General features: G+C 51.2%; 23 protein-coding genes across 23 annotated transcripts in view; 11 read left to right on the top strand and 12 right to left on the bottom strand.

The window, feature by feature from the left end:
* CMQ_2179 (fha domain containing protein) overlaps positions 1–1,964 on the top strand; it is a gene marked incomplete at both ends in the record, with an annotated part of 2,082 nt that extends 118 nt beyond the window's left edge. Inside the window, 3 exons of the mRNA XM_014316137.1 lie at positions 1–1,000; positions 1,078–1,156; positions 1,218–1,964. The exon at positions 1–1,000 is cut by the window's left edge and continues 118 nt beyond it. Of these exons, the coding sequence (XP_014171612.1) occupies positions 1–1,000; positions 1,078–1,156; positions 1,218–1,964 (1,826 nt within the window). The remainder of the gene's footprint in view (positions 1,001–1,077; positions 1,157–1,217) is intronic.
* Positions 1,965–2,423: 459 nt separating this feature from the next.
* On the bottom strand, positions 2,424–5,242 carry CMQ_2239 (vacuolar protein sorting; the record flags this gene model as incomplete). Its single annotated transcript, XM_014316197.1, has 6 exons — positions 2,424–2,675; positions 2,747–2,828; positions 2,896–3,929; positions 3,999–4,704; positions 4,761–5,007; positions 5,098–5,242. The coding sequence occupies 6 exons, from the start codon at positions 5,240–5,242 to the stop codon at positions 2,424–2,426; spliced, it is 2,466 nt and encodes an 821-aa protein (XP_014171672.1).
* Positions 5,243–5,518: 276 nt separating this feature from the next.
* CMQ_2314 (autophagy protein) lies at positions 5,519–6,292 on the top strand (the record flags this gene model as incomplete). The annotated part of the gene is made up of 3 exons (XM_014316272.1): positions 5,519–5,603; positions 5,704–6,044; positions 6,119–6,292. 3 exons carry the CDS (start codon positions 5,519–5,521, stop codon positions 6,290–6,292), a joined length of 600 nt encoding a protein of 199 aa, XP_014171747.1.
* Positions 6,293–6,521: 229 nt separating this feature from the next.
* On the bottom strand, positions 6,522–8,196 carry CMQ_2104 (histone methylation protein; the record flags this gene model as incomplete). The annotated part of the gene is made up of 2 exons (XM_014316062.1): positions 6,522–7,452; positions 7,547–8,196. The coding sequence occupies 2 exons, from the start codon at positions 8,194–8,196 to the stop codon at positions 6,522–6,524; spliced, it is 1,581 nt and encodes a 526-aa protein (XP_014171537.1).
* Positions 8,197–8,766: 570 nt separating this feature from the next.
* Positions 8,767–9,824, bottom strand: CMQ_2392 (prephenate dehydrogenase; the record flags this gene model as incomplete). The annotated part of the gene is made up of 2 exons (XM_014316350.1): positions 8,767–9,654; positions 9,729–9,824. 2 exons carry the CDS (start codon positions 9,822–9,824, stop codon positions 8,767–8,769), a joined length of 984 nt encoding a protein of 327 aa, XP_014171825.1.
* A 2,579-nt stretch (positions 9,825–12,403) lies between these two features.
* On the bottom strand, positions 12,404–13,042 carry CMQ_2430 (DNA repair protein; the record flags this gene model as incomplete). The annotated part of the gene is made up of 1 exon (XM_014316388.1): positions 12,404–13,042. The coding sequence occupies one exon, from the start codon at positions 13,040–13,042 to the stop codon at positions 12,404–12,406; it is 639 nt and encodes a 212-aa protein (XP_014171863.1).
* A 1,963-nt stretch (positions 13,043–15,005) lies between these two features.
* On the top strand, positions 15,006–16,653 carry CMQ_2417 (uncharacterized protein; the record flags this gene model as incomplete). Its single annotated transcript, XM_014316375.1, has 2 exons — positions 15,006–15,037; positions 15,150–16,653. 2 exons carry the CDS (start codon positions 15,006–15,008, stop codon positions 16,651–16,653), a joined length of 1,536 nt encoding a protein of 511 aa, XP_014171850.1.
* Positions 16,654–16,927: 274 nt separating this feature from the next.
* CMQ_2312 (alkaline phosphatase) lies at positions 16,928–18,838 on the bottom strand (the record flags this gene model as incomplete). Its single annotated transcript, XM_014316270.1, has 3 exons — positions 16,928–17,478; positions 17,558–18,773; positions 18,836–18,838. The coding sequence occupies 3 exons, from the start codon at positions 18,836–18,838 to the stop codon at positions 16,928–16,930; spliced, it is 1,770 nt and encodes a 589-aa protein (XP_014171745.1).
* Positions 18,839–19,203: 365 nt separating this feature from the next.
* On the top strand, positions 19,204–19,970 carry CMQ_2493 (uncharacterized protein; the record flags this gene model as incomplete). The annotated part of the gene is made up of 2 exons (XM_014316451.1): positions 19,204–19,431; positions 19,506–19,970. The coding sequence occupies 2 exons, from the start codon at positions 19,204–19,206 to the stop codon at positions 19,968–19,970; spliced, it is 693 nt and encodes a 230-aa protein (XP_014171926.1).
* Positions 19,971–21,056: 1,086 nt separating this feature from the next.
* On the top strand, positions 21,057–22,202 carry CMQ_2076 (integral membrane protein 25d9-6; the record flags this gene model as incomplete). Its single annotated transcript, XM_014316034.1, has 3 exons — positions 21,057–21,371; positions 21,447–21,722; positions 21,828–22,202. The coding sequence occupies 3 exons, from the start codon at positions 21,057–21,059 to the stop codon at positions 22,200–22,202; spliced, it is 966 nt and encodes a 321-aa protein (XP_014171509.1).
* A 601-nt stretch (positions 22,203–22,803) lies between these two features.
* On the bottom strand, positions 22,804–23,657 carry CMQ_2345 (ell complex subunit; the record flags this gene model as incomplete). The annotated part of the gene is made up of 2 exons (XM_014316303.1): positions 22,804–23,131; positions 23,215–23,657. 2 exons carry the CDS (start codon positions 23,655–23,657, stop codon positions 22,804–22,806), a joined length of 771 nt encoding a protein of 256 aa, XP_014171778.1.
* Positions 23,658–23,930: 273 nt separating this feature from the next.
* On the top strand, positions 23,931–25,065 carry CMQ_2259 (40S ribosomal protein s16; the record flags this gene model as incomplete). Its single annotated transcript, XM_014316217.1, has 10 exons — positions 23,931–23,969; positions 24,034–24,078; positions 24,143–24,170; positions 24,263–24,303; positions 24,377–24,415; positions 24,473–24,494; positions 24,568–24,581; positions 24,662–24,718; positions 24,851–24,899; positions 24,968–25,065. The coding sequence occupies 10 exons, from the start codon at positions 23,931–23,933 to the stop codon at positions 25,063–25,065; spliced, it is 432 nt and encodes a 143-aa protein (XP_014171692.1).
* Positions 25,066–25,605: 540 nt separating this feature from the next.
* Positions 25,606–27,201, bottom strand: CMQ_2107 (aar2 domain containing protein; the record flags this gene model as incomplete). Its single annotated transcript, XM_014316065.1, has 1 exon — positions 25,606–27,201. One exon carries the CDS (start codon positions 27,199–27,201, stop codon positions 25,606–25,608), a length of 1,596 nt encoding a protein of 531 aa, XP_014171540.1.
* Positions 27,202–29,005: 1,804 nt separating this feature from the next.
* On the bottom strand, positions 29,006–30,397 carry CMQ_2086 (c2h2 transcription factor; the record flags this gene model as incomplete). Its single annotated transcript, XM_014316044.1, has 5 exons — positions 29,006–29,373; positions 29,498–29,678; positions 29,789–30,018; positions 30,124–30,303; positions 30,364–30,397. The coding sequence occupies 5 exons, from the start codon at positions 30,395–30,397 to the stop codon at positions 29,006–29,008; spliced, it is 993 nt and encodes a 330-aa protein (XP_014171519.1).
* Positions 30,398–37,508: 7,111 nt separating this feature from the next.
* Positions 37,509–40,098, bottom strand: CMQ_2468 (RNA helicase; the record flags this gene model as incomplete). Its single annotated transcript, XM_014316426.1, has 7 exons — positions 37,509–37,549; positions 37,613–37,765; positions 37,821–37,949; positions 38,497–38,604; positions 38,659–39,633; positions 39,719–39,840; positions 40,013–40,098. The coding sequence occupies 7 exons, from the start codon at positions 40,096–40,098 to the stop codon at positions 37,509–37,511; spliced, it is 1,614 nt and encodes a 537-aa protein (XP_014171901.1).
* A 375-nt stretch (positions 40,099–40,473) lies between these two features.
* Positions 40,474–47,117, bottom strand: CMQ_2360 (hr1-like Rho-binding repeat protein; the record flags this gene model as incomplete). Its single annotated transcript, XM_014316318.1, has 11 exons — positions 40,474–40,502; positions 40,732–40,920; positions 41,033–41,141; positions 41,208–41,273; positions 41,454–41,659; positions 41,712–41,987; positions 42,307–42,488; positions 42,557–42,646; positions 42,953–44,024; positions 44,133–44,583; positions 44,784–47,117. The coding sequence occupies 11 exons, from the start codon at positions 47,115–47,117 to the stop codon at positions 40,474–40,476; spliced, it is 5,004 nt and encodes a 1,667-aa protein (XP_014171793.1).
* A 1,188-nt stretch (positions 47,118–48,305) lies between these two features.
* CMQ_2371 (urate oxidase) lies at positions 48,306–49,269 on the top strand (the record flags this gene model as incomplete). The annotated part of the gene is made up of 2 exons (XM_014316329.1): positions 48,306–48,442; positions 48,519–49,269. 2 exons carry the CDS (start codon positions 48,306–48,308, stop codon positions 49,267–49,269), a joined length of 888 nt encoding a protein of 295 aa, XP_014171804.1.
* Positions 49,270–49,622: 353 nt separating this feature from the next.
* CMQ_2078 (50S ribosomal protein l13) lies at positions 49,623–50,294 on the bottom strand (the record flags this gene model as incomplete). Its single annotated transcript, XM_014316036.1, has 2 exons — positions 49,623–50,153; positions 50,274–50,294. The coding sequence occupies 2 exons, from the start codon at positions 50,292–50,294 to the stop codon at positions 49,623–49,625; spliced, it is 552 nt and encodes a 183-aa protein (XP_014171511.1).
* Positions 50,295–50,812: 518 nt separating this feature from the next.
* On the top strand, positions 50,813–51,803 carry CMQ_2080 (superoxide dismutase copper chaperone; the record flags this gene model as incomplete). Its single annotated transcript, XM_014316038.1, has 3 exons — positions 50,813–50,951; positions 51,030–51,107; positions 51,214–51,803. 3 exons carry the CDS (start codon positions 50,813–50,815, stop codon positions 51,801–51,803), a joined length of 807 nt encoding a protein of 268 aa, XP_014171513.1.
* Positions 51,804–53,302: 1,499 nt separating this feature from the next.
* CMQ_2447 (NADPH oxidase regulator) lies at positions 53,303–55,229 on the top strand (the record flags this gene model as incomplete). The annotated part of the gene is made up of 6 exons (XM_014316405.1): positions 53,303–53,317; positions 53,386–53,535; positions 53,609–53,944; positions 54,033–54,194; positions 54,284–55,156; positions 55,209–55,229. 6 exons carry the CDS (start codon positions 53,303–53,305, stop codon positions 55,227–55,229), a joined length of 1,557 nt encoding a protein of 518 aa, XP_014171880.1.
* A 1,072-nt stretch (positions 55,230–56,301) lies between these two features.
* CMQ_2186 (uncharacterized protein) lies at positions 56,302–57,033 on the bottom strand (the record flags this gene model as incomplete). Its single annotated transcript, XM_014316144.1, has 1 exon — positions 56,302–57,033. One exon carries the CDS (start codon positions 57,031–57,033, stop codon positions 56,302–56,304), a length of 732 nt encoding a protein of 243 aa, XP_014171619.1.
* A 1,712-nt stretch (positions 57,034–58,745) lies between these two features.
* CMQ_2339 (60S ribosomal protein l34) lies at positions 58,746–59,403 on the top strand (the record flags this gene model as incomplete). Its single annotated transcript, XM_014316297.1, has 3 exons — positions 58,746–58,783; positions 58,878–59,001; positions 59,215–59,403. The coding sequence occupies 3 exons, from the start codon at positions 58,746–58,748 to the stop codon at positions 59,401–59,403; spliced, it is 351 nt and encodes a 116-aa protein (XP_014171772.1).
* A 2,405-nt stretch (positions 59,404–61,808) lies between these two features.
* Positions 61,809–62,628, top strand: CMQ_2196 (dual specificity phosphatase catalytic domain containing protein; the record flags this gene model as incomplete). Its single annotated transcript, XM_014316154.1, has 2 exons — positions 61,809–62,515; positions 62,622–62,628. The coding sequence occupies 2 exons, from the start codon at positions 61,809–61,811 to the stop codon at positions 62,626–62,628; spliced, it is 714 nt and encodes a 237-aa protein (XP_014171629.1).
* Between the last annotated feature and the right edge of the window lie 3,337 nt (positions 62,629–65,965).

The following is a 65,965-nucleotide window of genomic DNA, read 5'->3' as shown; positions in this document are numbered from 1 at the left end:
GCTACCTGCGAAACTACACCCAGAGCCACCTGCTGAACCGAGAGCACAGCGGTGCTTCCAATCCCAACAACGTGCCATCCTACACGAATTCGTCTGCATCTGCATCTGCATCTGCATCTGCGTCTGCAGAGACTGCTGCACCCGTCAGCCGCATCGTCTCTCACTCTCAGGCGTCCAACAGCCACGACGTGAACGGCTCCCGTCTCGTCCGCTCCGAATCATATCCCTGTCGGCCTACCCATTCGTCTGTAGACCACATCTTCGCCCTGCCGACAAGAGACAGCCCTCTCGAGACATTGTCTGCAGCCGAGGACACTGGCATCACCACTGCAGCAACCACAGCAGCCCCAACGGCCACAACGGCCACAACGGCCACATCGGCCCCAACGGTCGCCACGGCCACAACGGCCGCCCTCAATACAGTCTGCCTAATGGACGTGACATCTGCTCCGTCAACAAACGGTCCGGCAGCGACGGCCATAGTCACGGCCACCACCGAAGGCAATGCCGGCTCCAATGCTGCCGCCGGTGCCGCCACCTTGGATAGCTTGCCCTCCATCCGCTTCTCTACCTTTTACGACCCCCGCTCGACACGGCCATCGCTCAAGTTCGCCACTACCTCTCGCACCCTGCCCACCGGCAAGGAGGTCATCCGCGTCGGTCGCTATTCAGAGCGCGACAGCCTGCCAACCACCAGTCCGAATGCCCCCTCCGCCGCTCACGTTGGCTTCAAGTCAAAGGTCGTCAGCCGTCGCCACTGCGAGTTCTGGTTCGAAAACAACCGCTGGTTCATCAGAGACGTCAAGAGCTCCAGCGGCACCTTCTTGAACCACATCCGTCTCAGCCAACCCGGCACCGAGAGCAAGCCCTTTCCCGTAAACGATGGCGACGTCGTTCAGCTGGGCATCGACTTCAAGGGCGGCGAGGAGATGATCTTCCGCTGTGTCAAGATACGCATCGAGTTGAATCGAGGATGGCAGAACAAGCTAAACGCCTTCAAGTATGCACTCTCTCCCTCCACCCCCTGCTGCTGCCTGGCCTGACCTGATATAGCATGAACACCCACAAGCGCCTTAGAAACATGACCAAGTCGAGCGATGGCGATGGCGCCACGCAATCGTCTCAGGACTGCTCCATATGCCTCAACTCCATTGCGGTATGTGCTGCCTCCCCGCCCGACCTTGCTGTCGAAGCTGACCCGGCCCTTTGCCACACAGCCCTGCCAGAGCCTTTTTGTCGCGCCTTGCTCGCACACATGGCATTACAAGTGTGTCCGGTCTCTGCTCGACTCGCCCCAGTACCCCGGCTTCATTTGCCCCAACTGCCGTGCTGCTGTCGATCTTGAAGCAGACGTCGAAGATCCTCCGGAAGAATGGGAGCACGGCGAGGCCGATGATGCTCACGAGCCTCTGCCAGGCGACAGCGAAGACGCCGAGAACCACGTCGGCACCCTCGCCGCTGCCGGGACACTCAACCAATCTTGCGCGTCTCAGGTGCCGCCACAGCCGTCTCTGCCACCGCTGCACGCCGGCACAGCCGATCTCGTCGCCGATACTATTATACAAGCCGATCCCATGCAGGTCGACACCTCTCCATCGCCATCTCCAGCAGAGCCGCTGCAGCTGCGACTCCCGCTTCCGGAAGACCACCTCTCCCACGCCACGGTTTACCCCATGTCAATCCCAATGCCATCCGCCGTTGGCCGCTTTGCCTCGTCCAGCACCAGTGGCCCCTCTGCATCTGGTGCCGCCTGCATGATTCACACATCCTCTCCAACCGCTGATGCCGTGGCATCTCACGGCCATGATGGCCCCATCACTCCCCGCAATGATGCGGGACCATGGGTCTTCGATGGCAGCGGTATCCGGATAGCGGATGGGAGGCCGAGCACAGATGGCCGAGGGGGAGGGATGCGCAGTCTGGACACAGCAGCCGCCGAACTGGCCGCTCAGTCCGAAAACTAAACCAGCCCCGAGACAGCCCGATCACATATACGGGAATCAAGAAGCTGTTATTGTTTGACGAGAGCACGTGACTGCGCTGTCTCGTCTGCCTGGCATTAGGGAGCATTGCAGATAACATGTTGGATATATATGTCTTTATACGTGTACGGCGTTCCATATTGTTTGTTCGCCTGTCCGGACGTTCTGTTATTTTGCCATTGTCGTATTTTCAGTTTAGATCATCTTGAGCATGTCATCTCCGCATGGCTGCTGCGCTGCGCGTTTTATGCTGAGCACATGGCCAGAACCCCTATCCTCTAATTTATATAGCTGATTTGTAAGATACGCAAGGCTTGCATGGATTTGCTCTTCGAAGTTTGAAGGCAACAGACTGAAATACGCAACGCTGTCGCTGTCATGTCCTCAAAACTGTCCCCATTACATCTGTCTCCAACTGGAACCCCCCTTTGACCGTGACATCTATTTTTTGAATGCGGCATCGCCCAGTTGCTCGATCTTTTGTCCCTCGGCCGTTCCCTTACCAGCTGCATCCAATATTCGCGTCCAGGCGTCTACGTCTTTGATCTTGACAGCCTCCTCGGCCGCCTTGACTCGCAGCCCACACTTTTCATACATCGTGATGGCAGCACCGGACTCCAAGTTTACGCACTTTGGCACAAATAGTGCCGCCAGACGAGTATTGCCTGCTTGCAGAACAAGGTTGAAGAACGGCTGTGGAGGAAAAGGTCAGCACCGGGTGACTATCTGGATGCGGACATGTCTGCGAACGGAAAGACACGTACCTCCCAGCCAATGGGACTCTTCTTGGCCTTGGATATATCTTCGATCTCGTCCCAGTCTCGTTTTGCGACGAGGGCCCGAAGTCTAAAGCGCTGTCAGCAAAGAGAGGAAGAAGAAACAGACACACCAGCATGTGCTCATGAAGGCCTACCGTATCCACCACGCCACTCGCTCCGGCACATGGAATTCGCTCTGGAGCTTCTTGGCCCGTCCATGGTATCCTAGCCGGATAAGTTTGAACATTGTGTCGTTGACACTCAGGCCCGTGAAGCTGTCTGTCAAATCCCGGTCAAACGCCTCTTGCATCCTGAGAAGCGTTGTCGCCTCTTTGAGCGCCCCGAGCTCAAAAGCGCTCTCCTTCTGATTATCAGCCAGTACCTTGGCCGCCAAAACAAGCTTGTCTGATGCAGTCCGGCTGTCCGGTTGGCGCAACGCTTCGCGGATGAAGACAGACGCACCGCTTTGCCGACGGTCATCTTGGTAGTACATGTCCTTGAGCAAGGTGTTGTCACCCTCGCGCATCGCCGACGACTCGACCAAGGCGGTCGCGACAGGTCGGCTGTTCACTGTTCGGAAAAAGGCTGCCAATGGAAGCTTGCGCCGAATCTGCCCAATGACAAAATACACCAGATCTGTATCCCCGGATTCGATAGCTTTGTCGAGAGCAAGCTCGTCTTCTTCCATGCTCAAAAGAAGAGGTACTTGTCGGCCTGCCCGTGGTTCGTGATTCAGCAGTTCTGTTGCCAACCGGGCGCGTCCCTCGTCATATGCAGCTCGCGCTATCTCCTCGAACGAGATGCCTGGTTTCCCGGACAACTTCTCGACAATAATCTGGCACAACGTATCGTCGTCTTCCGAGCCGACGCGCACCTTTGCGCAGGCCCAATGGACGTAAATGTTGTCCGTCGGCAGGCGGAGGTAGCTGGAGATGCGCAGAGCCAGAAGATGCTCGTTGCGGTTAAGCAGACGCTTGATAAGCCCGTCAGGCCCTAAGCGTTGGTACTGGTCATAAGACAGAGGAAGTCCAATCTCGTAGAACCGCACGGCGTTCAAAACACGAAGAGTATCACACATCTCGACAAAATCGTCGCTGTTGTAGATATCCAGTACAGATTTACCGAATGAGGCAGCCTTCAGCAACTGTTTCTGCCAATGGGTATTGAACTCTTGGCTAGAGGCATTGACCTGTCCAGTACTCAATGTTAGAGAAAATGCCGCTCAGAGAAGGGATCTCTCCTCGGAGAAGAGGCATACGCATGTGTCCACTGCCTCGGTCAGGTTGGGCCGAATGAGCTGAATGTTATCATCTGCTTTGGGTGACTGTGCCTCCAGCTGTTCGACAGCATCCAGCAGTATTGAGGCCGGCGATTCAGTGCCGAACCTAAACACATCTTCGGTCACTTCGGGTACTTTCTGTAGGAAGTCGCATGTACCGTTGGTTATCACTCGCACGCCATCTATGTCTTGAACAACATGAATCCGTGCATCATAGAAGAAGCTAGCGACGGAGCCTCCAGGACCGACAACGTGTATTTCGTCCTCCCAGGCAATGACAACAGCATCGTTCCCGCACCACTGCAAATACTTGGGTGGGATCTTGGACTTGGACTGATGCTCGCTCAGTCGAGTCTGAAAGTCGCTCGTAACGACATGTGCAACGCCTGTGCCCGTATAGAGAGCCACATACTTGCCGTTTGGTGAGACGGCGATATGCACAAACGGTCCAACATCAAGAAAGCGATCCTCACAGTCCATGGCATCGACGACGTAAATCGTCTGCCCTATACTCAGAAGAACCTCGACAGACCTCGATAGAGTATGGCTTGGTGAAATTAGAGTCCAGGAATGGATTCTGCCCTCTGGGCAGGAGGCCAGGAGCTTTGGGCGAGGCTCCTCATAGGACGTGACGGATATCAACGCATTATTCGACAGCAGGGCGACCATGCCGAAGTCATAGAACCTGAGAGCGTCCCCGTTAGTTTACGTCCAGGTGGCAGGAACCCGAAAATTGCATACCTGCATGACTCAACACTATGGTGTTCAACGCCATTACCAAGAGAGAACTGTGTGAAGTCACCCTGGAGGTTCATGTAACACCTCACCGTGCCGTCCTTCGTAACGATCAAAAGCTTTTCGTCGTCTGACCAGCCGAGCCCCCTAACATCAGACACTTTATCCCAGCTGATGCTCCTAATAAGCTTCCCCGCTGAGCTGTAGATGTCTATGCTCGGCTTCGTCGATCTCCGTACTTGATAGGCAATGACTTTTTGTTTTCATCATGCCATAATGCTGTACACGTAACAAAGTCAGAAGACTTCGCGCAAATTGCAGAGCAAGCACTGCGAGACCGTACCTATGGCACCAGAATAAGGAGCTCCAGCGACGGCATAGTTGTCTAGGTTCAAATCGCGGTCAAACACGGCGGTATACAGCTGGACCTTGCGATAGAAACTATCGCCGACTTGCTCCCAGCCTGCGGTAGGATGGGACGTGTCCATACTGTTTCATTCCCAGGGCAAGGTTTCTTGCGGTGTAAGATCCCAAGCTGTCGCGTACGGTACTGCTGCCCGTCCAAAAAGCCGCCTATTGGTGGCACGTGCAGCGACGTAATAACGCAATGCCCCTCGCACTGTCCAGAAGTGTTGCGCTAACCTAACGTCTCAGCTTCCTGCAGTAATATTTCCCGCGCAATCATTCATAAAGAAGTCGGCCTCTGAAGAACAATATAGAACTCTGCGTACCTTGCTCTATACGTTACTTAGCAAGAGGAAATAATGCCCAACTGGCGCGACGAGTACGTAGCCTCCATCAAAGAAGCAGACGAGGCTGATCCGGTCAATACAGCATTGATCCTTGCTTGTACGCTTTCCCAATTTCTGCCCCGCATCCTTTCACCTGCTCTCTGCCACTCATATCGATCTCCATTCATCTATTTACATCGTGACTGACCAACCGCCAGGCTCTACATTACAAGACCAGGTTGCTGCTTTGCAGGCAGAAAATGCACTCCTTAGGTCGACGACGGCTAAAGTCCCTGAAACAGATCGACTGGATTTATCGAATGTCCCAGATGCAGAAACGCCCAGAGCTCAGCTGCGGGTTGACCTCACCGAAGCCCTTCGGTCGCAAGGAAAACTTCAACTACGCTTAAAGACTGCAGAAGAGGAATTGGAATCCCTGCGGCTTAGCAATCGAACCGACAGCCGCACAATTCGTACATTGACAAACGAGCGAAATGCACTCCTTATCAAAGTCCGGGACAGAGATGAAGAACTTCGCGGAAAGTCCAAATTAGTGGAGGTATGAGTCCGCATTTACGATTTGGCCGTGCAGATGTCGGCAGCTAAAACCGTTTTGGGGCCGTGATAATATAGGATGTTCAAGACGAGCTTATTGCGCTCAATCTACAACTCAACATTGCCGAGCAACAGAGAGACAAGATTCGGGAAGAGAACAAGCAGCTGGTCGATCGCTGGATGCAGCGGATGGGCCAAGAAGCCGAGGCCATGAACATTGCAAACGAGCCTTACTTCGCTAGAAGCTCATGAAGAGGGTGCATCCAAGCTACTGATAAAAGACTGCATTCGAATACATTCTGGAAGAGACAAGCCCGAAGTAAGTGAAAATTTCCCCTGCCTTATCCAAAAGCGTTGCAATGCCCAGACATGCAATCCAGTTCCTATCGCTAAGAGCATTACTCTAAAGCTCGTCTTTTTTATTTTCTGGTATCTTGCATGAGCTATGCAAGTAGCCTCTAACGCTAAACAGTAAAAGGTATCACCTCCTCGTTGAAATACAGAAATTCCCAGCGGCTCCTGTCCAACTGACGTAACCCTCCGGGTACGTTAATACTTCGACGTTCAGAATTGTGCCGCCAACGTCGTTGATATTGTGTGATGCACTCTTGTGGTCATGGACAAAGCTCTTCAGCGACACGATCTTGCAGCCAGGCTTGAAATCCAAAAACATCCTCACGAGGTCGTCGTTCAATTGCGATGTGAACGCCTGGTTGTTAACCAAAACAACGTCTGCCCGTTTCAATACCTCTTGGACAGATGTGTTACAGCGAAAGTCGCCTCTTTCGAGATGCACTTCCCCTGGAGCGATCCCCCATAGCCGACACCTTTCCGTAAACTCCTTCTTCTGTACCTCTGCCAAATTGCAGGCATTCTCCATCATTTCGCACCCCCAGCTTTCACATCCTATTTCCAAAGCGGCTTGAAGAACGACGTTGCCGACGCCTGAGCCAAGATCAACAAAGACCTGGCCCGATGTCATATGCAACCTGTCCACCAGTATGTCGGTAATAAATGGATGGAGGAGCTCGCCGTACACGTTGTCGGTTCCGTTCTCATACCTTCGAAGGAGGTCAACTTTTGGGGCCACCGTTCGGTCATAAACCTGGTCCAGGATGAAAGCTGCAAGGTGTCGAGGCAGGTTATGTTTTTGGGAGAGATTGGACGCTACCACTCCGCTTTTTTGCATGGCAAGTAGTCGATCGTTGTAGTCTTTCAGCGCGGACGTAAACATTTTGAGGTCCTTTACTTTGTCGCTCGATGCGCGCTCTAGCTGTCGCACGATGCCAGTTGTTGGGTCAAGAAATGGCACAGCTTGCTCGTCTGTTAAGTAAATTTCTGCGGTGTATCGTATAGTCGTCAACATATCTTTGATAGCGTCGATTTTGTCTTTGCCCCAGACAAGCTCGTATCTAGTCGGAGTTGAAGGGGATATGTCAGCAGTGTTAATTGGCAAAATTTGCGATGTTTGATGCAATATGAGTTTGTAGATCGTGTCCTCTTCACCTTTCTCTGTGCTTGGACCCGGGATACTGCAGCTCGACGGAAACGTCGTCACTCGTTGAGCCTAGCACTGGCACACATTTGAGTGCCAGACACGCCACAGTTGCGGCGTGTACAATATTTGGCTTTGCTGCATCTTTGTCCTTCAGTCCATCTCCGTCATTCAACGTCCCCAGTAGAGCAGGATGTGCCAGACGGCGATCCAGGTCAATCACTCGGCTCCCGTCCAGCCGCGACCTTTTCCTTTGGCCCCGCGCACTCAATGTCATTTCCCAGTCATTGTCATCAGTGTCAGAGTCTTTGTCAAAGTCTATGCGCTCATTTGCTGGCGAAGCACGATGCGAGGACCCTCTGACTAGCTTTCGCTTGCGATCGGCGTCTCGGCCTGAACGGTTCTTATTCTCGTTGGCGGCCGGAAACGGCGAAAGGCTATTGCGACTTCTCGGCGAGGACGAGGCCCGCGACGATAATGATGCGGTCTTTTTACCGTTACTATTCGCGGTATGCCGGACACTCAGGTTGTCGGAATTGGGCGTAGCAAGCCGCGAGTTTCGAGGTTCTGATCTCGGCTTCGCAGTACCAACAGGAACCACGATCTTGCGGATCGTCGGCGCAACAACTTTAAACTTGGGCTTTTGGTTGAATATGCCCATCGCGCCGTTCGCAGCCCTTTACTGCGTCGGTTTACTGACGTCTCCCAGCCGACACCCGTTCACGGCTCGGTGTTCGATCTTTCAGGTAAGAAGAGTAATACTCGTAGGATGATGGGCCACTAACCATATTCTCTGGAATGCCGGAAGAGAATAGCAAATGAAGGAACTAGAAAATAGGTGCGCACGAGGGAAATAATGTTGCTCGAAGAAAGGCGCCAGCACGAGGGCAAATGTGAACTAAAGACAAAGCGGTACGGAGTACTCCGTAGTTTGGCCATTGTACGGAGAACGGGACTAGTCGAACGCGCACGCGCCGAATTTCTTCGTACTGTTCTTCCCCCAACTTGCGCCTCAGCCCCACAACGCCGTTGACCCGCCGTCCAGATCAGCAGCCGTCATTATCCACGTGATGCGATTGATCCAGGAACCAAAGCATGGGTGCGTCTTGTTTCTTTCCCGATACCTATTAGAGCCAGTGGTATACTTCAGGTATACTTTATGGCGTCCTATAAAACATACGAGACGACAGTCGGTTACATAGTATAATTGGAGCGCTACAGTCGCCCTATGTCAACCGGTCTTGCTCTCGAGCAGTGCTCGCATCATCTCGTTTCCGACTTGTATAGCCGAGGCAAATCGCGGCTGGAAAAACTGCTGGGTGACATCAAATCTCTCCTTCCAAGTGTCGAAATGTCCCAGATTCACACACTCAGCCCAACCCCTTGCCGCAAATGTAAATTCCAGGTCGTCCGACCGGAAAGTATTGTCCTCAATGGCAACACGTAGTGCTGCATCCAGCTTCTCAGAGTCCCGGAACAAGTTTTCCGTCACGCCCAGACGTAAACGGAACAGTGGTGTCGAGCAAAGCATATGATCGTAGGGCACGATCCCGAGTTTGCTCCAGCAGTCTACCATTGCCAATAAGCTCAAGTGGTTATTGGGGAGTACACTCTCTGGGCGTTCGCCAAGGCCAAAGCGATCAAGTAGCCCGTCGTTCAGTAGTGGCTTCTCTGCCCATTTGGGGTTCTCAAAAGTGCCAAACACTCTATCTTTCGCTTCGTAGACTCGTCTTCGCAGGTCATCCGACCTTCCTTCAAGCATAAGCTTGTAGAGCTCGGTGGTGCTTGCAGCATACTGTGCAATCTGCTTCCGTGCTTCCGGGTTCATGATGGCCAATCCTGCGTACACGTGCCACTTTTGCGCATATATCCGAAGCATCAAATTGATTTTGACATTTTCGATCCCACCTACATACCGTGCACCTTCCCAAGGGAACTGCTGCATGGCATGCCAGGCCTTGCCCATAGATAAGAAGGCAACGTGCGTCACAGCCTGCGTGTCTGCGGTAATCCGATCGTGCAATGCTGCCGTCAAGTATACGTGTTTACTGCCCAGACAACTGAGAACAGTCTCGACTTTGGCAAAGGATTCGTCCGATGCTCGGTGCTTGATCATGACCTACACACACACGTCTACAGTTGGTATCAGGATTTTCTCCCCAGTAAGGACCGTCGCAACGTAGTAGTACTTACAAGAGGTTGGCCACGCGTGTCAACATTTGGCCCGTGAAGGGAATGGCACGAGACAATATCGACATCATCCGGCAAATATTCCTCAAAGGCTTTCATCTCGGGATCCTTGCAGGACGTTTGTCCACCGACAATGGCATTCTGTTTCGTGGCTGTTGCGCCAATCCAAGAAGCACGACAATCAGATCAGCGAATGAAGGAGACAATCGGTTACACAACAAGCATGGCAAAAGCACGAAGAGCCGCAAAAAGAGCAGGAGAAGGAGTAGGGCATACAAGGACCATATTCCTTTACAACACGACCAATAGCCGCAGCTTCAACACTGTAGATGATGTAGTCGCTCGTTCGAGACACCAGATGGCCGTCGCGTAGAATAGTTATATTGCTCTGAGTATTCATTCTCAGCATCACGTCACGTAAAAACACGCATCTTGGGGCTCGAAACAAGGCGAGGTAGAAAGTCCGTACTTTATCAGAAAACTCTTCTTGTAAACCCTCGTACTTTTCTTCCCTGTCACATGCCACAATCCTACATTTCCGTCCCTGTCAGCAAGCTACTACCGACCAGTCCCTTCTACCAAGTACCAGAGCAGGCAACGAAACTTTTCGCGTTCTAGATTTCGAGCCACGTTAGCATTCGCAAACTTAATGGTATGAGAAGTAAGCATAGCAGTGAAAGTGGAATTGCATCAGACAAAAATTTGTAAGGTAGCTGAGAGTTATCATCAAGGAAAGTCAACGGCCACGACTGGGTTACCAGAATAGCCGCCCAGTCCAGCCAGAGACAATACTCGAGCCAAATGCGCTCAAGTCATCATAGCAATGAAAAGGGGACAAATTGCAGGGTAGAAAAAGAGTATAGGGGTTTCAACTAACCTGTGGTATAAAGTAGTTACTGTCTTGAGAAAAGCAAATATCAGCATTACCTCCAACCTGCAGCACCGAGCCGAAGGGCATACATCCTTCCCATATCACCCATGCCAATGAGTCCAATGGTGAAGTTTTGCATGCCCGGTGGCACCGCATATTTCGTTGTAGCCATAGCTTACAAAGTTATGGCTACCAAATAATGACCGGCATGTCTAAAGAGAGGAAGAAGAATGTTCATTTTGAACGTCAGGATAATTTTTCCATGCTTTTGTATTTTAGCCGATGAAAGATAATGGGGTCGCGCATCGGTGTTACTTTGTTCCGTGAGGACTACTTTTGTTGTTAATAATATTTATATAACATAAAATTAACGAAACATTGTATATTGCCTAATAAGCGCTACAAAAAATACTGGATATGGCAGCTGTATTCGCTCTTGGCTCGAATGGCTCTGGCCAGCTAGGTATCGGCCACTTTGAGGATGTTTCTGTGCCAAAACCTATCCTCTGGGGAGGTGACGCGCCAAGTACCATCACGTCTGTGGCAGCTGGTGGTAATCATACACTGCTTCTTTGTGGTGATGGATCAACATACTGGGCAGGAGATTCAAGCTGCGGTGCCTGTGGGTCTATTTTGGCTGAAGACAAACCATCGCAACCATGTTTTACCAAATTGAAGATTGCCAGGTCCGGAAATGCTATCGGGAGCGGCGAAACAGTACAGAAGATCTCCGCAACTTGGAGTGCATCTGTTTTCATCGTGCGTGATGAGCATGGCAGAACTAAAGTCTATACCTGTGGACTTGGTGAGAGGGGCGAACTCGGCCAAGGACCTCTTGTCGTTCGCGATCCCCACGGTACAGAATTACAAGATTTTCCGCCGGCCGGCGCTATAATCACGGACGTCGCAGCTTGCATGGACCATGTTGTGGTAGTATTAAGCAATGGCGATGTATATGGATGGGGTAATGGCCGGAAGGGCCAGCTGGGTAGCCCAAGTGTTCTCGTATACTCGCCCCGAAGGTTCGAAGGAATTGCTTTCCCGGTGAAGAGGGCAGTATGTGGCACAAATTTCACTTGCCTTGTGGGCGACAAAAACACTGGCCAGATACAAGTTCTTGGTGCGGACAAATGGGACATCAAATCCAAAGCACCGTCAGCAATCCCGAATTGGAAAGATGTTGAGGCTGGATGGAGTAATATTATTATTTTGATGGGCGATGGGGAAGTTTTGAGCTGGGGCAGAGAAGACTACTCGCTAAACGCCTCGCCGAGTCCACAGAAAGCAATAAAGATTGCGGTAGGGAGCGAGCATGCTCTCGCTCTTCTCGAGACTGGTGATGTTCTAGCATGGGGTTGGGGAGAACATGGCAACTGTGGTCCCGTCAAGCAAGGTGAAGCCGCAAAGGGGCAGCGAAACACTGTCGTGTCATCCAAGTTCTTGCCGCCAGAAACCTATATTTCAGTCATTGGTGCTGGATGCGCCACAAGCTGGATAGTCATAGGAGAATCTAGCCAGGCTGGAAAATGACGGCACAACTAGCACCAGCTGCTGTCAGCCGGCTATCTCTGTAGGGTATGGACATTCCTGACTTTATTGGAATAGACCATATTTTCGAACCTGTAGCCGCAGTCAGGAACTTGTTCGGAGTAAAATCATATAAAAGTATTTGGCCGATGTCCATACCTGCGTAAGGCGTTGGGTTGGCTCAAGTCCTGCGGTTTCGGCGTCCGTGGGCTGTAGCTGCATGCCGGCGTTTCCATCTAAGTTGTTATTAATTGGAACAAAGCTCAACTCCTTGACTAAGTTAGCCCGGCTCTATTATCTCTGTTGCGTTACCACAATTGGGATAGGCCCGTACCGGTTGCATGCTCTCGTCCCATTCAATTTGGACAAAGCCGGAATTATCTTCTTCTGGATTTACCGGCTCCCATTGGCCGTCTCCCTCGTAAAGGGATTCCTGTCTGAAAGTAGAGGGCGGGACTGGGCGAGGCCGCATTTCAAAGTCGGGGTGGCCACCGCTAGTAGGCTCTGTCAGAGGCCTGTTTGACGAAGACATAGCAGCTGCAGGATTCGAGGGTGTCTGGTCTGGCTTGGTCGCTTGGATACCGGCACCATCAAAATTGCCAGCAGCATAGCCAGAATCAAGGGCAATCCGAGCTCTGTTACCAGCTTTTGTCCTGCTCCTCTGTTTATTGTGCTCTGGGTTTGCCTTGTTGCCCGATGTCACCAGAATAAACTCGCAGAACATGTTATTCTCATCGTATGAGAACTTCAGCGGACACCATGGCTCCGAATAATACGCCAGAAGGCTACTCGAAGTCGTACATGCGTGCTGTAGAACTGCCCGAAAATCCTTCACATTGATTATTATGTGGTGTTTATCTTCGACATCGATGTCGTCGAACTCGTCCATCTTGACGGCGATGGAAGTGTGCAGGTTCATGTTCAACAAACCTTACCGTTAGCAGTGATTTAGGCGAAGAAAGGTGCAGTTGACAGAAGAAATCCTTGCCTACCATCTGTTTTTGCGTATTGCTTTTCCGTGAAGCCTGTGAGATTAACGACCTTGGCACCTTCTGTGTTGATATCCAAGAGCTCAACTTTGGGTCCGAAGTGTTCCATCAGCCGACGGAGCGTGTGGGCAGATATAGACCAATGGTTTATAGCCTTGGATTTGTCGAACTTCGCATGTGTGGGTGCTTTTCCTTCGAAAGGGATAGCGTGAGTTGCAGTGATGCCTGCGGAGTTCGCATTGCCACGTTAGATCATCTCCGTTCTCTAAGCAAGAAAACACGAGACTTGCCATTTTTCCATGAAATTTTGGCGACAAACCGGCTTTTCTTCCCGGGCCCATCGTCGACGGAAACATCACATCTCTCAATGCTAGACTCTGCATTGGCCCCCTTGTTCGCGTCTCCGCCAGCTCTGCTACGGAATATTGACAATAGAGCCTTGTGCAATGCCATTAGCAGGTTGTGACGACAACAAGGGACGTAATCATGATGGCATACCCGAATATACAGAACACAATAAAATCTGTCAGGAAACTTGGTGTTTCCCTCGTATCTGTAGCGCGTGAAATGCGCAGAGGAGAATGCGAAGGAGACAAATGCAGACTTGGTTGAGTTCAACGCGCTTAGAACAAGCTATTTGCTTCCAGTTAGGTTACCATGTGCCTTCGTAGCACAAACTCCTAACTTTCAGACTTGCCTTTCCCTTCTTGGCATCGAATGAGACATCCTCGCTGAACCTCAAAATGCAAGCCAGCACATTTTGGAAGGCCACCACACTTTCATCGCTCAGGGTAAAGGACACGATAGCCATAGCGGATTGTCTTGCAACGAAGTCCAGCAACACATAGAGCTAACAACCGGAGGTGAGATGGCGACCAGCAGTTGGGTGCCCCAGAATAATGGCTTGTTGGAATGTCGTGATTGGCAACGCAAAATCGGGAAGAGCCACCCACTGTAAAAATCTTACAAGGGTTAGTAGCTCTCCAGTTGTGTAGACTTAGCCAGGCTCCCACCACCACGTTACTAACAGCGTCGGCTCGCGTCTGTAAAAGCCTGGTGATTAAGAAAGATATATCGTCTGCCTTTCGCCGACTTGATTGTCTTTGCATACCTTTCGGCGGCTTACTACAAAGGCCGATTGCCTTGTCTAATGAGGCTCGAACGTTTTTTACAGGAACCTGTAGCTACTCTCCCGTGTCGGAAATGCTACGTTAAGACTACAACCCTGAAATTAGGAACCTAAGAAAGGAATGCACTAGGAAGCTGAGCACGGTACACAGCAACCTGCTACTCGAGCTAAGTGTTTACTTATACGCACTTTTTTCCTTCAATGCTCCGTAGTGGCTAAGTAAGTAGAGACTACCTTTCACGAGAGGCAAAGTGAGCATGTCTATGTGAACCACCACACGCTATACGTCGCATGCCCCTCGGGAGGCGAGAGGGATAGTAATTTAAGCAATTAGGCATTACCTGCCTCCCATCCTGTTTTGATGATAAAATTATTTGAGTTGATTCAGCCTACGGAGCATCGTATTCGGATTGAAAGGTGACCCCGAAAGAGGACCGATATGTCCTGCACGTGACATACCCGAGCTTGCTTTTATCTCATTATTACGTCGTATATCTTAGCACGCCGGACAAGGATAGTTATACCTCGTTGACTGCCAGCAACACTATAATCAAAGTTCGCGGCACAGCACAACGGCGCCACTCTCCAGCCGCTCTAAATCAAGTGCCTACAACTTACATGGTTGCATCCCAACAGTACGACAGTACACCGTAGTCATGGGAACACCAATGTTGCCTGTCGACATCTGGTGGCTTATTTGCGAGGAGCTTACAACACGACAAGACTTCAACTCCCTCTATAGCTTCGCCCTTACAAGTCAGACAATGGCGAGCATATCCCTTCCAAACTTGTATAGGTGAGTAAAAAGTGCTAGCTCTGCGGTCTGCCTATCAGCTAAATCCAGGCAGCACACTCTGTGCTCTGTGTGGGGACATGCTGGTGCAACCTGTTAACATATTACATGATAGCATCTACGACTTGGCGTCTACCAGTACCGATGCCTCAGCTAGCGGGAAGAGGAAGCTAGCTACCTTATGGCGGGGTATCATACTCTCAGGCGTTGGAAAGACAGCATTTCCGTATTGCCTCTGGATACGAAACTTAAAACTTGGAGACTTTGAAGAAGTTCTGAGAGATATCGCCCCCTATCCTAATCTACGGGATGCCTTTTTCAGGGACGGCATGCGCTCCTTCGAGATATTGACGAAGACGACATCATCAAACACAAGACCAGGACAAGTCCATCCCCAGCTTGACCTACAGAGTATCAGCAACAGGGTTGGAGATACCATCACATCTTTTGTCGAGGAGGCAGCGGCCCGTAGCAAAAAAGCTGTCGGGCTAACACATCTGGAAGGACATTATATTCCAATGGACATTCTACCGACGTGGACGTCGAGGCTAACCACCTTAACAGCCTTGCGCATTCAGGATGGCTCTGTGCTCGGGGAACAGGTGGCGGCATCCATTCGTGAAAATTGTACGAACTTCAGGGAGCTTAACTGTTTCTATTGCGATGGAGCAACGGTGGATAAAGACCTCGCCTCATTTTTCAAGACGCTCAAACCAGATTCCTTGGAGCTTTTTGGCGTAAGCAGCAAAAACCGTCTGGGAAAAGAAGCGTTTTCTGCACTCTCGCTTCATGCGACATCTCTCAAGAAGCTCCATCTTTCAGGGCTCCAAGCTGCGGCTTTCCGGCATTTGGGCGCACTGCTTCCATGCGTCTCTCTAGAGAGCCTCGAACTGGAAGGCGAGAGATCGAGTACCCTAGACTGGAGATCAGAGACTTCATTTGCTGATGCCGTATCGTGGCTCAGTTCTTGTGCACTGCTCAAGAGTCTCAAACTTTGGCATGTCCCTAATGCCACCACGTTACTGAATCTTGTGTTCAAATCGACACAGTTTCATTTGTCGACGCTCGATCTCAACTTGATTGATGAAGATGATGAGTTTTACTCGTGTCTTGGGACTCAGCCGACGCTTGAGAATTTTATGTTGCGAAGCATTGACCCTCTTCCCGAATACCCTTCACCACAGCACGCACAGCTCGTCGAGTCCATTTGCAACATGCGCTGCTTGAAGGTATTAGATATACTACAGGCTAGACTTACGCCTGACGACGTCAACACCTTGGCGGTAGCCCTCGGACATCTTGAGGAATTCGGCTTTGACGGCGATTTGTTTGACGATGCTATCTTCGACACACTTCTTAAATTGCGCTGCTTGAAAAACATCAGCTTCAGTGCAAACACCGTGTTTTCGTTCGATGGCATTCTTGGTTACATTGACAGCCTCAAACTGATGGAGTTGCCAAGTGGCGAGTTCGGTCTAGTCATCATGAACCAGTCACTGGACGCCAAACTTTCCACGGAGCAAATAAGCTTCCTTACTAAGCACGCACAGACAAGCATAGGTGGGAGAATCGAGATCGAGCATCCGGAAGAAGAACACGAAAGCGACTTCTCAGACTAGGGGGCCGAGGCTGAGTAAGGGTCGGATCCACTGGCAAGAGACAGTTCAGTTGCAAATGAGTTCAAGCCCCAGGAATCAGGCTCTATATGACATCTTAAAAGTCCCGCTGGGTTCCTTTCCCGCACGAGCAGCCGTCTCTGAGAGTTAGCCTACAAATACGCCTTGCCATTTTACAACGGAAGCAGAATCTTAGATCAGAACCCTCAAAATGGGCAGGGTGATTAAAAGGCAACTATAGATATGCATCATCGAATCTCTCAGCATTCCCGCGCTTCTAGCATGCATTTGGTGGTAGCCCACAGAAAGACCATGGGAAGTCGAGGTCCTCTGCAGTGGAAGTCTTGCTCGCTGAGGACTGGTCGACGCCCAGTTTGCTGTTCAGCTCCTGGGTAATTTTCTCGACGTCGACGTCCAGATATTCTCGGAGGAACTTTCCGACGTCTGTGTTCTCGACGTTGCCCCTCAGTCCCTCAACGACCGGACCACCAGAGCTGTATATGTTGACATCCACAGCCGAGTGACCGTGAGTGCTCCAGCCAATGTGTGCTCTTAGGCTCACAAGCTCGGCAAAAATGATTATAGAGGTTTCGGGGTTCGAGGCCAACAGCTCCAACTCCTCGTCCAACGCATCGGTGATCCCGAGGTGTGGGATGAGCAGTTCCATGTTGATCCAGTTTTTCAGAGACTGGACGTCCTCTACAGATCCATCTGCAGCGATAGAGAGAACATGTTCACGCAGGAGGAGGGAGAGGTGCTCCGAAGAGACCTTGGCTTTATCCAGAGCTGTCGGGTACCAGTTGTAAATGGGGAGATGCCCAGGTTCCTCTGCAGATCGGAGTCAGGAATGGGCCATAGGCGCAGCCAGTTGGCTGCTGAAAGAAGGAGTGTTAGCTAGAGTACTCACGCAGTGCTGTCGAAAGCCCACCCGTCTCATGATCACTTGTAGACACGACAATGCCTTCGGTGTCGCTCTGTTCGAGAAAGTCCAGAACAAGACGGAAGGTCTTGTCAAATTCCATGACCTCTCGGACCTGCGCAGCCGGGTCGTTAATATGGCCAGCATGGTCGATGCGGCTGCCCTCGATCATGAGAAAAAAGCCCTTCTCACTGTCCTCGGTAGCCTTTTCCAGGGCACGAAGAGCAGTGGCGGCCATCTCGCTGAGGCTGGGATAGGTGTCTGCCATGTTGCGGCGGTCGATCTCGAAAGGAATGTCGGCCGATGCGAACAGGCCGAGGACCGGGAGGCTCACGCTGTTGCCGGTCTCGAGCGAGTCGAACCCTGCACGGTCGTCGACGTAGTGCCAGCCGTTCAGCTCGGCAATAGAGGTCACATCTATGTTGTCCTGGCGGCAGCTGCCCTGCGAGGTGTTGGGCAGGAAGTGGCAACGGCCGCCGCCGAGCATGAGATCGACGACGTGGCCCAACGGACCCTCACCAATCTCCTGCAGAGCGATCTCGTCCATCTGGGTGCGGACGTTGACATGGCTGGCAAAGCAGGCTGGCGTGGCGTCGGTGATGTCGGTGGTGACGACAAGGCCGGTGTGGTAGCCGGCGCGCTTGGCGGCCTCCAGGACGGTGCCACAGGGGGTGAGATCAGGCAGGATGCTGATGGCGCCGTTGTAGGACTTCTTGCCGCATGAAAAGGCGGTGGCTCCGGCGGCCGAATCAGTGACCAGACTATTGCTCGAGCGGGTACGACTGGTGCCCCAGAAGTGGCGGTCCAAGGCCAAGGTGTCATTGATGGGCACACCCTCGGTCAGCTGGCGAAAGGAACGCGTCAAGGACAGCGATGCCGGGCCCATGCCGTCGGACACCATGAAGATCAGGTTTCGCTTGCCTGCCAGGAGGGCAGGTTGAGCAGACCGTGGCGTCGTCTGTTGTTGATGGCGGGTCCAGACGACGAGGATGATGGCGGCGGCGGTGGCCAGTAGGGCCCAGGCGAACAGGAGGAGCTCGCGTAGTCGGCCAGACGTCGATGCCGCTCCGCGTGGCGGCCATTGTCCCTCGGTCCTTCGGGTCGATGTATGCAGGGCGGCATCTTCTGCTTCGGCGAGATCGTCGGACCGGTCTGACTCTCCCGAATGCCGCGCCCCGACAAGGAGCGGCGTGCGGGCGGAGGTCTGGAGAGGTCAGTAGGAAACTCTGGCTGGTTTAAGAGCATGGGCGGTTGATTGCGTCTTACCATGTGGCCTACAGAGGATGATAAAAAGCGAGTGTGGTAGGTTCTGTATTGCGGGTGAAAGCAGCTAAGGTATGTTGGGTACGAAGTACAAGCAAGATACCTTATGTCCTAGTCAAGAGGAAGGACCAACCGCCGTAGCTCGCAGCGGACACCAGCCACATGCACGCGCCACACCAATGCAGACATTATAGATCTTACCTCTCCGTAAAGTTGACAAAGTCCACAAACGGAAGTTCGCTCGAATGTCGGACGAACGTAGATAGGAAGCCGATACGTTGTTGGAATTTTGCTGGGACGTTGTTTTGATGTCGAGACTTAGGTTCTATCAACTAATTCGTGCACTTTCGTCTCGTAAGCTGGTAGCGAGAATGTCGTCGACACCATTGGCAGCATCGGCTGGCCGCAGCCAGGCAGCAGATCCGACACAGGTGCCGGTCAAAGAGAAAAATGCAGGCAGCAGCGTGACTGGGCTTCCGACAGGACCTGAAGGGCCTGTAGGGCAGGCAGAGGTCGGGACTAGCGAGAAGAAGCTGCCAGCGCTCTCGCGGGAAAACTTTCGAAAGTACAACCGGCTTGCTGAGCATATGGACTACTTTGTACGTAAAAGAGGCGGCGGATGGGATGCAATGGACGGCCGGCTGAAAACGGCTTGCTGACGGTGCTTGACCAGCACAACCATTTCCGGCAGATCTGGACGCTGATGTACAATGCGTGCCTCAACAACAAGCGGCCGGCCAGCATGTCGGTGCGGCAGTTTATCGAGGAAGGCCTGCAGCTGGTGCACATGCTGGAGATGCACCACTCGATCGAGGAGACACACGTTTTTCCAACGCTAGCCAAACGCATGCCGGAGTTTCAGGCGGTGGGGGTGGGGAAAGTCAAGGGTCTGGCCAAGGCGGCCCAGCTGTTACAGCAACACCGCGACATCCACGTCGGCATGGACGGGCTCGAAAAGTATCTCCGGCAGTGCGGCCAGCGCGGGACGGAGGAGCTGGATCTGGCGGTGCTCAAGGCGCAGATGGACACGTGGGGCGACGTGTTGTGGCAGCATCTCGACGACGAAGTGCGCACGCTGGGGGCCGACAACATGCGCAAGTACTGGTCCCTGGCTGAGATGCAGCAGCTGCGGATGTAGCGGGGCGACGAGTGAGTAGTACATAGTACGTATGTACGGAGTACGGAGTATGTATGCATGTATCGTATCTTGCATACTCCGTATAATGTACGGAGAACTCCGTACTGTATGTACTATGCAGTACTTATGTGTATGTACATATAGTACATATCTCGCATCTAGAAATCACGTGCAGTCGACGCACACTACGGTGCCGAGGCTCCGAGCTCGTATCCAAAGCAGCTAGTGGTCGCACCCAGACAAGACGCCGCCCGGCGTGCAAAACACATGCAGCACAGCGCGCGTTGCTGGTGCGCAGCTGAGGATGGCAACACGGAGCGAAACAAGACAACACGGCGACACCTGGCCAATCACAATGCCTGGCCGGACCATTCTCAGGCGTACTTGCGTATGGCCCCGCCCCACCTGCAAACGCAATTTGGGCGACCCTGGTAAATGGAGTGGCGGGCCCGCGCAAGATAGCGGTACAGGTACACAGCGCTCGAGCACGCTAAGGCTCGCTGGGACGTGCACACCCAGCCAAGCCAGCCCACTAGCCAAGCCAGCCGCTCGCTCTCCAGCGACTGGCCTCCTTCTTTCTTGTCTCCCGGCCGCCCAGCTCTGGTGCTCACAACACAACAAAAAGTGCGCAAGCCCGCTCTCTAATATCCTCCAACTCCACCTGGTGTCCAGCCCCCCGTACACAGTGAGTTGTGCCATCCCAATCCCATTCCAGTCCTGTCTTCCCAGCGCTGCCTCTCGCCGTGAAGCTGCCTCTGCTTCTCGTCCAGACTCAACCGACAAGGAGGCTCCAACTGCTCACCGCCAAACACCTCGGCCACGCCCCAGCCCACTCTCTCCTGTCCTCTCTCTCGCTGTCCCCATACCCATACCCATCTCCATCTCATCTCCATCTCCATCTCCATCTCCATCTCCATCTCCATCTCCATCTCCATCTGGGCACCTGCAGAAGCCGTCACTAACATCCCAGTCTTTCTCATTCTAGCGCGCTGACTGTCCGGTCTCGCCTGCATTCCTCTCCATCCCTCGTTCCCCTTCTTCCCACATGTCCAGCTGATTGATGCCGCTTTGAAACATACTGCCGCCATGTCGTTCAAGATCGAGCGTGACACATTCCAGCAGGTCCAGGGCCAAGGCTCTGCGGGGCCTCTTGTCGTCCGGCCTCCAACGCTGCACGCGCCGCACTTGCCGCCGTTGCAGTCGTCGTCGGCGTTGCAGCCGACGGCACTGCAGGCACTGCAGCCGCAGCCGCTGCCCCAGCTGCCAGAGCATCCCATCACCAGCAGCCTCACCGGCGGCCCTCCCCTGCCCGGCACCAGCGGAAAGCACCCTCTCACCGAGGCTGTCGGCACCGCTCTGACCGGTGGCGTGCAGAATGCCGGCACCAAGGGCTATCTCGCGGTATGGTTTGGTCGTCTCCCGTGAAGAGACCATCGCCAGGAACTAGAACTGACCGTGTCGCCGCCCCCTATCCAGGCCTACATCAAGCAGCTCGAGGAGAACCCGCTGCGAACGAAAATGCTCACTGCTGGCACCCTTGCCGGAGCCCAGGAGCTGCTGGCCTCTTGGCTTGCCAGAGACCGCAACAAGCACGGCAACTACTTCACCTCCCGCGTGCCCAAGATGGCCGCTTATGGCGCCCTGGTCAGCGCTCCGCTCGGCCACTTCCTCATCTGGTTCCTCCAGAAGGTCTTCCACCGCCGAACCAGTCTGCGCGCCAAGATCTTGCAGATCCTTGTGAGCAACTTCATTGTAAGTGCCCGCCTGACCCTCTCCATGCCCCATTTGGGGTCTTCCCCGCCCCCACCGTTGCTTCTCGTCCCCCTCCGGACGCCTGTCTGATGCGGCCAAACACAGGTCGCTCCCATCCAGAACACCGTCTATCTGACTGCCATGGCTTGGATCGCCGGTGCTCGCACATACCACCAGGTCCGCGCCACCGTCCGCGTCGGCTTCTGGAAGGTCATGCGCGTGTCCTGGATCACCAGCCCGATCTGCCTGGCCTTTGCCCAGAAGTTCCTTCCCGAATACGCCTGGGTGCCCTTTTTCAACCTGGTCTCCTTCATCATCGGCACCTACATTAACACCATCACCAAAAAGCGGCGTCTTGCTGCCCTTCGCAAGAAGCACTTTGGCGACGGCCGTGGCGAAGGCCGCGGCGGCACTTTGGCTGGTCGCTCCGAGGACTACCCGCCGCCGCCACCTATGGGTGGTCCGAACCCCTCCTACTAGGCCGGCTGCCATGCTGCCGCGGCTCTGTCTCCGTCTCGGCCGTTGGTCGACGCTGTCGCTAGTATATGTAGGCTGCTGCTTTTTTGGGTCGTTGACGCCTCTTTTCTACAAGAATTGGGCGAGTTATATCACAGGGGTTGAGGCCCGGTTTGCCTTGTCAAAAAAAATATCCTTTGACTCTGAATGTCTAGTGGCTTGGCCACAAACCTGACTATTTGGATCATCACAAATGGGCGAGGGGTGGAAGGGGGGAGGAAAAGAATGTTTGTTTTGTTTTGTTTGATGTTGTGTTCCATATATGCTTGCTAAGATAGGGTGGTAGGGTATGTATTCTTTTTCAATATGCGTTACGGAAACGTTTCCGTATATATATGTGTATATATATACGAATGATCCATGTGTCCCCTTGTTATTTGATGTTACATTCGTGGTCTGGCCACTTCACTTATATCTTATCTAGCCAGTTGCCATCTTGTTGGCAGATCACTGTCGGTCATAACATATGGAGTACTAAGACCAACTGCCTGACTAGTTCCGAATGCCCGTCTCACTGTGTGGGGCTGGGAGAAGCTTGCGTCGTAGGTCTGCACATGTTGCAAAGTCAGCCGTCCAGAACGGCGTCATGACCTTCTAGCATAAACCCCGGGCTCCAATATTCCCACTCGGCCGACAGCTTGTCAACCCACAGCATGCCGTCGCCCACCAGATCATCAATCGCCGTTTGTGCGCGAGCCCTTGCCCATCGAAGGTTCACCATAAGCATGGAAGGGCTGACGTATCCCAGGATTTGCACTGCTTCTAGAACAGCGCTCTGGTCCGTGTTCAGCTCGCGAGGAACGGACCGAATATATGGTTTGCTGCCGACCTTGATTACCGAATAAGAAGACCCCAATGGTTGGAGGGTGTTCACTGCCTGGAGGATGTCATCCCTGCGAAGCACCCGTCTGGTCAGAATGATGTAAAGGGCCTCTCAACTCTTCGGTGGAAGACTAGAAGAAGGGCCCTGGCTCACTGCGTCACCTCGGGCGCACCGTCCATGCGGCCTCTCGCGATACGGTCCCTGACCTTGCGAACTTCAATCAGGCCACCGTTCTCGGCTCTTGTTGCTGCGCATACTTCCACCACACGTACTGCCAGCTCAAAATAAAAGTCGTTGACCGAGCGTCCTAGCAGCTGTGCCCATATGGATCCGCTGGATGAGCTGTTGCTGCTGGTGAGAGGGTCGACGCCGATGGCAGAGCACATGCGCGCAAACTGCGCTCTGAATGTTGGGTTCGACCGGATGTCCTTGGCATGTGTTTGTGCAAACTGTTGTAGCAGAGATCGAAACACGTCCAGCTGCGTTTGCAGCGCTTGCGCATTCGTCAGCCGCAAGTTTGATCCATGCGAAGCATATTGCGCCGACGTGATACGCGACCTGTCGAACGCCGCCAGCCCGACACCCTTCCTTGACATTTTGCCAGATTTAGAATTAAAGCGATACTATTTCGCGGAGATCGCCTGAATAGATATGACGGTGACAGGCCCACAATCACTTGAATCACGTGGTCTTGCCGCTAAAGTCACGTGACCTATCTATTGGCCCGCTTCTCGATAGTGTGGAAAATATCCCACAACCCTAAGTCAGAAAAGATGTCTTGCTAGCTCTTTTTTCTTCCCAAACCTGGAAAACTCTTGCCAAAGAACGAACGTCTTACCACCAGCAACACCCTTCGACAAACAGCAATCATGGCAACAAAGCAGCGGACCATTTGCTTCGGCAAGAAGGTATGCGCCTCGTCATTCTGCAAGCGAAACTTTCTGGACATTCTCCGGCTAATGCGATAAATAGAAAACCGCCACGGCTGTGGCTCGTTGCGAGCCTGGTCAGGGTCTGGTGAGTCGAGCAAAACGACACGCTACACGTAGGAATTTCATTTTACTGATGTCTTTCTCTGCAGATTAAGGTCAACGGCCGTCCTCTTCAGCGTACGATTTCACCCTCAGCCCTGCGGTCATGATCTGACGATTTCTGGCCATATCCCGGCTGCTCACGACACGAGAACTAATGTATTCAACAGTGGTCCAGCCGGAGACGCTTCGCATGAAGCTTTACGAGCCCGTACGTCGCAGGCCCCGGGCGTGCTTAGAGGCTCTTTCAGATAACATCGATGTGTACTAATACGGTCGCTTAGATCCTGGTGGTCGGTCTTGACAAGTTCGCCAACCTCGACGTAAGTTTTAGCGCTGGCACCTGGTTTTTGAATCCGCCTTGTCTAACCCTTTCACAGATCCGCGTCCGAGTCTCTGGAGGTAAGCTCCCAACATCCATAGTCTCTGATCAATTGTCGGTGTTTTAACCTCAAACTCGTTTTCGTCGTCACAGGTGGTCACACTTCGGTATGTTCTCTTCTGTCGGATTGTCGAAGCAGGGTTTCGAAACCGCTTTGCGCGACTTAGCAAACTAACATTTTACCCAGCAAATTTACGCCATTCGGCAAGCTATCAGCAAGAGTCTCATTGCGTACTTCCAGCGTGTTAGTCCCAGTCCCAGAGTCCCAGTCCCAGAGGAGAATGTGCAAGCAATTTGCTTCTGCAATTGATTGCATACTTTGCCGCCCCGTTATCATTTCCAACCAGAGTAGTACGACTAACCTGTGATGCTTTAGTACGTTGATGAGCACTCCAAGTCGCTGCTGAAGCAGGCCCTCGTCCAGTGTAAGTTGGAATCTAGAACCTAGGCTTTGTCGTGGTAAATCGTTGTTCAACTTCTAACAAAAGAATAGACGACCGGACGCTCCTTGTCGCCGACAACCGTCGCTGCGAGCCGAAGAAGTTCGGTGGTCCGGGTGCCAGAGCGCGCTTCCAGAAGTCGTACCGTTAGAGGAAAGCAAATGGAAAACAGGGAGGGAAGATGGCTTACCCTGGGTGTGTGGATGCGCAGTTTCCTCGGCTGGACCAGCTTCGCAGCAGATGGTCAGCGCGGCTCCATGGGAGGCACGAGGTTGCATGGATGTATGTACTGGTTTTATTGGTCATCTGGAGTTTAGAAGAAGCCCCATCTTGCACTCGTGGGTAAAGAAACTTGACATCCTTTTTACATTTCGTCCCCTCGTTGCTGCTGCCATTCCTGTCTGTCCCAACGACAAATTACAGCTTTCAATCACAGCTTCGAAGATCCTTTCGTATGAAAGGCAAAGTAAGAGGGGCGATCAGGCATGGAAGTAGCGAAGATTCACACATCAAATATAAGAAATAAATACCAGCAATGTATTTCTTGGCGTTGACTCGCCTAGTCCAAGTTGCATATTTGCAATGGCTCAACTGTTCTTGTGTGAGCAACATTGTACTCAGTAGGACCCACATCCGTAAACAAACTGATGAGGCTATTCGTGTTTGCCTTCCAATATGGAGGCATCCAGATTTAGTCCCACGAGACTAGACCGATCTCTCGTCCGTTATTGTCAAATTCGACGAGAACGGGTTGGTTCTCTTCGTCGTCCGACTCATACAGCATACTCTGGACTGTCTGAGCTGATTGTGGGTGTGCTAGCTTTCGATCGCCAGTCCCGCTCCTATACCTGTCGCCGCTGTTCTCGTCGTCACTGCTATCATCGGGATCGGCATTGCCCTCGCACATGGTTGGCGACGCATGGTCAGAGCGCAGATCCCAGCCATGCTGCCACAGCCAGGCCTCGAGTTGGGCGAAGGCTTCGTCAGCGGCAACTTGCTCGCCAGCGACTGCTTTTCCAAGGTGCCGGATCACGCCGTTGAATTGGCCTCTGTATGTAGCTAGCGAAGCTTGGAGGCGGGCAGCGCCGTGTGGCATGACATCGAATATGCTGGCCCTGCCGTCTTCGTTGCCAACATACGGGGTGGCGCCCGAGCCGGGTGAGAAGCCTCCGACGACATGACGGTCCAGGTAGATGAATTGCGAGTGGAGAGTCTGAATTAGGGAACGACACAGCCACGGCCAGCAGGTGACAAGGCTGCGGGCACGCAGGAATACTTTGAGAACCACGTGCCACCACTGCTCTAGGCAGGACAGATTGCTGATCAGCGTGCCAGTCAGAAACGCGAACTGGAGCTCGCCGACAATATCACGCTCGGTGTAGCCAGCCGACGAGTTGGAGTTTCCCAGCAGCTCGGTGATGCTCAGCGTGGCATCAAACAGCACAGGTTCGGGATGCTGCACCAAAGATCCATCACCCGCGGCTCTGTTCATCTGGGAGGGGTCTCGGCTTTTGGTGGCCATAAGTCGATGAGGGTCGATCTGGTGGCAGGACAAGAGAAAGACGAGCTCGGTGAGCCCTGCATCTGCGGGCTTGCTCAGCCCCAGTACGTCTTGCTCTCCTATAGCAGTGTCTGTGGTATTGAAGAGCCACTCGACCGGATGGTCGGTGGCTGGCCTGCCGGCCACTCGGCTGAGGAGCTGCTCGGTAATGCAGGAGGTGAGGCGCGGCCAGATGCCGGACAAAGACTGGCCCTGGCCAGACACGTCGGCATTGTAGGACAGCAGTTTTGGGCAGAGAGTCGCCACTTCCGTGGCAAGGAAGCGGGCGTCATTTTGGAGGGCGCACTCGTCCATGACTTCGTTGTAACGGTCCCACTGCTTGACATGGACAACACTAACATCCGGCTTTGAGAAAAACCAGCAGCCTTGGCGAGAGATGGCACCGGGTGATGACACCCAGACGAAGTGTGCCCCTGGAGGCAGATCTCGGAGGCCGATCGGACTGGACGGCGTCTGGGAGTCCGGAACCGTCATCGCCAGGGTGTCACACCCCAACTGGAACTGACCAGGGAGGCCGAGCACGAGAAACAGGTCCCCTCGGGGCGGGCTGGGTAGCGGTAGGTCGTCCTCCTGATCCCGGTCGTTTCCGGCTCGTATCCTCATCCTGCCTTCAGCATCTCTTTCGACCAGCGTCAAACTAGAGTGGGCTTGACTTTTCTTGCCTGGCGGTCCCGTGCTCACGACAGCATGCTCGCCCGTGACATGCAGAGGACGAGCGACCGTCATGGTGACCGAAGAGAGGACAGGTACTGTGTAGCCGATCGACCCGTCAAACCTCCGTTGTGAATGTAGTCGGAGATGACATGTGCATACGGAGTATGATTGCATCAAATTGCACTGAGCGATTGTGCTTTGCAGAACAGGATGCACAAAGCCCGCCAGGATTGGCAGCAGCAATACGCTAGAGTCCTTTCGCCACTTGAGGCGGAAGGTACGAGCGCTCGTACGTGCGAACTTCAAACGCTGCACTGTCACCACTTCCCCACAGCAGCAGCGCGACAAGGCGGCCAGAACTGTGACGACGATCTGCTCGAAAGCGCACAAGCTATTACGGCAAGTGTGCCATGCATGCCCCAATTACAGGGGCGGAGGCCGTATTAGGCCTGCACGGTACAAGTGAGATTTGGCGCGGGTGGCCAAGCGCAGTCGTAGTGGTGGTTGCGTGGTATCTTAATATTAGCCGACCAGCATGGCGGCAACATGTGCATGTGCTAATCGTTACAGCACTAACAGCACCGGACGGCCTGCGCTGCACGCTATATCGTACGGGGTAGCACCACTCCAGCCTCATCCCGCTCACCGGTCAAACTAGTCCTGGCCGGCCACGTTGTGCATGTCTCTCTCCCGTGGGACTTGTCTGGGCCCTAACGAGACGGCCTTCTCGTAGAGGCTTACCTCCCTTTCCGCTTTGAGTCTACGCCTGCCAGCTGTCCGATCGGGCTGCAGGTGGCGAGGCTGGCTTGGCCGTCAGATGTCCTGCCGAGATGCACCAGATGCTCCATATAGCAGTCCTCGCCTATTGGATGTGTCGTCCCCGGCCACTTCGCCATCTGTGTAACCACATCACCCGTCGGGAAACGTGGCACAGAAGGAATGCCCTGTCGTCTTAGCTCCCGCCTCAAACAAGGCGAGACACACCTCGTGCTTCTCATCGTCACTGCAACGTTTGCGCGTAATGCCCATGTACTTCGGTGTTCTACCTTTACTTCTCGCTGTCTCCGCCCCTGATCTCACTTTCAGATTTCATCTCCAGGCCCACCGTGCTCTTCCCTTACACGCAGTGAGAATCGGTATCTTACACAGATATAAACTATCCAGATCGACCAGAGAGTTCGGGCAGTCCCTTAACCTACGGCAGTGCTTTGATAAAAAGACAGGCCATGCCCTCTGCCGGAAGGCCCGTCCCAACACCTCCATGGTCATGCAAATAACAAGTGAAATGCAACTTCATCCGCAACCTAAACACCACAGCCTCCCACATGAAATGCATTATGCGGCCACCCAAGAAACCGGCGAACAAGAGAAAAGAAAAGGCCCCGCGAATTGGTTGAGAGAGAGGGACATATACCAGAATTCTTTTCAGGTCCTTCGGAGTCCTTCAGCCTTCCGAGTACCAGGAAAGATCAAAACACAAGAGCAGAGCCACCCACCCTGACCGATTTCCCCACGATCACTCGCTCATGCATGTTCAAAAAACATGCCTTCTAACCATAACAGCCCCCATTCTCTATCTAGGCCACGGCGTCTTTGTCGATTAGTACCAATTCGGGATGGAATCGGACCAATCGCATCGCGGCGTGTTCCTGTCTAAAGAAAGAAGGCAAATACAAATGAAAATCCCGCCCGAGCCGAAAAAAGGTTCTCAGAAAGCCGGAGCAATAAGGAGCCAAGACTCCAAGATCTCCAGATACGCAAGCGCTTGACGACAATGTCGTCTCCGGCAACCCATTCTTTGAACATCCTCTGACTCTGGCACTTCTTCGAGGAGATGCCAGCCGATGTGAACGGACTGCCGCTCCACGAAAAGCTCTTAGCGTTGACTGTACATCTGCTGATTTGGCGGCGGGCCGTACGGAGATGCAGGCGGGTAGGTCTGGTGCATGTAGCCGCTGTTATACTCGGTCGGAATGGTCGACGCGGTTACACCTGACGAGGGCGGGGCCGGGTACTGATTTGGCTGGTACCCCAGAGGGGGAAGCTGCCGGCTGCCTGCATACGAAGATGCAGACTGGGAGGCGTCGGCGCCAGGCTGCGAGCTGTTAGGGTCCACAGCGCCATTGGGCGCACCTGACGCGGCGGCAGCAGCAACAGCCTGGCGTTGTCTGTCCTCTTCAGCTTTGCGCTGGGCTTCCTCCTCCTTTTTGCGCGCCTTCCATTCTTTGCGAATTTCTTTGAACTCTAGTGCATGCTTGTTAGTCCATTGGCGCCTCTGCTAGCCGGTTCTAGTCTGACAATCGAATCCTCTCGACAGCCAAAAAAGAATCCGTGCCTGCACTCGCCTCGTTTGCTGCGGGAACCATACCTTCTGGGGTGCGTTTTTGTCCATGAGATTGCATAGTAACATGTGCGTTCAGGTGGTTCAGTGTACCATATGCTTTTTCGCAGCCATTCCATCCACACTTGTACATGCGCTCAATTTCTTCGTAGCGTCTTCGAGGTCGTTTGTGCTGCTGCGCCCCGGGAATCGGGACGAACGAGTAAACCTGCAGAGGCTACGTCAGCGCCTCCCATAATTTCCCTGGCATTGCTGCTTGCTGCTTGCCCACTGCTCGTAGGCGAGGATAGTCGGAGCACAACAGGGACTATCACCTACCTGGGTAGGCCGCTGTTGGGGAGGTGCGGAATTGGGGGTTTGCGGGAAGACGTGGTGTCCTGGTGTGATCGGAGTCGGCTGACCGCCGTATCCCGTCCAGTCCGGACGAGGCTGGGCGTAAAGGCCACCGCTATGGGGGTAAGCATGCTGCATGTCCTGGGACGGTGGTGCATAGGGAGAGTATTGGCTATGTGTCGCATAGGTGGGACTGGGCGCCGCGATGGACGGATCTATAGGTACATCGTTGTCAGACCTGGCCTGGTGGGGTTTGTGATGATAGCTGATGCCATCATCTTGCAAAGGCACGGACGGACTTGTTGGTGTTTGCGCCATACCTCCTCCGCTACCGCTGTGGTTGGGAGACTGGTGGTAAGGACGCTGGATATGCTCTGGGAACGAGCCTGACCGCGCCGATGGTGGATACACGCTGTACTCAGACGTGGGCGTCGCGGTAGTCGAGTAATTGCTCGGCCGTACCTCTTGCTGGGTCACGTATTGCGCAGCAGACGCGTGATCTACAGATGACGCCTCAGAACGCGTATCGCCGGAGTGACTTGGATAGGGCGAAGGCAAACCTGTCTGCGAGTACTCGGGCGCACTGCGGTCCATAGAGTTGCAATCGGGAGGTTCGATGACTGCTTCTGAGCCAAAAAAAAATTTAAAATTTAAAATTTAAAATTTGGTAGGCGGTTGAGCGTTAACACATGCAGATGCGACGCAGAAAGACGAATGAAGAGCTGTAATGAACTTTGCCACAAAGACGCCACAGATCCGTGCAGCTGCAGAAAGACAGATCAAGAATGGTGTTGCAGCAGCAAGAGACGATATAAGTAAGTCAAAGTGTCTCCGGGGTTAGCTTTGAGTCCAGCGCAGATCGGTTGGCGATTGGAAAGGGAGGGGGTGTGTAGCTCCTCTTTATTTTATTTTATTTTCCCCCGAGGACTGGCTTGAGTAAGGGTCTTGGCGGCGTGTTTGATATGACAGAATGTAAGGTGAGAGGGGAAAAGCGATTTGGGCCAGGTATCGGTTGCAAATGGGTCTAGTGAGAGAGGCGGCTATGATGGCGTATTTGACCGCGATACTATGTAGAGCAAAGTAGCGCGAAGGCCGGGCCCCAGTTGTCCGCTACCCAGGTTTTCTTTTTGGTTTCGTTTTACTTTCCCTTCTTTTTTAGAGATTGGGGGAGGGGGGGGGGGTGGTGGTGCTGATTGCGCAAGGTGTGCGGAGAATGGCTGGATCTTGAAAAAGGATCCAAGCTAATCCCGGCACCACGGTGCGAGCTTGTGACTAGAGAGGCGTGGGTGTGGGTGGGCGATGAGCGCTTGGTGCAGGAATGACGAGCTAGTTCGCACCTTTTTTTTCTTCAGATACTTTCTTGAGTCGTCCTGTCTTGTACTGCGAACAGCTGAGATGGATGAAGAAAGAATGTGTTTGAGATGACAGGAGACGAGGCAGGTGAGGTGAAAGTGGTCTTTTCCCCCCTTTTCTTTGTTATTGCAGCTTTTCGGGCAAAACGCTCTACTCCGTATGGGCGTTCTTCTGCTGTTTGCAATAATCGCCTTCGCCCCCTCTTTTTTTTCTTTTGATTTTTGTTGCAGTGCTTTTCTTTCGTGTGCTTGGGTTAATCAGCCCGGCATTCCCCTCGGCCAGGTGGATGATGGAGGCAATTGGGGGAGGAACGGAAGACTAGCGGCGACTCTGTTGGTGGGGAGACTAGAGAGAGGCTAGCCAGCACAAGCAAGAAGCACCAGCGTCGTAACTTTTCGGGTTTGACAGGGCGTCCTTTCTCGTTTAGGATTGGCAAATTCACGAGTCAGAAAGCGCCAATGATATATGCAGAAGCGATCCAAAAGTCGATAGATTTCGTGGAGACGACGCCAGCAGCGTGCAACCTTAATCTTTTCGCCAGGGGAGTCTTCTTGCGATGCGGATGGAATGCCAGCGTGAATTGCGAGAGGTGATGGAGGAGACAGGGAAATTCGGGGTTGTGTGGGACCTACCAGGTCTTATACGGATACCGGGAACGGCGAATGCCAGTTGCGAGTCAACCAGCGCTCCGTTTCCAGGAAAGGGGGGAAGGAGAAAATCGTGTGGAGCAGTGAATGCGATGTGGGTGCGTATGGTGGTGGGTGACGGCCACTTGACGAAGAAAAGTCGAAAGCCATGGACGGGACTTCCTCTTTCTTGTTGCCGGACCCTTTCCTCCTTCCTCAGCTTTCCGTGCTTGCGCAGTCCAACTTTCTTGCCAGTGCGAGCAATTTGCCTTTTTCTCGCCCTTTGGCACTATTTCCCCATATGCTGGACAGTACGGAGTACGTCGTACGCACGCTTTCAGTCTTGGCGTCGCCGAAGGCAGCTGCAAAGGAGAGGAGGAACTAATGACCGGGGAGTGGCTGTTATTGTGGGCATACATAAGTGTGAGTGGGTGTGGAAATGGGAGATGGGACCGAATACAGGGAGATGAGTGGCTGGATATTGGACTTGGTGGACCTGAGGGTCCGAGCAAGCAAACTCTGGCAGGCAGAGCAGCGTTACTTTGTGGGCATGTGAGAGTACGAGCGTGCATGAGGTAGGCCACTGTACAGAAGAAGTACTCCGTGCGAGAGCATGAAGAAAGATGCCCCACACAATTGCACGCTATGCCCAGGTTAGGAGTGGCGGCTTATTGCCTGTCATTGCTTACCAGGAGCGGTTTTTTTTTTTCTGACACTGGCTGGTTCGAGGCAGGGGCCAGACTTGGATGTCTACGGAGTACAGAAGATACATACTAGGTATGAGTGCGAGTACTCACTCGTACACACGCGCTACGCCATTCACGGGCCAGAAGCACGGGTACAAAAATCGACGGCTCCCTTTTGTTGTGGTGTTGTTTGGCTTCCCCCCGTCTCGAACGGAGGGGCAGCTATCTCGTGCTGGAGCGTGGCCAGAGTCTGGGGAAAGTAAGGCTTAGTTATTGCATGTAGGAATATCTCACGTTGTGCGTGGTATACGAGCACATAAAATCGTAGCATATACCAGCTGCATATGGCGTAGAGAGAAAGAGGGGCAAAGAGGGGAATGGCGAGGGAAGAGTGACTCTCATCGCAGGGAGTGATAGGATGTCTGCTGCCGAGGTATTTCACATCCGCCGTTGCCGGAAAGCGACTGTCCGTGGCAGCATGGTGGTATAAATATTATATGTACGAGTAGTCGTGCGCGCAGCAGAACTTTCGCATGCCGTACTCCGTACTCCCGCGTCCTTCTCCGTGGTCGCCTCTTACGAGAGCAGCGTGTTGGTCTCGGAGCCGCAGCCCTTTCTTTTCAGCGCAGCAGTTTGCTCCGATAGTTCTCGTAGCCAGCAATATTTCGACCACAATTATGGGCAGAATAGGGGGTGTGAAAACCTCAAAATGGGCATTGCATCCCGGTCTTTTGGCCTATTTGGTAATTGAAAACATCCTTGATCCTTGCTTGCCCGGAGTGCTTGTTGATTCACTCGTCTCTGGCGAGGCCTAGGGTGCGGGAGAGGAGAGAGGGTGTGAGCATATCTTGGACGAAATTATTTTGTGTGTGGATAATACTCGTAAGTACTCGTAGTGGCAAGGGAGCAGCTGCGTCAGGTCAATTGGGACAAGCTCAACAAAGAGAAAAAATTTTGAAGGCAGGGGGGGATCTGGGAAAGTGCTGAAGCGTGGGGCGCTTTTGGAAGTGTTGTGGGAGTGTATGGGTACTCGGAGGCCGTATCGGCTTACGTTATCTCCGGGGGACCAGCGGCCTTTGTCCGGCAATTACTTCTTGATTACCGCGTGCTTACGAGTACTCGCAATGTACTCGTCCAGAGATATGTTAGGAAACTTGCATGTAAGCAGACTGAGTAATACAGTGGAAATCTAGCATGTATCTTATGTTGCAGGCGAGATCCTCGAGTGTGCAATGTCTGCTGCAACACATGTTTCGCACTTGTAGACAAAGAGATTCTGGCGAATTATTAGCCGACACCGGTGTGGCGGGTCTGCGAAAGAGTCCAGAAATGAAGAGGCAGTGAAGAAAGAGGGTAAAATGACGGGGCAGAATGGGGGTGCACAAAGTGGCCCCACTCCTGCCCCAAAGAAAATAAAGCGGAAGAGCAGAAATGGTGGTGTGAGTGGACCACAACAGAGGATGAAGGTGGAAAAAAAGAGCGGATCCATGTAGAAGGTAAACGGAGTACGGAGTACGGAGTACGGAGCATTGTATAGCGCATGGCACGCTGTGTACGTCGTATCTTACATAGTAAGTAGATACCCTGTTCAACCGACAAGGGACACGACTGCGAGTGCTCGCACGCTTAAGACTTACAGTGCTGGTGTGTCTGGAACCGGATCTGTGGAAGCGGGCTCGAGAAGCTGGAGAAGCTTGTGAAGCTGCTCGCAGAGTCGAATGCAATCAGTCACGTAAGATACATTAGTAGCATGTCTAAGATACGACGTAAGGTGGTTGTTTTCTCACGTCCACGCGCGTCTTGATGGTATCTTACGAGCACGGAAATTGGCCGCTGTCCTTTCTACACATGCAACGGAGAAACCTTTCCTCCCTACAAGTACTCAGCGTATGGAACTTGTTTTTCACGAGTACCTCCTTATCCATACCCCCCTCCCCAATGCATGGGCATAGGGAGCAGCAGCAGGTTGGTGTGCCGGCATTGCCGCTCATACAAAGTAGCTACCTCTATCCGTGCGGAGTCCTTGGCCGTGGCTGGTCAGTTCGTCCGGTCTCTGCACGAGACGTCAACGTCAGGAGTCTGGAGCAGCTCATACGAGTGAGATACTCCGTACATGCTCGTACATACATAGCAGTACTCCGCAATGCCTGGCGCGCTCTCGTAGTGCGACGTGTCTCCGTGCCTCCATCGACACGCAAGAACACGAAAGCTTAAATCGTCTGCAGCTGTGCCTGGGCTGGTTAGTGAGCCAGCATTTGGGGGCTGGTGCTGTTGGTGAGTTGGCGATGTGACGGGGACTAAAATGGCGACAGATCTGGTCCTATGCGCCCCCTTCCTGCTGCCGCCTCGTGCAATGCCCCTGAACATGGACGCGTGCTGGTGCTGGTGCTGGCGCTGGTGCTGGTGCGGGAGCCAGTGCTGGCGCCGTCCAGCAGCGCGGTTGGCAACATGGTGGTCCTGATCTTGATGTAACAGCATTGGCACCACCACCACTGCTGCCGCCGCCGTCGCTGTCCTACAGCAAGGCACTCGGGAAGCCCGGCTCAACCTAGCTGTTGAGATGCACCAGCGGCATTGAACCGGCGTGAGGCCAGACGTCACCTTGACGGCCTGACGGCGTGCTTACTGTGGCTTACCAAGCCAGGATCGTTGCCAGCACAGACAGCAACCGGTTCGCAGTAGTCAAGATACGTTCGATCGTATGGGTGGGGACAGTGGTGTACATACGGAGCAGGCGCTGACGATTCTCAGCCGGTCGCCAATGCAGCGGCCATTGTCGTACAATGAGTACTTCAACACATGGAAGATACAGGTACGAGCATGTACACTGTTTAGGGGCTTCTAGTCTCAGGCAGTGCAAGATCTTAGACTCGTTAGGTCCGACCCAGCTCCTCGGGATTGTACTAAGGAGACAAAGCGCCTGATTCGCCTTTGTGTACAACCCCGTCCGCTACTCACTTGTAGGAGACCTGCCCAGAGGCCTGGCGATTGCTGAGCACGAATCAGCCAAAGAAGCACAGTGTTTCTCATAAAAAGAAGAATAAGACAAACAAAACCTTGATCACTAGTAAGGTACTGCTTGCACACGGCATGCCGCATTACAGGCAACTCGATCCGAATGCATATTGGACGGTGCACCTCTGGCAGATACCGCAATTTCTCTGCCATCGGCCCCTGCGACCTGCATACTCCGTACGAGTACTTGTGTTGCCACGTTTTGCTGTTGGCCTGTATTCAACTAGTTTTTGTGCGCAGTTCGTGCGTGCGTCTGGATGGAGTACTTCCAAAATAGAGGGGGCGCAGGGCCTCCCACGGGTGGGGGGTATACCATACTCGTAGATAGCAGTATCTTGCGGAGTACAGACAGATGTACAGTACATACCTCTACATAGTATCTTACGGAAGGCAGGTGGGGTACTGGTGCGATACACCATATCCGCGCCAGCCGATAAAATCCTACGGAAATTTCTTCCCCGGTCTTCGCGGCCTCTGTTAACCCGCTACTCTGTACTCCGTACAACGGGACAAGTTTTAGGACACGCCCTGCTTTATCTGATATTCGGGTTTCATGCACGCGTGTGCTGCTTCCAGCATCATTTCTTCTTTCGTCCCCAAGAGCGTCAAGAGTCAGAATTTTTTTTTTTAAAAGAAAGCCCCCGATGTCAATAAGAATCATCACGGTAAGGTAAGATACGTATATATGTACATACAGTACGACGTAAGATACATGTGCAAAATTATGTACGGAGAATAAAGCCAAAGATAATATTATGGATGCCTTCAGACCCACAAGCGAACGATATTCTCCATACATACCAAACGGCCAAAAAGAAATAGGAAGGTACCAGACATTGATTACGTCGAGACAAATCAGGTATTGCTCCTGTAACATCAGCCTTCGAAAAGCCGGCGACACTCGCAATATTGCCTCTCCTTTGGGCGTACTCGTAAGATGATGTAAACCTGATAATGTGCCTTATCCAGAAGGTTCCAAAGTACATTTTATGGGTCCTCTAGCGACGAGTGTGGCCTGCCCCCGTTTTTAGGATCGCAGTACTTATCCTGGCTGTGCACGTTGCTCTCTAGGATGCCATCTGAAATAGCTTAGGGTTTTGCAGACGGCCGATTCTCTACGGCTTCAACCACGTTATCAGTGATACGAATGTTCCGTAGCTTCGACGGCAGCCAAAAATCCCGAGGCCTTCTTAGCAGGAGAATACGTTGTCGCATAAAACTGTCTAGTGCTACAGATAGAAATGTAGAGGATTATCTACGAGACTATGTACTTTTGAGAAATCTTACGAGTACGGAGTACCGGGTGCCTCTGCGAAGTACTTTTTCCTCCTTCTTTACTAGGAGAACTCAATACCAAAGGTGTGCCTAATTCGCAATCTACCATGCATCTATAGCAGTACATCTAGACCATGTGCACGGCACTTGATACTGATACACGTATAGAACTAGCAACCAACAAGTAAGATCTATTCTAATACGGCGATATGACTGGATCGAGCAGAAACATTTGAAACAGGAAGCCTCTTTCTATACGGAATCGCAAAGCCAAAATCCAGAACACGCGAAATCTCATTAGTAGAGATAAAACTCGAGAGGCCGTAGCAGGTGGAAAACATAAAGTGGAAAGATATATATTCGGCGACAACACCGCTCTTGACTGTGCTGGCCAAATTGCCGTAAGGTAAATCATCTTTCTGTGCCCTTGAATTGGGTAAACACATCTGGGTTGTGGCCACAACAGGGCACGCCCAGCAGGTTGACAATGGGTACAAGGAAACGAACTGATTAATAAACTCATCCGTCGATCATTTATCTGGAACTGGAGGAGTGGCAGCTTGCCGAAATAAGAAATAGTCAAACCATGACACTGTCAAGTTTCCCTTTTTATTCCCTTTACAAAAACGCCAATCGAGAGCAGCAAGAAATGATGAAAATGAAAAAAAACAAAACAATACTCGCGGTCGCACAGGGCATACATCAGATCGTTGAGGTCCGAGTTATCGGCTGTCGTCCTCACGACCTTTCTTACCAGCGTCGGTTGTTGATCGGCAAGGAATTAGCACCACCTAAGCGAGAAAAAGTCAGCATCAACAGTCAAGCACTTGTACTTGCACCCAGTCAAGTCATACCTCGGTTGCCTCCACCACCACCGCGGCCCCGGTAGCCACCGTACCGGCCGCCGCCGCCGCCACCGCCGTATCTTGCCATCTCGGCTAGCCGAGGGTCAATCTGCTGCTTAGCCTCTTGGAGAACCGACACGAGATCACGAGCCTGCTTCGCATCTAGATAAGACTTGTGTTAGTAGCGCACGTAGCAATATGAGCGTGGAAAACATACTGTCAGTTGTGAAGAGAGTGATGGCGGTTCCGTTGGCACCGGCACGACCCGTTCGGCCGATACGATGAATATAGTCCTCCGAGTTGTTGGGATAGTCATAATTGATGACGTGGGTGATATTGCGCACGTCTTTAGGAATTGGTAACAGGTTAGCAGCTAATAAGGAATAGTGTGCATATAACAGCAACGATCCAGCAGAAGCAAGGCTACCATGACAGTAGCCTGCTTTCTCGGGCCACTTTAGTACTTTTCTCCAGGGCATATGGGCTGTCCGTTGCGGAAAAGATTGTCGGCCTGCTGGAAGATATATCCAATACTCCGGGATCCTTGGGGCCGTTTCTGGATATCTTGGAGACAACTTGATCAAAAAGAGGTAGAGAATCAAGAAATGCCAATTCTAGGCTTGCACCACGGGAAAAGGGAAGGTACAAGTATAGAATCACGAGCGCGGCAGCAATACACAAGTAAGCTCCGCAGCCGACCCAAGATACCGCTCTCCAAGGAAAACCGGAATAGCGCGAGGTCAGGCAAGTTCAAGTTCGCGCAATCAGGAGTTGCCCCTAAACAAAAGAGTAAAGTACAGCGAAGCTAAGACGCTGCTCATAGATGCTAAATCGCGGAGGATTTATAGGGGAGGAAGAGGTAGGAGGGGGAAGGGGGGTTCTTTGACACATACCAATACCACGGGAAGCCACATCAGTGGCAACCATGATAGGAGACTTGCCGGTTTTGAATTGATCCAAAACCCAGTCTCGTTCGTTTTGCTGCTTGTCGCCGTGAATAGCTTTTGCATCTGTTAGTCTACCGTTTTTTGAAATCAGCATGGTTGTAGACTTACACAGAGCCGGCCAGCCATCTTGTCGGAGTAGCCGAGTGATATCGTCGGCAACCCGCTTTGTTCCAGTGAAAATAAGAACCTTGTTCTCCTTTTCCTTGTCGTCCATCACCTTCTCGAGGTGCTTCAGCATGCGATCACGCTTGTCGCCCTCGGAGACAACTTCGACGATCTGGGTGATGCGATGGTTCGCAGACAGGTCCAGAGATCCAATGTTGACCTGAATGAAGTCTGTCAGGAAATCTGCCGCAAGGTTGCGCACTTCCTTGGGCCACGTAGCCGACCACATCAGTGTCTGTCGGTCAGGACGGATCTGGGACAGAATTTTGCGAATCTGCGGTTCGAACCCCATGTCCAACATGCGGTCGGCTTCATCGAGAACCAGATACGTGACGCGGCGAAGGTTTGTCCGGCCAGACTCAAGCATATCGATCAGCCGTCCCGGAGTTGCAATGCACACCTCCACTCCACGAGACAAATCTCTAATCTGAGGGCCCTTGGGGACACCACCGTAAACGCAGGTGTTGCGGATACGAGAGGACTTTCCGAACTTGGTGATCTCTTGCTGGATCTGAACAGCAAGCTCACGAGTAGGTGCCAGAACCAGAACAATGGGGCCGTCTCCAGGTGCCAGAAGGGGCTGCGCGTTGATGTGCACGATGGAGGGAAGGCAGTATGTAAGCGTTTTTCCAGAACCAGTTTCGGCAATTCCGACGACGTCACGACCAGAAAGAGCCATAGGCCAGCCCTGAGACTGGATAGCTGTGGGGGCGGGGAAACCTTGAGCCTTCACTTCATCGATGACGTAGCGTGGGAAACCCGCCTCGTCGAAGGTTTCCACAGGCTTAGGGACATCCCGGCCGGTTACAGCCATAGCGTGCTCTCGTCGAAATTTCTCGACTTCGGCGGCAGATCGCTCAGCCACGGTAGGATGCTCCTTATAGAAGTCTTTCTCAAACTTGGAAACAGTGCTCATATCTAAGAACGGGGCCGTTGTTAGTCTCACATGTAGCTATCGTCGTGAACTCGGGAGACTGCCTCGTGAGAATCAAGAATTACTTACCCCATTCCTGCTTTTGTAGGCCAGCACCGAGGTTGGACATGCGGTCACCACCGCCGCCGCCACCGCCACCGCCACCATAGCCATTCGAGTTTCCGCCGCCGCCATATCCGTTTGAAGATCTCCTGCGATAGAACGTTAGTAAATGGTTGCAAAGTGCATGTTGGCAAGAAGACAGCCATCCACCACTCAAGCGGACAGCGTTGTCCAGTACACGGCTTGAGAGGTTTGTACGCAAACACAATTAAAAGAAAAGGGGGCATCAGCAATGGCAAAAACGTATCGGCTAATACATACCCATATCCGTTGGAGTAGCTGTTGCCACGGTCATACCCGCCGGAGTAGCCACCGCCGCGAGAACCATAACTTCCACCTTGAGACATGTTTGTGTTCGGGTGCGTTCGTGCTTCTTCGACGCGTCGAGGTTGAAGGAGTTTAGTCGCGTGGGATGAGGTTCGGAAGGTGTGGAAGGTGAATAGATCAACAATTTGATGCCCTGGGATGATAGGGGGTGTGAATATTTAAAGAGTGAGAGATCCTATCTGATGTCAAGTGTGAAGGGAAAAAAGGGAGGAGAAAGTTTTCGGGTTGTCAAAAAACTTTTTATCTGGTTTGGGGGATTGCGCTGGACCAAAAAAAAAGCCATATAACGCGACCCATTTTTATTTTCGCCACGTCACGTGTTTGTTATCTAGCATCTTGTTAGATTTCAAGCATTTTTTACAACTATACTCCGTAAACGATTGTTTTATCTCGAGCTATACATTTCCCAAAATGCTATTTCCATCTGTAATATGTTAGCCTTGTATTAATTGGATACTCAGCAAACGCAAACGGTACTAAAGAAGAAGAATCTAGAATTCCTTACTTTTGTCGCGCGCCTAAAAACATTTACCAGCTCTTCTATCCTAGATGGCGACTGCAAAATTGCGTATTCTTCTATTTGGTCTGCAACCTGTCATCAGTCTGTACTCAGGGAAGAACATGTCCTGCGCTTCGATACATATTTTGCATACCTCTTGTGGTCTTTATGCTTGCGTCGTGGTTTTCAGAAGTGTAGGTTTCCACCCATGACCAGTACGGGTTTCCCTCCTGCTTAGTCGACTCCTTGTCCTCGAGAAGAGCACGGGCAGCAGCCCCATAACCGATGATGCAGGGTGCCAGGGCAATCTGGAGTGCAAACCAATCCTCAGATTGTCCAACATCTAACACGTACCGGGTGTAGGTAGTGCAAGCTTTTAAAAACCCGGCTTTAGTGGCTACTCAAGATATACCTCGGAGATCGATATTTTCTTCATTAGTATTGTGTGGACTTACCGGTATGCTCCTCAACTTGTTTCATATCCTCTCTTGTGATACCGAACTTGGAACAGAACTGGACGTGTGAGCTCATCTCCTTTTCCAGTTGCTGGATCACAGCCACAGACTGGATAACGTTGAAGTTGTCAGTACGTCTATTCACTCAAACACTCATCGCGGTAGGTAAACTTACACGAGCAATATCCTTGGCATTTTTGGACTTGTATGCGGCCAGAGCGTTCGCTCGTGAGAAGTGAACCTTTGGGGTATTGTCAATATGTTGATTCTGTACGTGCTGTACCTGCACACGAAGTGCTGGTCCGGGAAGACACACTAAGAATAGATAATCCTGCAAAAGATACCCTTTAAATGATTCCATAGGCAGACTGCCGTTACCTAATGCCTTGGTGAAATCATGTCTGGTAAATCGCTCCCATACACCGGCGATATCGTGCCGTTCAAGAACATAGTCGAAGAAGTAGCCACGGGAGAATGGTAGTGTTTGCATGCAGTGAAAGTGGTTCAAAGGTCCGTGTCCGTGTCCGTAACCGGGCGCTGTCTGGATGGCAATTTCAACATAACGGCAAGCCGCCTTCACCGCTGGGAAGACCTCCATGCCAATGGACAGATTTGATGCGATAGCAGCTGTTACGCTGGTCAGGATAGGAGGATAACAGGATGTGGGTTGCAGACGTACAAGCCAAAGAGCAGCCCGTCCCATGCGTGTTACGGGAGTCTTGATACTTGCTCACGATTCTGAAAACCTGATCATCAGGACCGACAAGGATGTTGACAACAACGTCCCTGTCCTTTTGGGTCATAGCTATCGTGTAATCCTCTCGAAAGGGGATGTGGCCACCTTTTGCCAGAACCCATTCGGAGCCGAGCTTCTCACGGGCCTGTCGGGCGAGATGTTCCAAATCGTCCACGCTGTCTAGACGAGCCTCTTCGCAACCCATCAGCATCTTCAGTTCTGGTATGTTGGGTGTTATCACTGAAGCTAGTCTGGCGAGTGCGTGAAATTCGGCTATACCGTCGGAAAGCAAGAGTGATGCACCTGTCGTGGCAATCATCACCTAGAATGCATAACTTCAGTAGAGCGCCCGCCGTATGGTAAAACATCCGAGTCTTACCGGATCTACCACGATCGTTGCTGGAGCTTTTTCCCTGAGAGTCATGGTCACCAACTTTATTGTCGCTGCAGATGCCAACATCCCTTCAGTGGGAGTTTCCTCAAAGTCAGCAGTGCAGCCGGTGTTTATTTTACATAGTACCGGAGGGACTAGCCAAACCCGTTTTCACAACATCAACTCCAATGTCATCGAAGCAGGCATCAATCTGTTTTTTCAGAAAGGCTTGTGGAACTGGGTGGATATCATATACACCAAGCGTGTTTTGTGCGGTCAAGGCCGTGGTAGCTGTCATAGCATAGCAGCCATGGGCCGCGATGACCTTCTGGTCAGCCTCAAGGCCACTTCAACCCCGAGTAGAGGAGATAAATTAGTTAATTCCTCGTTGTCGCAAGGTGGGGTGTTGACTAACGCTCCGCCAGAGCTGTCAGAGCCAGCAATGATCAAAACTCTCCCTCTGGGCATGCCGGCGTGGCGATGTATGAATATGCAATCGGGAAAACTAGGCTTGAAGTTGTGTTGTACAGATTAGTTCAGTCGGAGTGGGCAATTCCATTGCATGCATCGGAGATTTGGGAAGCGCATAGCGATGTAAGCTACGAAGTGGGGTTGCAACGTCACGCAATCACAATTTGCAAGGTCAGCTACGGAGTGCAAAGCAATTGTTCAGCAGCAATTCGCCCAATCGTCTCCTAACCTTCAACAACCACCGGACTCAACCGGGTCGCTGATACTTCTATGTCTCTCCGTTCGCTGTCCATCAGTTGATCCTGCGATCTCACTGTCTGTCCCGTCATAATTCCGACACCCAGAATCGGCGTCGCTTCCGCCGCCGGTGTCATCGTCGTCCTCACTCTCGTCCTCACCGAACACTACCGACCGCACTGCCCCCCTGCTGAACAGCTCCAGCACCATACGACGGACCGGTAATCGGTAGTGGTGGCATTCGAGGATTGACAACACCCTCCTAAATAGCAGAGGCTGTTCAAAGGCCGAGGATTCCCTTTGCCTGATTTGCAAAAGCTCACCAGCTGCTCGCTTAGAAATAACCATGTTCCCCAAGTCAACTACCAGCTCCAATATTCGTCGTATCACTGGGTCCAGGTCGACAGAGTATTTTTTGGACGAAGCCTGGTCGCGGTCGCCATCTAGCTCCTCGATCCCCTGCAAGGACCCTAGTCTTGGTCTGACTGGCATGACGGGCAACTCCAACCTTTCCGTCTTCTGCGAGTCTGGCAACTGAATGGTCGTCACGGCTGCGTGTTGCCACGGTGCCAAGGAGAAAAGCTGCGAGAGGTCCAATGGGATGCAAAAGCCCAGTGACGTACCCAGCACGCTGGTGTTTGAATCCCAGCCGAACTCTGAGAGTATTTCCATGCCATGAAGAGACCGTGAAATCAGGCCGAGAACAAAAAAAGCGGTGCCGCGCAAGCTCATAATCTCATGGCGACAGGCAATTTTTATGATCTGCTCCACAACATCACAGCTTTCGAGAAAAGGTGCACCAAGCTCCATGGCTCCGACGTTGCCAACCGCCCAGAGACAACCTTTCACCTTTGTAGTCACTTCACCATCCTCGCTCTGCATACCACAATCACGGATTGTCGCAGCGAACTCGTCAAAGTGCCCCTTCTCACGGAGCAGCCTGCAGCCTTCCTCCGTGCGCGTCAATTCCCGATAAAAATGCGGTGGGATATGAGCATCTGTGTCCGCGTCGACCTCATCGGCAAAAGAAATGATACGACTCGGTTGCTCGTCCGAATCGACGAAAGCGCGCGCCAGACTGGCTTCTATGAGGCCGACGTACGCATCATTGCGACCGAGGATCCAATCGTCCATTTCGTTGCTGATATAGTCCAAACCGTCGAGATAATGGTAGCCTATTGAAGTTGACAGGAAACGAAGAAGTAGTGGTGCGCCTATTTCGCCCAGGTGGTCAAGCGCAGGCCTGCATTCTACAATAAACTCGAGGGAACTTTTATTGTTACAGGCCTTTTCCAGAATTTTAATGGCCGTGGCGCAGACCTCTACTTCTGGATCGTAGAGCTGTGTGACGAGAAGCCGGATGGCCCATTTTGAGTCTCCCACGCCATGACTGGTAGAGGTAGTTGAACTTGTGCGTACGGCGTATTTTCTGAGCACGTTGGTAGCATGTATGCGAATATCCTTGGTACCTGCCGTCAACGATTTGGACAGTAGGACTCTTTGGTGTCCGTTGACAGTATAATCAAAGTGGGATAGAAGTAGTTTGATTAGGTCGGGCCGCTGTTTCAAGTCAACGATGTGGTACATCATGTTGAACATGCGCCAGCGTTCCATCATTTGCAGTCCCCTGGGGTCGCTGCTCAGAACGCCGATCATTGGGAGGTAGCCACCACAAAGCGTGTCAACGAGGCGATCCTTGGCAAACATCGGATACTGTGCGGTGATGCCACTCGTCTGCAGCCCAGAAGACAAGGGTGTTGCCAGTCAGCTAGCGCCAAAACACAGGGGGGGGGGGAGAAGAAGATGAAAGATGGGAAACACACTGGATCACACTGTGCCAGACATTCTGCAATTTGTCTGAGCAACTTGCTGTCTCCCAAATAGCGAAAGCCTTCCGGTGTCTGAAGAAATGTATGCAAGAGAGCACAGCCTACTCGGACATATTTCTGAGTTCCTTTGGTGGTTTTGATGTCGGAGAACCTAAACTTGAACGGACGGTAAAAGCTCATGATCCGCTTAACAAACTTGGAGGCCCGGATCGCTTCCTCTAGTCTCTTCCCATTGGTGAGTGGGCCCTCGATCACTCGCAACACCACATCCCAGTTCCATTTGAGGAAGTTGGAGCTGCTGAGAACGCCCGATTCCAACAGCAGCTGCCGAAATGTTGCCTCGTCAAACACCATGCTTGCTCCCGACTTTGGTTGTTCGTCGAGCAAGGTAAAGTCGATACCACTGTTGGCCACACTGCTTCCCGATGCCCAATATGATGGCGCCGACCGATACAGCGTTTTGCTGACGCTACTCATTTGGTACACGGTCCCGGTTGCGATAAAATGAGACTCATCCTGGAAGCGGGTGGCAGCTGCGAATAGGTCCGGAAGAAGCTGTACTTCATCGCTCCACGACGGTGGCAGGAGTCGGCTCGACAACCTTAGAATTTCACCTATTAGAAGCGTCGACTTTCGCCTAAGAAGTAAGTTATCGGTTTCCTGTGTGAGGTGCAACAGGCGAGGTAGCAAGCCGGATTTTATGAAGACGGCGAGAAGGAGAGCAGTATAGTGTTCCACAAAATTCTGCTCACTGCCCTCCTCGTCCGAATACGACACGGTATAGTCCTTCAGCGGCGTAGCCCTCAGAGTGGCGACGCGGCCGTACGTCGTCAGCCGTCGACCAGCTAGAAAGGAGGTTGCCCAGGCGGGTGACTTGATGCGGAAAAGGGAGTATATAAGCTCAATGACAGTGTCTCGTATAGCAGCGCTGGGTAGCGAAAGGCTGGCAACGAGAGAGCGAACGGCGCGAAAGTCGTACATGGACAAGTTCATCAAGCCAGACCATGTTTTCAAAGCAGAAGCAATAGCCTTTGCGTTCTGTTTGAGTACTGCCTCGTTGGACAGGAACTGGTCGGTGAAGGTGGTGAAAAGCACCTCTAGCTCATAGCCAGCACGAAGGTATTTCCTGCGCTGTGGGGCGTCCAAGAGAAAAAGGATGGCAGAGGTTAGACTTTCGGGTGCCTTATATGCACCTTCTGCCAGGGCATCAGACAAAGATGCCAAACCCCCAGAAGCTACTAGCAGGCGAGGGTCGCGAACCAGTATTTCGGCCAGCGTTTCAAGGCAGATCGGACGTAACCTGTCTTCGGCGTGCTCTGCTACGGCGGCAATGGTGCGGACGACGGCCCTGGAGAGCTCGTGGACACCCTCCTTGACATCCAAAAAAGTGCGGATAAACTTCAAGGCCTGCTCTCTTTCCACGTCGGCTTTGCGGTCTTTGATCAACGACAAGACAACGAGATAGTCCGTGTTCAGAGCTCGGATTTTTCGCAGAGAAGAGACGTCGGATATGGCATAGCGGGTCATACGGTAGGCGGCCGCAACAATCTCCCTGCTGTCGCTGAGGAGCATGACTTGGATGCGAAGACCGAAGACCGACCAAACGAGGTCATACTTTAGGGTCGGGTGGCGTTTGAACAGGTCAACAAGACTGTTGGCACGTGTGACGTAATATTCCGGTGCAAAGCCATCCACCTCGAGGGCCTGGAGAATCTCGGCTAGGGCAAAGGTGGGAGACTCGGTCTGGTCCTCGACATCAGAGCCAGCTCCGCTGCGCGACGTGTTTTGGGGTGACCGCAGGCCGGTCGTCAGTGTGGCAGGGTCGATTCGGGCTCTTGTGGGTATGTGAAGAACGGGGCGTGGCCGCTGGGTATCGCTGATCCTCTGTCTCAGCTCTTTGATGCGCAAGTTCGACGAATTCAGCTCGGCCTCGACACGCTGACGCTGGTCCTTGGTTTGCTTCGCCTTTTTGCTGTTGAGAGCTTCAAGCATATTCTCGCTACCTTCCTTGATTTTCAGCTCTCGGTTCAGAAGGTCGCGTAGAGCTGCAAGCGACCGGCGGGCTGCCGCCTTGCTATCATCGTCGTCCTCTTCTTCGTCGTCTTCAGCTTCTGTTGTTGTCTTTTCAGAGTTGTAGACGTCGACTCTCGAGCCGGCACGCAACGGGCCCATCTGGTTACGAAGGTCCGAGACGAAACTGCCAGGTGCCGGAGATGGGTTGAGCGAGGATCCTCGTGGGGCAAACGCGACACCGGACGTGGCGATGCTGCGCCCACTAGCAAAGGTCCCGGCATTTGTGGCCGCAGCGGGGGGCTGGAGGCCATCTCGGTCGAGGCTGTTCTTGGTCTGGTGATTCGAAGGAGTAGCACCGGGCTGGGAGCTGAAGAACTTCTGGGTTGGTGTGGCCGAGGCACCCAACATGGTGGACCGGCCGGCCATGAGCCTCCTGCTCGTGACGTACCCGTCAGCGCAAGCAGCTGATGGTGACAGGCATCCGGTAAAGTCGCCGGTTACAAGTTTCCTCCGTCTGGGGAGATTGTCCAAGTGCGATACCCCGGTAGAAACGTGGCCAACTCCCGAATGGCCAAGACGACGTTCCGAAGCTTATCTGACCGTGTTCAGCATGTAGGTACTGAACTGTCGGGTCTTTGATGGGCACGCCTGGTGGAAAAGGCAATGCATGCGAGGATGTTGTGATGACCGTCTCTGTTGGCCACAGCTATTGCAGACGATTGCAGACGATTTGGTGTGTTTGTCACCGTCTTCTGCTTCCCTGTGGGGTCCCTACGTTGTCCGCACGGCTTCCTAGCTACAGTGGGAAGGAGAGTTGGTGCTCACACATATACACTGTGTGTCGGACAAGGGCTCTGCTGGCCAATCGACCACCCCGCCCCCACCATCGGCCGTCAACTAAGCAGTGACTCTTGTCTCATGCACTGATATGACGTCGTCTGCACCGATCGTACAACTCTTAGCCGTAGTACATAGTAGACGAGTACTCCGTAGACCAACTGTAGTTGAGTGTGGCACGATTCGATTAGTACGCTTGCGTGTGCCGTTGGCGGACGGTGTCGAACGATGCTGTCGTCTCCTTCGACTGGAAGTGGCTATCGGCGGGCTCCGGTGCCCCACAAGCCAACTGCTCCTTGTGAAAGCAAGTCAGTCGACCCAGCCTTCTCCGCCCAGCACGCTCAAAATTGTCCGTGTGGGCCTTAGTGCCGGCCTACACATTGCCTGGGCCGCTGCTGAGCCGATCAAAATGGCGGCTTCCGACGCGTGAATGCTGCCGTAACAAAGTTGCCAGAGAATCATGCGTCACCTTTCGCCGTGAACCAGCGCTCTCTGCCCAACCAGACGACGCTCTGTAGACAACCGGAACCGATTGTGATTTGGCCCCGTTGCCATTCGCCGCTAGGCTGCCCACCTGAGCTGGTTGTTCTGCTGCTCCACGCTTCGTATATATATATGCGTAGCAGCTCTCCCTCCGCTCGATTTAACAATTACTCGACTATTAACTCTTTCTGCAATACCCAGGCGGTCCAAGTTTTTTATTTCGCTACTTCATCCCTTTGTGTCTGCCCGCAAATATCCCTCCACTGCCTCTGATTCGCACCTCCAATATCAAGCATGCCCCACGTATCTGCTGCTCGGTATGGGAAGGACAATGTTCGCGTCTACAAAGTCCACAAGGATGAAGAGACAGGCGTTCAGTCCGTCACTGAGATGACCGTCTGCTGCCTTCTCGAGGGTGCTATCGAGACATCGTACGTCAAGCCAGTAAGCCTCTGAGATACGTCAAGTCTGCAGACACTGATTGCTAATTGGGGCCAAATTATGTAGTTATACCAGAGCCGACAACAGCGTCATTGTCGCAACCGACTCAATCAAGAACACAACCTACATCGTCGCAAAGGAGAACCCTGTCAACCCCCCAGAGCTTTTCGCAAGCATTCTCGGCACCCACTTTCTCGACACGTACAGCCATATTTCTGTTGCCAATGTTTCTGTCCGGGTTCACCGTTGGACACGCCTCACTGTCGACGGTGCCCCTCACCCCCACAGCTTCGTTCGCGATAGTGAGGAGACTCGCAATGTGGAGGCTGTTGTCCGCCGCGACGGCATCTCGCTGACAAGCAGAATCGCCGGCTTGACTGTGCTGAAAAGCACAGGCTCTGCCTTCCACGGCTACGTCCAGGATGAGTTTACTACTTTGAAAGAGACCTGGGACCGTATTCTCAGCACCGACGTCGACTGTTCCTGGCGTTGGAAGACATTTTCCAACGTAGCCGCCGTCCGAGGAGAGGCCGCGGTGTTTGACAAAGCCTGGGAGGCTGCCCGGACTATTACAACCGAAACCTTCGCCACAGACAATAGTGCTTCCGTCCAGAATACCATGTATAAGATGGGAGAGCAGATTCTGGAGGCCGTTCCTGGTGTCGAAACTGTGTCCTACTCGCTCCCTAATAAGCACTATTTTGAGATTGACTTGTCTTGGTACAAGGGCACTAAGAACACTGGCAAGGATGCCGAGGTGTATGCACCGCAGTCTGGTCCCAATGGTCTGATCAAATGTGAGATTTCCCGCTCCTAATGGTCGGGAAACGGCATTGTACCACGCTATGTGGATTGAGTCAGTGGATGCCGGAATTGTCGAGTCTTAGCCGGTGCCTGTATTATATGATCATCTCCATATTCTGTCTCTCCCCGTTCAAGTATTCGGGTACACTTCATGACACTATATAGAATACCATTCTCATAATCAGCCACACTCCCAAGACGAGAAGCCACCCGTTATTTTCCGATTTCACGGGGTACCGACCCAGTAGATGACAACAACGACTCTGGTGTCCGGCGACACAACGTAATCAAGTGTAGACACAAAAAGGGGGCAGCTAGTAATTACGGGCTTGACTCCGTAGCCCTGGTGTGAAGTGTAATTTGGTATCATATCCTAGATTTATCTGCTTCCCGTATTGCTTGCACAGCCGCGTTCCAATTTTCGGCCCCGACAGCTTGCCCACCGAACCGAACTATATTCATCTTGTAAGGATGCGCATCACCTTCAAATGCCTTGAGGCGTGTTAGCCGCTTGTCCCGCAAACGGTTCTTCGGTAGCATGCCGCTGACTGCTTTCCGGAGAACCTCAGCGCCACCGAATTTGTCCATTAGCACGTCCATTGTAACGCTGCGAAGAGAGCCAGGTCGTGTATTATGGCGATGATAAGTCTTGCGCCACTTCTTGTTGCCCGTAGTGTATAAGGCGGCGCAATTGGTGACTACGACATAATCACCGCAGTCTGTTGATGGGTCCCATATCGGCTTATGCTTGCCCATGAGCAGGGTGGCAATGCGGGAAGCCAGCCGGCCTAGGGACGGAGGTGTAACTGCCAACTCCGTAGGCTTAGCCGTAGAAAGTCCGGGGTGAGGCGTTGATGCCGATATTTGATGCCATGTCCGCGAGTATGCAAGTCGAGTCTGCGTTTGTGCGAAGGAGGTTGTCAACACGCGACACATCTTGCTCGGCTTCATTTCTCGGGAGGAAGGGGGCTGATATAACAGTCTTCCGGATAAAGCATTTCACAGTTGGTAACTTACCAATCCTAGTGTCTGGGACATGGCTGCTAGATTGTGCCAAGATGCCCACCTTTCTTTGACCAAGAGATTTGGTATTTACAAGGTGGTGTCAAAACATTGCAAGATACCCAGAAAAGAAACTTCCCGAAACTCAGTTAAAAGGCACGTGACATTACTGTACTTGGCTAGGCTGATAATTTAGGTCTGTGGCGATTTCAAAGCAACTACGGAGTATTAGCAGCCGATGAAACCGATATACGGAGTAATAGACATATTTCTACAGTACAAAGCACACGCCATTAAGCTGCCGTCTATGCATGCACACCATCTGAGCAGACGTTTTTTACATGAAGGTTGTTGGGATTATCTTCGTTGTCGTGTCCACGGCTTTTCAAGGGGTATTCTGATATATATATATTTACCAATGCTGCGCATCACTTAAAGCCAGAAAGCTTACGAAACCGAAAATGGCTGTTACCCATCCTTTCCAAGTGCGCCCTCGACCTGTTTATATACTCCAGTAAGATTCCTTGAAAGTTATCAAAAGTGTCTAATAAATAATGCCACAGACCCTGTTTGCTGTGACGATGACATGTGGCGACTGCGCGAAGGACGTCGCAAGCGAACTCTACAAATTGCCAGGTATCACAAAGGTGGAATCCAACCTCGAAGACCAATCCGTTTCTGTCGAGGGGACGGGTGAGACTTTTCAGCCTGACTTATGAGCCTCGAAGCTGTATCAAGCTTGCTACTGTAGCACATCTCTAACTGTCTTAGCCCCTCCGTCAACTATAGTAAAAGCCATCCAGTCGACCGGCAGAGACGCTATTTTGCGCGGCTCGGGAACGTCGAATAGTAGGTTCAGCAGGCTCCAGTACACCGCGGTCTCACCTGGCAGGGGCTTTATGGACCTTTGTCACCAAGAGTGTGAATGACACACTGTAGCTGACCGAACTTCCAGGCGCAGCTGTGAGCATTCTCGAAACGTATCACGGGCCTAGCGGAAAGTGTTGCGCCACGGAGGCCGTGGATGCCGGTACCTCTGCCGATAACAAGGACCGATATGTTCGGGGTCTAGCACGGATGGTGCAAGTAGCCCCCTCGATTTCGGTAATTGACCTAACAGTACAGGGAGTGTCTCCCGGTACCTACTACGCAAGCATCCGTGAATATGGCAATCTCCAAAGCGGTGCCGTGTCCACCGGGCCGATTTGGTCCGGGGAAGGCATCCCGGACGTTAAAGGTTCGGGCCGGCAGCAGCAGACAGCGCACAAGGGCCATTTGGGCTCCATCGAAGTTGGGCTTGATGGGCGGGGGGAGGCTTTCCTAGAGAAGGAGTTTCAGGTGTGGGAGCTTATAGGGCGGGCCCTAGTGGTCTCACCTTTGGATGAATCCAGAGAAAGTGTGGCTCTGCAGAACGACGCGGACACGGTGGTGGGCGTCATCGCGAGGAGTGCGGGAGTTTGGGACAATGACAAGACCGTGTGTTCGTGCACGGGAAAGACTCTGTGGGACGAAAGGAAAGACGAGGTGAAAAAGGGCATGCTGTAGGAAAGCCAGTGGTACGTTACAGAGCATCCATGGCAGCATGCTGATATCAAAGGAGCAACAATACATGTTTTGCAAAGCAATAAACAAAGGCGCAGTTATAACCTAATGGCCACTCCTTTCTTTTTCAGGAGGGAGCCAGCAAGCACGGGTATTTTGAACACCGGCGCGCCTTTGGAAACACCTCATGCAAGAGAACAAAAGTGGTGGGTCCGTCCACCGCCAATCTCCAATCAACGACGGAGGGGACAATCGAAGGGCAGGATACGAGTGAAAGAAGCTGCATCAGATGAGAAAATGGAGCGGTAGCACACAGAACGTCTGTGACCGGCTACGGAATACACTGGCCTTGTATGAAAGGGGTCACGACGCTGGGACAAGGCATGGTGGGGCCAGCAGTCAAACTATCGTAATCGTCTCGTTTACAAGGCGAATGGCGCTAGGCGCCCACGCTGGTGGTAAAGGGGAAGAGACCCGGCCAGTGACCAGCCGGCATGTGGCGTGGTGTGCTCTGTCTGCACTGCTGGGGACCACCGGGTGTGCAAGTATACTAAAGACTCCATATAGCACACCTGTCTGGCCTCGTTCGACTTTTCCACGCTCTCGCACCATTCCAGCAAGTCCCCAGAACCGCCGTGGAGAAAGGCATTTAACCTGCTCGAACCATCCTATTACCAGTACTATGTACGCCCAGGAGGGCCAAGCTGCCAATATCACATAGAATCACACCTGCCGGCCACTCATCGTCGGCTTTGTTATTAGTGCGACCCACGCAAGTCAACCAACCACCCCCGTTCATTACCCCTGCCCCTTCCCTCGCCGACACACCGGCGCTACGAGACATCATCACGTTTTGTCTTCCACCGAAAAGTCGACTCTGTCCCCTCAATCCCAACCCGCATGAAACGCCGTATGTAGTAGACTTTGCCCTCAATCGACCGCAATCGACCAACTAACGCGAGACAACCCACAGCAGCTTCCACCAAATCTCGTCCTCCACCTTTCCCAAACTTTTTGGCCGTCTCTGTCTTCTCTATTTTTTTTTAACGTCCTCCTAACTGGAACACAAGACCACTGCTTGTTCCCTCTCCCAGTCCAAAGGACGTCGACACTCTGAAGGCTCCCTGGCAAAGCCGGTACCTCAAATTCCATATACCACGCCTGGTTCGTGCAAAGGCAACGAGGAAGGATACCTGAGCAGCCACAGACGCGAACATAATAGAAGCGGCGATAAATCAGGTGGCCTGCCAGTCTCGCCATACATAGTAGGCTGCTCCGCGCCAACCGTCTTCCACTAGTACGCATCCTCATGTATAAATCGAGACCGGCCTCCCCATCCGTTCCTAGCCCTAGTATAACCTCCCCCGTCTGACCAGCCGCGGTACTTTATGATAAGCCAGGCAATATACTTACGACTCGCCAGCTCGAACGACGGCTCTGTTGGATACTACTCATACAGCACCTTGCACTCATAGCCACCGGCGCATCGCCTTCCACACGTCATGTCTTTAAAACAGGTTCGTCGATGCTGCTGTCTATCGCTTCATACTCTGTTCATCGCTGACTCTTGCTGTCTCGTCTGTAGGAAATCGAGGTTTGGGTCGCTGCTCTGGGTAGCTACGACAGCAATGAATTCGATGAAGCTCTTAACGAGTTTGAGAAGGTCTCCGACACGTCCAAGATCCTATTCAACATGGGTGTCATACACGCAACCCTAGGCGAGCATGAGAAAGCGGTTTGTGCAACCCTTCCCTTCCTTCGTCTTCATCTCCACGGTCCAGGCTGATACGAGGCATCCGCATATGCAGGTGGAGTGCTACCAGCGGGCAATTCGACTGGACCAGTATCTGGCTGTAGCGTATTTTCAACAAGGTGTCTCAAATTTCCTCCTCGGCGATTTTGAGGAGGCACTGGCGAACTTCAACGACACACTACTTTACCTGCGAGGAAATACCATGATCGATTACGCCCAACTAGGACTGTTATTTAAGCTTTATTCTTGTGAGGTCTTGTTCAACCGCGGCCTTTGTTACATCTACCTGCAACAGAAAGATGCTGGAATGCAAGATCTCTCGTACGCCGTAAAGGAAAAGGTGGTCGAGGACCACAACGTCATTGACGAGGCAATTCGCGAAGAAGCAGAGGTAGGGCAATCTTCGACTTCGAAAGAAAGAACTTACTGGAGCCTACCTTCAGCTTCGTGCACAAAGACTAAAAGAAATACAATCTTAGGGCTACACCGTTTTCTCCATACCCGTCGGTGTCGTCTACAGGCCGAACGAAGCGAAGGTCCGCAATCTGAAGACCAAGGACTATCTCGGGAAGGCTCGCCTGGTCGCAGCTTCTGATCGAGCGAATGCCTTCACTGGATTTGCTGGGTCAGAAATCAAGAATGTACGATACGCCCTAGTGCATACATAGGCTGGTTCCGAGCCATGTTTGATTTCTCTTCATAAACGACTAACATTCGCTCGAAAATTTAGGCGGGGAAGCTGGACGTTAAAGACGATCGTCCGGCCGACAATATTTCTTTTGCGGCAACCAACCTTGTAAAGACCGATATTCAGAGCCGACGGCTTCAATCTGAGCCTCCCGTCGGTAGAAACGTCTTCCCACCAACACCACCCCCCGAAAATGATAAGCAGCAGTCGGCTGTGATCAGCCGCGGTGCATCGGTTCGCAACGGCCCCAAACCAATGCCTTCCAAACTGAACATCGACAAAGCTCGCCCGAATGAACGCTTTGAAAAGGCAATATCTCCGCAAGATAGACGACCTAGGCCACAGCGTTCCAATTCAGCTACCCCGTCCCGTGGATATAGCCAGAGAGCGGTTCAAGCTCGACGGTCAGTCGAGGAGGAGGATGCATACCCAGACCAGTTGTATGACATGTACCAGGGCGCCGGGGGGTCGCGGGGGAGCCGTGGACAACAGAGCAGGCGGACACAGCCCCGGTATATTGATGAGGACGACGAAGGTGGCAGCGACTATGATGGTGGCTCGTTTGACGAGGGCGACTTCGAGATCGTTTCAAGCCGTCGACCGGGTACCAGCTCTGTCTCGGGCTCTTCTCTTAGACAATCCAGAAGGCCGGAAATACGGAAAATCAGAGTCAAGGTTCACGCGGAAGATGTGCGTTACATCATGATCAACACGGCTGTTGAATTTCCCGATTTTGTCGACCAAATTCGCGACAAGTTTGGCATCCGTCGCCGCTTCAAGATAAAGGTCCGCGACGACGACGACGCACCCAACAGTGAAATGGTGACCATGGGCGACCAAGATGACCTAGACATGGTAGTCATGAGCGTGAAGTCTCTGGCCCGAAAGCAGAAATTGGATGTCGGGAAGATGGAGGTAAGCCCCTTATTTTCTCAACGTATCATGCTTTTGCGCTGACAGTATACAGGTTTGGGTTCAGGAGATATAGGAGGCTTTGAGTAGACTGTAGATGGCTCTCGTGACCTCTATACCCCCAAATCTACATTTCCTACCTGGTCACGACTGCGGTGCTTGTTGAGGCGACGCGATATAACAAAGCTAGATGAGCGTGTCGCGGACTTTTCGGAGGGGGGGGTTACGGTAAACTACGTTCCGTCCACAGCACGGCCGCGTGCGCAGGCATGCATGTTGCGCATTGTTCTTGTGTATCTCATTCTGTTCTCTTAGGGGTGGGTGGGGTCTAAAGTTCGGCCCCACACTTGGTTTTTCAGCGTTTTATTATTCTTTCTCCTGCAATTAAGAGTTAATGGCTCATCGCCCTCTTTGTAGTAAGATACTCGGGACGGTTTCTGCTTCGCGCCAATTAATCACATGCAGTGATTTTAGGACGCCTATGGCAACCGATTTGACAGCCTTGTCGCCGTGCATCCGTAGAGTAGAGGAGTTGCTGGCGTCCAGCCACCTTGAATATATTATACGTCGTATGCCTCTTGAAGTTTGGTCTTGGCGACGCATCCATGATGAAGTTCAAGGCTCAATTCGGCCAGACAGACAAGCAAAGTAGTATGGAGTAGGAAACTGACGATTGCGCCGATTAATGACATGCTATACAATCAACACGAGCGGGTATTTTTGTAATATAATAACACCCTGTCCGTCCCATTTGATTAAACAAGAATCGGCAGCAGAAGCACCGGCCACGAAAATCCCTATGAACCCCCAAAGCCCGTAAAATGACCCGCCAAAATAGGCAATAAAATACCAGACGGCACGCCTCGCCATCACGCCAGGTATGGGGGGGTCTTCTTTGCCTTAGTCCGGGCGGCATACCTTACTGCCAGCCCTCCCCCTATCCGCAAGTGGCAACAAATAATAATAAAGGAAAATACAGCAGAAATCAGAACCAAACGTAGCAGCAAGGCCCCATATCAACACCTTTCTGCTTTAAGATATCGCATGTCCGTGACATCTCAACCATAGCAGGTCTTGTAGTCGCAATGCGATTATCTCCTGCCCTGTCCACTCACACCTCCGCTGTGCTATCCGGGAGTTTCGAGACCTCACATCACGCCAGTAGAAAGGATTCTAGAGTCGACGTCATCCAAGGGCATTTCTAGGCCCCGTCCTTCCATTGCGTTGAGCCGAGCCTCAACGTTGCTCAACCGGCCATCAATGACGTTTGGGGCGTTAGACATGCCATTTCCCAACCCATTGCCGAGATTTGGGGGCATTGCGGCCGCCAGTGCTCCCATTCCATCCATTCGCTGCTCCATCGCTTCTAGCCTTTTTTCCAGATTATCGATCATCTTGTCGAAGCGTGCGTGCAGCTCCTGAAATCCCTGGCTGACATCGTGGCCAATGCGATCAAGCTTATTAGTGATGCTCCGCAAGTTTTGTGCCATAGGTGCTCCCTCCTGACCCGGAGGTGCCGCGGGCACTCGTGCCTCGTGGTTGTGGCGAGGATCCTGAACCACAAACCGCCACTGGTTTGCCAACGAAACTTCGCACACGGCCTTGGCTCGGAATGGGCAATCCACCTTTCTTGTCGAAGGATTTCGCTTCTTAGCTGTGCTGTTATATTTCACGCCGCCACGATCACAAACGAGATCGTACCTGGTCGGTTTTGCGTCGCGGTAGTTGGAGGCGCGAAGTTTCACAATCCCATAGCCATTATCTTTGGCCACGCGCTGAACTGCTGTAAGAAGATCCTCGAATGTGAGATAGATGCCTTCGGGTGGAGCACCCAGACTTATCGTGGCAGACGAAGAGATGGGTGTCACTGGCGAAACCATTGTGCGGGCAGAGGATATGTTGACATGGGGTGTCGTCGATGAAAGCGCGCTACCCATAGTACCATTGGCACGAACAGGTGTGCCTTGTGCCTGTGGAGATGGGGCGGGTGCTGGGCCGGTAGGCACAGGACCCAAACTCCAAGCCGGCGGCTGCGAGGGGGCGGAGGAAGCCAGGGCGACAGATTGTGCTGCTAGCAGCGAAGACACAGTTGTGATCGGTGATGGTATAATCGTCAGAAGCAGCGCGTTGCTAGCAATGTTTCTTTGCGTAGCACTAGCGATACCACAGCAGTCACAGAGAGGTTGGATGTCGAGAGTTTACTCTGAAGGCACTCGGTTATTCAATGTGCTTGTAACATAAAAAGTGTTTCGCAGCGGCGACTGTTGCTTGTTGGAACTCTTGCGGAAAACCTGAGGTCGAATTGGGCGAATGCGGAGGAGTAAATAAATCGGAGCGGAAATGGGGAAGGGAAGGGGGGCAAGCTCTGGTCTGGCGGTGCTGGTCTCAGCGTAGAGCGCCACTAGTTCTTGTGATGATCTTTGCAAGAGGGCTGTTTGTTTTCTCATTAACGACGAAGCTTGTGAAAGGTGTGTAGGCGCCGCAAATGCGGGAGGCTGGACAGTGTGGGCGGACAGGCTATATACGGTCCTTTGGGCATCCCTGCCTACTAATTGTCATTGGTTTGTGGCGCAAATGTGGCTGTGCTCCGGCACCCTACATAGGTACAAAGTCCGTAGTCCGTAGTTGCGTGGTTTACTGGGGTCTTACCACCTCCATACAAACCTACCGACAGATCGATGGCTTCAAATCGTCCTGCAGCAAGAGGCTCCGTCCGCCTGTCGCAAGAGCGAAATTTCGACGATTGGGATGAAAATCAAATAGAAGCTGCGCTAGAAACTCTTAAAGACATACACCTCCAAGTAACTACCATGGGGATTAGCTTTAAAGAGCTAGCAGGCTTAAAATCTTGCCGTTTTATTACTTCGCTGACCAGCTGTTTTGTCTCTGTTAGTTACGAAACCTGAGAAGCACAATACCCAGAATGGTTCAGCCACTAACCAGCGATCCTTCACCACCACGTAAGGCCTAACCATATCAGGTGTTTACTGTCTACATCCTTCTTTTCACGGATCGGCTAACATAATGACCACTCGTTCATATAGCCGATGTCCTTAATCTGAAGTGCCAAGAGTCGCTGGCAGCAGGAACACAAGAGGTGAAGGATTTCAAGACAGCCATAACAAGTGAAGGGTACAAAAGAGTACTCGAGCATGCGGCTTTGAGTCGCAAAAGAAACGTCAAGAACATAAAGCCTTGGAAACCTAGAGATGACCCAGAGTGGGCTACGATGTAGTAAATTCGGACATATCTTTGTAGGATCCATGTAAGATACGATACTGCGTGTCGATATGTATCTTATCTTAGCCAGCAAGTAGTTGCGTATGTGCATACGGATTTTACATGCTTACGGAGTACTCCGTACGGAGATTTATTTCACAAATATGTCTTACAACCCACATATGCGCCACGCATTGGCTTACTCATTCGACGGGTGCCACACTTTTTACTAGGGGAAATAAATATTGAAGTCATGTGATATAGTCCTCTCTTCAAGACGCACCAGTTTATTTTTTTTCGGTCAAATTCTCGAAGTGCACAATTCTCAATCCTCGAATTTTATCGCAACCTCAAACCAAAACACTCAACAACAATGGCGAACACACGTGTTGTCTACCGTCGGCGCAACCCGTAAGTACAGTTTGGAGTCTTGCTCCTATCTGAAACTACCCTTTTTTTACATCTTCCAAGCTGTGCAAAGACCAATATTAACCTCAGTCGACAGGTACAACACAACGTCCAACCGGACGCGGATTGTTAAGACCCCGGGAGGCGAGCTGCGAATTCTTCACATCAAGAAGCGCGGAACGGCCCCGAAATGTGGTGATTGCGGTTCCAAGCTGCCTGGTGTAAGTACTCTCCGCGCTCAAAATTGAAGAACACCACATCGACATGTGCAAGTGTAATGTATCTAGTGGGCTAGCTTCGTACATCTTCGTTCTTACTTTATTGTGGATTTCTCGTGGCATGTACTGCAACGGAGATTCCGGATTATGCAGACGGAGACGGGAGTACATTTTCAATTTGCGTCACAATACTGACTCGTTTGCTCATGGCAACAGATTCCGGCCCTGCGCCCCCGCGAGTACGCCCAGATTTCGAAACCGAAGAAGACAGTCCAGCGTGCCTACGGTGGCTCAAGATGCGCAAACTGCGTTCAGGATCGTGTTGTCCGGGCGTTCCTGATTGAGGAGCAGAAGATTGTAAAGAAGGTGCTGAAGGAACAGAGCCAGAGTGAGAAGAAGAAATAAACGGAACGCAGGCAGCTCTGAGGTAACTTTGGTTCGGCTACGGTGTTGGGCTGGGGAAATGTCGAATATGCCGCGGGAAACTGGAATGGCAGGTCAATATGAACTTTGTACCTGCTTCTAGATGTCTCTTCTGTTTTCTTGGTAACTAAAATGGGAAAATAAACGAAAAGACCGGACGATCTCGGATGTATTGGGTGAATGGATCTCGACGCAAGTATTTTCTGGTGCGGTCAAAAGGATTAGGCCTCACCTAGGGAAGCTAATTGAGTCCGTTGACGAACCAGGCTCCATGTAAATGCTGTTTTGTTCCATTGAGCCTGCTCAATAATTCAATATAGGAGACTGCGCTACAAAGTCCGAACTACTTTATACACAATTCAGAACCTAAAATCTTGTTAGTGTGGTTTGATTTCCTCCAAGCAACCGAGTGACATTAGACGTACACAGAAATGACAACATCCAAGTCAGTACGGCACAATTCATAGATCCCGACTCGATGGTATCTATAAGACAAACAGCACATGCTGCCAGCACCAGCAGGCATATTTTTAGCCTCTCAACTCCATTCGTATCTCGGCGGGCTCGTGTCTTCGAGTCTTTCAACAGAACACTAGAAACGAAAGCACTGCACCCGGCATTTCCGCTCGCGACAGCGAGTGGAAGATGTCGTCCTAGGGATAATACCAGGACATTACATCTGACACGTTCACTCCCTCGAGAGAACTACGACAGGCGAGTCAACAAGAGCATGCCAGATAGGCCACAGGCCGCGGACTTCGAACGACTCAACATTTTTGACGAGTCTGTTGTGCCGCCTACTTCTGTGGAATCCTTTCTGCCTGGTGGCTTTTGTTTAAACGGCGGCATCCGGATTGTAGGAGGTAGTGGTGCAATGTTAGTAGGGGGCGAGGCATTCATGTGGCGGCCTTGGGGTGAACGGAATTCACTTATTAATGACAGAGGGCAATGGGAGGCGGACAGTGACGCTTTTGGGCTTCTCAGTTTAGTCTGGCCCAGGCCAGGTACGATGCCATCTTTCCAACTTCGAGTATACCGTTTGTATTGATGACGGTGATGTTTTCTTCGTTCTTACTATGATAACAGATCTGCTCATCCTCGGAATTGGTCCAGATATGCGTCCGCTTAGCCCCAGAACCAAACGCGGCATTACGTCCCTCGGCATGCGTGTCGAAGTTCTAGACACAAGAAATGCGGCATCCCAATTTAACTTACTAGCCACGGAGCGGGGAGTGGATGATGTTGCCGCTGCTCTCATACCGATCGATTGGAAAGATGGGATTGGAGTCAAGTGATGCGTAGCTCTGCGGTCCATCAGGGCTATGTACCATTCTATCATTACCTTGCTCCCATTGAACCGATAGTAGAGTTTGGAGATATGGGGAGAGGAAAGGCCTTAGGGTACTCCGTATATTAGAAGGATAAGGTGGCCTGTGACTGCCAATCCTCCAGCCGTTGGTGGTGGCAGAATGCCAGGCCGCGCATTGGGTTTGATGGTCAGCTCTCAAGCACGATTGGCCGTACCCACACTCAAGAGCTGACTTGAGCCTGTACTGCATTTAGCCCCCTCATATTAATCCGCATGTCATATTCTTGAAAGCCGTCTAACCAATTGGGTATCTCTGCTAGTTTACAGGTCATGTCTTTTATAACCTGATATACGAAAATATCACTCAATTACTCTCCGCACGCGAAAAGCCCTCGCTCTATATCCTATAAACAGCTGCACACCTTGCAACTGACCGACGACCGATTCGGGCCACGGCTATGCGCATGGACTAGCCAACGTAGTGCTTGAACTTGCTTAGACAATTAGCCAATTTCTCCATATTGTCTTCTTGGGGCTCCCTGGTGATCCTCCAGGTGCAAACTTCTGGTCCTATGGCATGCGCGATCACTTCCAACTGGGCGCTCAAAGGCAGTGTCACAAACTCGTCCGACGGTTCGTATACCTACCGATGCTTGGCTAAAGGGGTTGGCGATAAATTGTGCAGCTCTACTCACTCGCTAGCTACCCAGACCCGCCACTGCTGCATAAGCACTCGACTACAGAGGAGTTCAGGACCAGTCGCTTTACCTACCCATCTGTGCGCGTATTCTTCAAGCGACACGAGCAGGACGGCCAACTGCCTGTGAAACCAGCGCCTCTGCCTCTTCTTGTCTTCATTCACGGCCTCGGTGGTTCCATCGATCAGTTTCATCCATTGCTCACACGGCTGACCAACTCTGCTTCATGTCTTGCCGTCGACCTTCCTGGGTGTGGCCGCTCGGCTTTCGCCCCGAGAGATTGGGCTGCTTACTCGCTGACATCTCTCGTCGAAATGCTTGAAGTAGCTGTTTCCCGATTTCGTGGACCAAACCAAGGCATTGTTCTCGTCAGTCATAGTATGGGATGCAATCTGGCTGCCCTTCTCGCAAGTCGACTTACGTCGCGCGAAGATAGCAGTACTACCGGTGATGCCCCGCTTGTTATGGGCTTAGTTGCTCTATGCCCTACCACTGGGCCCCATGGTGTCGCCAAGGTAGCTATCTGCAAGGCTTTGCTCTGTATACCATCTCCGATATTCAACGCCTGGAGAAGGTGGGATAGCCGCGGCGGCTCTGGCAGTCCTAGTGTTACCCGTTTTGTTGGAGACGGTGCGGATGACGAAGCCAGATTGCTACAGCTACGTTATACTAAGCAGAGCAAGACCGCCGTGTGGCGTCGCATGGCTTGGGGATGCCTTCCCGTTGTCAATTTCGGAACGTCAGTAGAGGGCGCCCCTGGCACGGACGTCTGGTCTATACTCCGCCTTCCTGTTTGTCTCATCACAGGCGAATCTGATCGTGTCACGCCGCCGGCAGAGGCCAAAAAAATTGCCCGGGTTCTTTCTTCTGGAACGCAGGGCGGCCCTGGTGGGACTAGCTATCCAACCCTAGCCGATGCCACCCATCTCCAGCTTACTGGCCCGCTCGAAGGAGACCGTACTGACATGCCTGGTCAATCACGGGAGCTTCCGTCCAGGATGGGGACGCTCCTCACAGCGGCATCTTCATCCCAGCCGGATGCCTCGCAGTGCGCTGGCACCCCACCTCTGCAGCTCGAACCACTCAAGTATGTAGAATTGCACGTTGTCCCGTCTCCGGCTGCCCATGGCTTGCTTTACGTCCCATCAACTGTCAGTGTTGTCTCAGCTCTTGTCAATAATTTCTTGGCACAGCATGTGACGGGCCGGTTAGACCGCGGTTGGCAACTCCGATTTCTTTCTCGCGAAGGGAAGTGGGACGTCAAAAACCTTGATAAGTGGTCAAAGGTTCAACCAGTCTCAAGCCCCGTTGGCGGCATTTTTCGTGCCATGAAAACCCTAAGGCAGGTAGATGCAGCTCACAGCCCACAGCGGTTTGTGGATAATTGGGCTCTTGTTGTCAAAGACGTCATTGATATATCCCATGACAGCCCGGTATACGATCCCCGGGATCTTGAAGCTGGCGGTATTTGCTATCACAAATTCCCTACTGTGTCTAAAATCCCCCCTAGTGTCTCTGAGGTTGAGGCGTTCAATTCCCTTGTAGACAAGATCCGAACCAGGCAAAAGCAGAAGGTCGACAATGCTAATCCAGGCAGGGGTAGCCTTATAGGTGTACACTGTCACTATGGCTTCAACCGGACTGGTTACTTTATTGTATGTTATCTTGTTGATCGGTGTAACTACACTGTTGAGGAGGCTATTGCTGCTTTCGCAGCGGCAAGGCCAGTTGGCATTCGACATACTTATTTCCTCGACTCTTTGTCGTTAAAATATGCTAAGGTATCAAACAGCCCTACATTATAATATATTTCAATACCATTTTGTATTTACTTTGTATAACCTTACCCTTACCCTTAGTAAAGTAATCAAGCATACCGTATCCTAATTGATTATCTAGGGTTGTGTCTAGCAAGAGGTGTTTTAAAATCAATATCTCTTAAGGTTAAAGTAGTTTTTCAAATAAAAGAGTAAATTAATATTTAAAATAGCTTAGAATAATACAGATAGTAAGTTAGCGCTTACCGCCTACAAAGTTAGGTAGGCGCCTGCCTTTGTGTAAGGGTTAGTGTGCAATGTATAGTCATAAAGGCTTAAACGTGTTTGTACTTGTTATATTAAGACTTTAACTTAACGAACTATGGTAGACTGGTAGGCGACAGCCTGCCAGCTAATTTATACGTAACTAGAAGATGCAGTGTAGCGCAACCTTAGTAGGGCGTAGTACAGCTAAGTGGCTGTGCCGGTCCTGTGCAACGTGTTAAGATAGTTTGTTAAGTCTAATGCTTAGTAAGCGACGGGTTGCCGAACTAGTGTATAAGGACGCGTGTGTAGAATACCCTTATACTATCCCCTCTCTTTTTAGGTAACGCCTTTATTAGCCTAAAGGTGTATACGTAGCAGCTACTTGCTTATTAAAAAACCTTTTTGTATAAAATTAGGAAAAAGAGTTAAGTGCTTTAGGTTATTAGTACTTACTAAGTAGTTGTAGACTGCTTACTTATATAACTATATTTAAGTAATATAGAAGCGTATATATATTACTTAGTTTATAGCGGTAGTAAATGCTAGATCTTGCTTAATGTAAGGGTTGTTTTATATATTAAAGCTTTTTAAAAGGCGTATAGCTTAGATTTTAGTTAAGAAACGCTTAGGTTATTATTAATAAGTATTATAAAGAAGCTAGCCTTAATACTAAGTATATAAGAGTATAGTATACGCCAACTAAAAATAGTAGTATAAGGCTTAAAACTTTTAACTATTAGTAAAGTATAATAAAAGTATTAATAGCTATTTATTATTTATTGATTATAAAACTATTACTAATTAAATAGTAAAGGTAGTTTACTATTAAAATGTTTTTTATTTAATTTTAGGCGTATTTTACTTTACTATTAAAGTAAGGTTAAGTAAGTTTTTAAAATATATTTAAATATTTAATAATATAGCTTTTTTATTACCTTAAGGTATAAAAGAGTAAGTTTATTTTATAATTTTAAAATAAGTTTATTTATATTTATAAAACTACTCTTACCTTTTTAGGGTTTTTTTTAATCTTACTAGTATAGTAAGCTAATATAATAATTTATAATTTTATATAGTAGCTAGCTAATAATTGCTTATAAATAATATTTAACTAAAGCTATTTTTAAGTCTTAATAAACCTTTTTTATAAATCTAAACCTTATAAAACGCTTTTTTAAGTATATATATTATCTTTTAAAAGTATAAGTTTTTACTAATATAATAGTTATTAAGTAATAGCTAACTTTATAATAAGCTTTATACTTATAATAAATATTTAAGTAAGCTTTAAGAATATAGTTTAAGTTTTTATATATAGCTTTACTAAAAAACTTAGTATACTATAAGAGCTATACAGCTAATAACATATTATACTTACTAGTAAGTATATTAACTTATATACGCTAGTAGCTAATTATTAATTAATAGCTTTCTAATAAGATTAAAGGCTTAGCTTAATATATTTAAAAGTTTTTAGCTAGTATAAATAAGTTACTACTTTAATAAATAGTAGCTAATAATATTATTATAGTACTAAGCAATTATATAGTAATTGCTTAAAGGTTAATAGCCTTAATAGTAGTAGTTAAGAAACTTAGCTATGCTTTATAGAAAGATAAGTTAAAGCTCTTAGCAACTAACTAGCACTTTTAGTATAAACGTTTTAAGATAGTATAATAGGCTATATTATACTTTAGTATTCTTTACTAGTACTAGTAAGAGCTAAAGCTTACCTTAACGCTTATATAGTAGTTAGTAAAGGTAGCCTAGCTTTTACTACTAATATCTTTAAATATAGGCACGCTATTATAAGTAGAAACTTAAGTTACTACTACTCTTAAAGTAATAGTAAGTCTTTTAATCTTTATAATTAAGTTATTACTAACTTATTACCTAAGCTAATTCTTATTTTATTATACTTAGCTTAGCTTAGCGCGCTATAGCTATTTAAGCTAGCTATAGTAGTACGCTTTACTATACTATAGAAGTAAAAAGGCTACTTAAGTAAATCTTATAAAGTATAGTAGCTTTAGTTAAGCTAGCTTAGACTAACTAAGTAGTAGTCTTTTCTTAGCTGTTACCTTTAGTAGTATTTAGTAAGTAACAGTCTTATGCTAAGTTGCGAACTTTAGCTAAGCGTTAGTATAGCGCTAAGACTATTTTTAGTACTATAACTAATAATAGTAAGGTAGCTATAGTAGCTAGTAGTGATAGTATAATAGTATTTAGTAAGAGTGCGCTAGTAAGCAGCTAGTTAGCAGCTAGTAGTAGCTATATACTAGCTAGTAAAGGCTTACTTAGTAGTAAGAAAGAAAATTAAAAGAATAGTATTAAAAAAAGAGATAAAAGAGTAAAGAAGACTATAAAAAAGATAGTAATAAGTAGCTAGTAGCTAAGTAATAGCCTATTAATAAAGTATTTTAAGTTTATAGCTTTAAAAGGCGCCTTTAAAGCTAAAATAAGTAGTTTATAGTATATAATTATATAAGAATAGTAAAAGTAGTTTTAGCTAG

Source organism: Grosmannia clavigera (genome assembly GCF_000143105.1).
Source record: "Grosmannia clavigera kw1407 unplaced genomic scaffold GCSC_156, whole genome shotgun sequence".
Lineage (NCBI taxonomy): Eukaryota > Fungi > Ascomycota > Sordariomycetes > Ophiostomatales > Ophiostomataceae > Leptographium > Leptographium clavigerum.
Note: the sequence above shows the minus strand (reverse complement) of the source record. Positions and strands in the feature narration are given on the sequence as shown.